This window comes from Jatropha curcas, chromosome 5, assembly GCF_041381405.1.
Source record: "Jatropha curcas cultivar XTBG-Jc1 chromosome 5, XTBG_Jcur_1.0, whole genome shotgun sequence".
Taxonomy (NCBI): domain Eukaryota; kingdom Viridiplantae; phylum Streptophyta; class Magnoliopsida; order Malpighiales; family Euphorbiaceae; genus Jatropha; species Jatropha curcas.
The window spans coordinates 23,020,195-23,070,869 of NC_143155.1; the positions used below are offsets into that span (position 1 = coordinate 23,020,195).

Sequence of the window (50,675 nt, forward strand, 5' to 3'; positions counted from 1 at the left end):
GATTCTAATATTTTGTAAATGCTATTAATGCAGGCATGATTTAGAAGTAAGTGGAGGAAAGGGTCTTATTGTGGATCCCAGAACAAAATATGTGTATCATCGACCATAGGGATTCATATGCAGTTCCACTTGGGTGACAACCCTAGTCCACAGATTGTGGTTTTTCAGTTTTTTGTCCCGCATTCGGCTCTTCGTTAAGCGGGCAGCTACTGCATTTGGTGATAATAGTGTACAAATTGTATCTGATTTTTCCCTTCTTTTTTTTTTTTTTTCTTTTTATTTCAGTTGCATTTGGTGTTAAAATCTGTACAAATAGTATTTCGTTTTTCTTATTATTTTTTATTTGATTTCTTGAGAGATAATGCATTGGTTTCGAAGTTGGAAATAATAATGTTAGTCTGTATTATTTGTTGGTTCTCAATAATAAAAGGCATTTTACCTTACTGGGTTGTGAAGTGATTTAGATCTCTTGTTTGTATATCATTTCTCTTCTGTTCTCCTTCTTGCCTTTTCTTTTCTTTCTTTTTTTTTTTTTTTTTTTTTTTTTTTAAATTCTGTTAATTTCTTTATTATTATCGTTTGGTGAAGGTGAGAGAATCATATTTCAAATTCTGTTTATCTAATGAGATAGTTGATCAGTTAAGGGAGCTGCATGGAATTTACATCTCAAGGATGATGTTACTTGCAAATTGCTACGATCCATTATTAATGTTTAAGGGTCGATCCCTTTCAAAATAAAAAATGTAAAGGGTTAATTATATTTAGTGGTGTTATTTAAACTTTTTAATAAATTTAAGTTCTTTTTTAGAATTGCCAGATTACACTTTATTTGAAATATAATTAAAAAAAATTTTGACATTGGATATGGCAAGAAAGGATGGAGGAAAAAAAATACCAATAACACTATGCTTGGTAAAGAAAAGGAGGAGAAAAAAAAAAACAAAGGAATTTTTTTATTTTGTGTTTGGGTATAAAAAAAATATAAAATTGTTTCTCTTATATTAGTATATTATTAATTGATTTATTATAGTTCTTTGTGTATTTTTCCCATCCAATTTGAAAAGTTTTCTTTTTCTCTTATTATTTTCTTTTCCTTTTAACAAAATTAATAATTAATTTTTCTTTTATACATGGAAGCCATAATATTATGGACTATACAGTAGAAATAATCTTCCTCTTTTAATCATATTTTATTAAATTGGTGATAACTTTTATGACAGAAGAAATAATTCAAACTTTATATCTAAACTTTCTAAATTTTGTAAAAAAAATAAAAAAATCAATTAAACCACGCCTAATAATTAGTTTGTTTAATTATTACCTTGCATGATCGACAAATTAATAATTAGTTTGTTTAATTATTTCCTTTACTTTCCAATTTTATCTTTATGCCAACATAGCCTAAAAAGTAAGGGCGATTAACCTTGCTAAAATGATTTGAAAAAGGACGCGTGTCATAATATCTGTAAGACACCACGTTTGATGCCGCAAATCCACAGTGCTTGCGATTGGAGCTTTTGGAGTTCTGCTACCCTCAAATTCTCTCTCTCTGTACACTGGAGTGTGTACTCATCGAAGAAGACGACGCCTCGGCAGTGGGCGACTTAGCCCGCATCATTTTCTCCGTGTAAGTTCTCTATGTATTTAGATTTTCCGTTTCCCTTTTTTAACTTTTATAACGTAAAATAAAGAGAGTTGTGAATCTGAAGTTTGATCATTCATGGGATTCAAATTTACGTTAATTAAGTTGTTTTGTGTTTGGTCTTTGAGGAAATGTTAGAAATTGATTGAACAATTAGAATATTATTTGTAGATATGCTATTTCTGCTCAACTAAATGACGCGGGTATTTGCGAGTTCTTTTTTTCACTTGAAAGAAGTTAAGAATAAACAAATCTCTGAATCCGAGCTTAGCGTACGTATCCTTCTTCTTCTTATTATTGTTATGCAAAATTTTTTGCAGATTGTTGACAGAAATGATACAAAGTCTGTCATTAAGTACTTTAACAGTATCTAGAAACTGTGGGATTTGTGAATCTATCCCATTATGGGGAAGACGTTTTAAGCTAATGGGGAAAGCCCATAGAGTCCTTGGGGCTGATAAGCAATGCCCTTTGCATCAGTTTGTTCCAAGATTATACCTTGCTGGCAACCCCAACACGTTAAGCAGGAGAAATTTAAGAGTTGAAGCAGGATGGTTGTTCAACCAAGGGGGTGGTAAGCAAGAGTTGGATGCGAGCTGTGAGCGTAGTGAGAATGCTAATGAGGATATCTTGATTTTCTTTTTTCAGCTAGATTTAGCTACTCGAGTTCAGGTTTTTTCAGCTTTATTTTATTTTTTTTTTATTTTATAGAATACAGAGTTCATTTTGATCTTTTGTTTGGTTGTGACTCACACAAACTTTTGATATTCTGTGCTATGAAATTGTAGTATGCTTTGAATACAGAGCAGTATGACATTGCACAACAATTGAGAAAAAAGCTCACTGAGGTTAGGTTTTATTTAATGGACTTCTTAACATGTGTTTTTCGCATTTAACTGTTGTAGTAGTAATTTAAACTTCCATCAGATTCATTTTTATTGTACAGGATCTTTTTGCTTTTCTCTCCCCTGAAAGTTTTATATATTTAAGTAATGGAAACAATTCTAATTACATGACCAAGATATTTGGCGTTTAACATTTTTGAGTAATATTTTACACTATTGTCATACTGTACATGTTTGCATGTACCAACTAATGTCTGCATTCAAGTGAACAATATTGCTCATAAATAGAATTATCAAATGATTTGGCAGCAAGCTGAATGAGTTCTCTTCTTGGAAGGTTGAAGCAGAGGTTATTCAACAACAGGAAGTGAAAAGGGGATCATCGTCAAAAAGTGAAGCTCAAGATAAGGCTATAAGTATGATACGACTACGGTGAGGCCCAGATTCTACTACGTTTATATATACTTGGGCTTAAATCCTCAAAGCATGGGGGAAAGCTGCTAAGCTATCAAATTTACTTTTTTCCTACAACCTATTTGTTTGGTTCCGTTTCTGTCATGACATAATTCAACTAAATTGCTTCTGCTTCTCTCCTTGCAGTGCAGACCTGCAGAATGCAATTGAGAATGAGAATTATGCTATGGCAGCTCAATTACGGGATCAAATTTCCAAAATGGAGGCAGAGTCTTTAGCTGCATCAGCAAAAGCTCTGGCATATGAAAATGCACAGTATGCTTTTCGTTTAGGACAAAAAGTGACCCATAAGATTTTTGGTATATAAGCATTGCTTCTATTGCATCATTTATTCTTTCACATACTTGCTAGTTCCCATAATAAGGTTCAATTTTGTGGAGTAATATTTATAAAGAGTTTATCAATATTGCGAATAGAATGCTAGGATTGAGGACCCAGTATGCATGGATTGAATTTAGCTGTCCTACTATTCTCTGAATACTTGAAGATAAGAAAAAAAATCAAATTGCAACTGTGAGAATTGAGAATTCAGTTATCCAACTGGTGATACACAATTCATGCTTTTGCTCTCTTGTTCGTCTTTCCAGAACCCATGATGGCACAGTGCTTTTGCTTTCTATGCTAACTTTCCTTTACCATAGTTATCTTTAAAAGTTAATAATTCCGGTTAATGACATTACAAAATCCCTTGTGAAACTCCTTTTCTTTCTGTTGATATTGTTTCCTCATGGAAGAATGTCGATGCCTCTGGCTACATTTCCATATGTATTTGGCATGATTGAAAGCACTAAGATGTCTGCCTTTCTTCAAAAAGAAATGTCTGGATCATTGCTTAAATTGAAATAGTATATAGAATAACATATGGAAGTTCTTGGATGCTCCAAGAAATCTAAAGAACAGTAGATCAGAGGATTTTCTAGGCCTCTTTTCGTTCCTTCTTTCTTTGATCACTGAAGGCTATATTATGATCTCAGGCTATCGAGCCGTGGTATGTGGAATGGATCCAGTATGCTGTGAGTCAAGTTCATGGATGGAAACTGCGCAGATTGAAAAGTTGCCTCGGGGTTCTAATCAGCCATTTTATCAGGTTAATTGATCCTACCTTTATTATTCACTTCTAGCACTCTTCGTTAACTGTTCAAATATGCAAGACAATGTCATCTTCAGCCTTTTGACTTTGGAATTTTTAACTGTTCATTGATAATAATTGAACATAGTAGCATACTAAGTGCTTGTATTTAGTTGATTTAATGAACAGGAAAATGGATTCTTTAGTTGTGTCAAAAAAAAAAATCATTTGTTTTTATAATGGTTGAAGAACATGGATGTTCCAAGGATGCAGCTATAGTCCAATTATTATGGAATGTTTTTTTTTTTTTTTTTTTGGCTACTGCAGAGAATACTTTAACAGATGTTAATGTCAAAGGTGTATAGTTAATGATCGCATTCCCCTCATCTGTACATTTCTGCCCACGCTGGCCTTGAGCAGTAGAATGAACATTGCTTATCAAATTCTTTATTTATTTTTCCAGGTCTTGGTGGATGTACATGCAGATCCCAATCTACTGGTGGCTTATGGTAATCAGCATTATCTGCAGTTTATGACTTTATTTCTGTGTATCTCCACAGAATTTTTTTTCCTTTGGAATTTGGAACTGGTTTCCAATCATCTTATGTATTTATAATAAGTCCTTTGGCTTGGATGGAACAACTGATGTGCGTGCTTCTGCAAGTTTTTTTAATAGTCATGCTAATACCTCTGGTGAAAGTTTGAATGATGTTTCTTTGTTGCAGTTGCTGAGGACAATTTGGTGGCCCCTGAACGACCGGATACGGTGAGATAATCGGTGATTGAAAATCTCAAAACATGAACCCAGCTGCTTGGCTTGTTTTTACATAACCCATACTTAACAATGTACAGGGTAGGTTCGACCATCCCTATGTATCATTTTTATTCTATGGGGCGGATACAGCAGGAGATTTTATCCCAATTAAGCAGCTACGCGAAAAGTACAATAGGCCTCGGCATGAAGTGCCAATTGATCCACCAGATGAGGACGCTGGAGGTGATGCTTAAATAAGAGAGAGTTGGTTTCTTGTCCATGTAAGCTTTTAAGTATTTGATCTTGTGGTATTTAGTAACTTGTCTTGGTTTCACATGAATTATTTATTCTGATGATGTTTTGAATTTTCATTTTGCAGGAAATTTGGCAGAATACCTTTATATATAATGTAGATCAACATAGAATTACCTCCTCAATCCTTCTCTGCCCCATTCTTTCTCAGAGTAACACACAGTTCCTTCGAAGAAACTAGTCCTTTTAAAAAAAAAATTTCTTTGAAAATTATCATATTTGTAATTTCCAAAGCACAATTATATAATTTTATGGACCATACGTTAAGTTTAAATAGTATTTATGTATCGTATGGATAAAATTTATCCGCATGGGTCAGACTGGAATGGTTTTTGTTTTTCTTTTTTTCTTTTTTTCTTTTTTTTTTTTTTTTTTTTTTTTTGGTTCTCCCTGGTCCGAGACCGGACCGACCTGATCAGACGAGCTTAAAACTTTTTCAAGCCCGATGTGAAAATAAAAAAAAAAAATGTATAGAAAATGTTCTTTTTTTTCTCCATTCAGCCCAAGCTGAGTTGATACTATTCCTATGAACACGTGTAATGCTCAAAAGCAGGCAAAATCTATTACCAGACAACCGAAGCGAAAACAATGAGAGAAATAACTTCAAATCGTTAGATACATGAGAAGTGGGGAGAGCAAAAACTAAAGTGGAGCAAAAATAACATAAACTAATGTAGCCTGGAGAGCGGTGTGCGGTTAGTATGTAAACTGGTTTGGCGCTTTTTAGTTTCCATTTTAGTGAAAGGTTTCCATTCTTCTTTCATCTGTACCATTTACCTGCAGGTGTCATTTTCTTTAGAAACAATATTAGCTCGTGTTCAGATTAAGAAAAGAACAATGACACTGTACATGCCACTATTTAGGTCTTGCAGAAGCTTAAGATCATTAGTCCAACTCCACGCTCATCTCTTGGTCACTGGTCTCCACAATGACCCACAAGCTTCTACCAAGCTTATTGAGTCTTATGCTCAAATGGGTTCTCTTCGATATTCCAAATTTACCTTTGAAGCCTTCCAAAACCCGGATTCTTTCATGTGGGGTGTGCTTATTAAGTGCCATGTATGGTCCAGTTTATTTGGGGAAGCTATTTCGCTGTATAACAAGATGGTTTATAAAGAAATTCAGATTAATGACTTCATATTTTCTTCAGTTTTAAGAGCTTGTGGTGGTTTTGGTGATCTGGGTGTTGGTGAAAAGATACATGGAAGGATAATTAAATGCGGTTTTGATCTTGATTCTGTTGTTGAGACCTCGCTTCTTGGAATGTATGGAGATTTAGGTTGCATAAATGATGCAAGGAAGGTGTTTGATAATATGTCTATAAGAGATGTAGTTTCTTGGAGTTCAATGATTTCTTGTTATTTTGAAAATGGGGAGGTAAATGAAGGATTGGAAATGTTTCGATTGTTGGTATTAAAAGATGTTGAATTGGATTCGGTGACAATGTTGAGCATTGCTGAGGCTTGTGGTGCATTAGGTTTGACCATGGCTAGGTCAGTACATGGTTATATAGTAAGGAGGGGAATTCAAATTTGTGGGCCATTGAATGATTCTCTTGTTGTCATGTATTGTAAGTGCAATGATTTATCTAGTGCAGAGAGGATATTTGTAAATATATTTAACCGGAGTGTTGCTTCATGGACAGCAATGATCTCCTGCTATAATCAATTTGGTTGGTTTAAAGAAGCACTAGGAGTTTTTGTTGAGATGCTAAAATCTAAAGCAGAGCCTAATGCAGTTACAATAATGGCTGTTTTAAGTTCTTGTGTTGGGTTTAGCATGTTTAGAGAAGGGAGGTCAGTTCATTCTTATGTAGTTAAGCATATGGAACTCAATGATGATTTTCTAGGGCCAGCATTAATAGAATTATATGCTAAATGGGGTAAATTAAGGCATTGTGAGACAGTTCTTCACGCCATTGGAAAGAGAAATATTGTATCATGGAACATGCTTATATCGGTTTATGCATCACAAGGCTTGTTGAAGGAGGCATTAGTAATATTTGTGCAAATGCAGACACAAGGACTACTACCAGACTCTTTTAGCTTGTCAAGTTCTCTCTCAGCCTGTGCAGATATAGGTTTATTACAGCTTGGGCAGCAAATGCATAGTTATGCCATCAAAAGGCATATTGTGGATGAGTTTGTTCAGAATTCACTAATTGACATGTACTCAAAATGTGGTCTTGTTGATTTAGCTTACTTGATATTTGGTAATATCCAACCTAAAAGTGTTGTAGCATGGAATTCTATGATTTGTGGGTTTTCTCAGAATGGTAATTCACTGGAGGCAATTAGTCTCTTCGATCAAATGTACCTGAACTGTCTTGACATGAATGAAGTAACCTTCTTGACTGCAATTCAAGCTTGCTCCCAAATTGGACATCTTGAAAAGGGAAAATGGGTTCACCACAAACTCATTACCTATGGAATAAAGGAGGATCTTTATATTAATACTGCTCTGGTTGACATGTATGCGAAGTGTGGAGACCTTCTAACAGCAAAAGAAGTATTCAATAGCATGCCAGAAAGAAGTGTGGTGTCCTGGAGTGTCATGATTGCTGGATATGGAATGCATGGTGATGTTGATGCCGCTATCTCACTCTTCTCTCAAATGGTTCAGCTGGGAATAAAACCAAATGACATTACCTTCATGAATATTTTATCAGCTTGCAGTCATTCAGGATATGTGGAAGGAGGAAAGTTTTATTTTAACTCAATGAAGCATTTCGGAGTGGAACCTAACCCAGAACACTTCGCTTGTATGGTTGACCTTCTAAGTCGTGTTGGTGATCTCAATGAAGCCTATAGAATAATAAATTCAATGCCATTTCCTGCAGAAGCTGGCATCTGGGGTGCTTTACTTAATGGATGTCGAATACACAGGAGAACGGATATGATCCGAAGGATTGAAGAAGATCTAGTAGATATGAAAACAGATGATACTGGATACTACACCCTATTGTCTAATATTTATGCAGAAGAAGGTAAGTGGGATGAATCCAGGAAGGTGAGATCAGTAATGAAATGGATAGGTCTGAAGAAGGTCCCAGGATACAGTATTATAGAGCTGGATAAGAAAGTTTATAGATTTGGAGCAGGAGATATATCTCATTGGCCAATAAAAGAAATTTACAACTTTTTGGAAAATTTTCAAAGTTTGGCTCTGGAAAATTTACAATAAGAAGGTCCCATCTGTCTAATAATCATAGTTATTAAAGGCGCGCCTTAATTAAGGCTCAAGGGCTTCCGCCTCAACAATGCTGAGGCGGGCAACTTCACTCAGGCTATCACCTCAGGGTAGAGGCGTGCGCCTTTTTTGCGCCTAAGGCTTTCTCTGCTGAGGCGGGCAACTTCACTCAGGCTATCACCTCAGGGTAGAGGCGTGCGCCTTTTTTGCACCTAAGGCTTGAGAAAGGCGCGCCTTTCTATTTTTTGTTTTCCAGAACAAATCACCTGGGGTTTTTTTTTTTTTTTTTTCAATATAAAGCTATCTAGCAACATCAGCTTACACAAAATAAATAAATAAATATAAAAGAAATAAAATGCAACACAAAAACTGGTGATATGCTTTGTGATTCGTGATACAACCTCCGCTCCTTCGTCTAGCACTCACCTCTTGCAATCTAGTCTTTAGCCCCATTCCATCTAGATCTAATTCTTTCAATATTTCCTCTTATATTTGCTTTCTATTTCTTTTCTTTTTTTCATTTTTTTTACTATACTCTTTTCTGTCTTAACTTTAATGTCTTAAAGCATAACTTGTCATGTTGCCATTTTTTTCTGATTTATGTGTGTTTCTTTCCATGTTTTCTACTTTTTTTTTATTGATATTATAAAATATATTTTTCAGATTTATGTATTTTATCCTTTTATTTTTATTTTGTTTTGTTTTGTTTTTTTTTTTTTTTTTGCGCCTCACTTCACTCAGGCTAGCGCCTAGGCTCTAGCAGCCCTTTGCATCTTAGTGCGCCTTACGCCTTTAATTACTATGCTAATAATGAAACCAAAGCAGAATATATTGCAAATTTATAAGCTAGTCTTATTTTATTTCTCTCTTCTAATCTTCGATATATGATGGTAGATAATTCCTCTTGACTCTGAAAGGCATGTTAGGTAGATGTTGGTACTTCATAGATTATGAGATCGAGTTAGTTTAGCATTTGTAATTTCAAAAAACAAATAGTCACCGGCCATTGAATCAGGAAGGTAACTGAACGAATAATCTAAAGATGAGAAAATTGGACTGCACTTAGGAGTTCAGTTTTTTCAAGCTAGATCCCCTTACAGTATATAACCAGGGACCTAATGAACATGTCTAAAATGTAAATCCAAGAGGAAAGAACTCATATTTCTAATCCAAAATAGTTTATGAATTTATAAGGGAAAGTTCTGCTCTCATCAGCAGCTTTGCTGAATTGAAAATGCATACAAAAAAAGAACAGAGAATAATTACATAAATTTATATACTTTTCATGAAAAATTGTAGCACGCAAATATTGCAGAGAGCCTTTTATGCCTTAAAATTGCAAATTTTGATAACATTGCACATTATCTCACTAGTAACAATAATTTTTAAGATTTTTTGCTTTTATATGTAAAATTGATTTATTTGAGTGAATTGATTATACTATTCTTAGTATGTCTAAGTTACAATAAATTATTAAATAATTGATCAATTATTGTTGGTCATATACAAAAGATAAAAATGTAAAAAAATAATTTATCATTTGTAAAATTTACAAATGTGACAAGTATTTGGAATCGGAGAGTGTATACATTAAGTGTAACTCAGCAAGGGTTCTCCAAAGCATCTAGTAGCATCTCGCTCACAAATTGTGATGATACTCCGCTAGTTGTAAATTTTATTCCTCCATTACAATTTACAAATCACTTACCAGCCGCATGAAATCCTGTTCATTCAACTGAACCAGCCCCTTGAAAATATGCATTTTCTTCTCACTCATGAAGTTGTGATGGAGTGATCACCAGATGGGAAACTTTCCACTTACTTCTCAATGGTCAGGTAGCGCATTATAATTCTTCTCTTCACGGCCATGTTCACAGATACAAAGAACTTTAGAGCCACATCAAAAAAAATCCTCCTAGCATAAAATTCTGTAGATGAACTGATTTTTATCCTATAATTGTCTCTTCAAATTGGTATTTCCTTGTATTGCCTGTGAATGCACCTTCTGTTATATGCATAAGTTATGGCCTATGCAAGAGACGCAACTCTGGGCAATGAGAAATCATAGCCAATATCCATCTCCATGAGGCTACACCCAGGGGATTTTGTTAATCCTCTTTGCTTCATCAACTCCCTTACCTCCTTAACTCGATTCCATCTTCCATCAGAAGCATACGAATTGCATATAAGCACATAATAACAAGCTTCATCAGGATGTAACTCTTGCATTCTCCTTATTGCTATCTCTCCAAGATCAAATCTTGAATGCAGCCCACATCCATGGAGAAATGCACCAAACAAACTAACATTGGGTTGAACTGGCATTTTGTCTATAAACTCCCAGGCTTCTTCAAGCCTGCCAGATCGAGCCAATAGATCAACCATGCATGCATAATGCTTCATCGAAGGCACAAAGTTATGTTCTTTGCACATTGAAATGAAAAGATTCCATCCCTCCCCAACCATCCCTGTATGACTGCAGGCAGATAAAATGGTTGTGAAGATTATTTCATTCGGTTTCAAGTCTTTCTTCAACATATCATTGAAAAGTGCAAGGGAACCGTTGGCATCCCCTTGAATTCCATAACCACCAATCATTGCACTCCAGGTGACATTGTTTTTCTCTCCCATACTATCAAAAACTGTTCGTGCAGAATTAGCATCCCCGCATTTGGCATAAAAGGTCAAAAGTGCAGTGCCAACATAGACATTAGATGATAAAAGACCCTCCTTTATAGAGTAAGCATGGAGAGAAGAACCAGCTCGGAGAGCACCAAGGAGAGCACATGCTGAGAAAACACTGACCAGTGTGACTGCATCAGGCAAGACCAATTCCATTCTCATTTGATGAAATAATTCAAGGGCTTCATATGCAGACCCATTCTGATAATATCCAGAAATAATAGAATTCCAGGCAACAACATCCTTGTGAGAGATTCTCTCAAATATGAAAGACGCATCTCTATTCATATGGCATTTTGCATACATGTCCACCAAAGCATTTGCAACAGTAGATTGCCTAAACCCAAGTTTAATCCCAAGACCATGAACTGACCTTCCCAAATTCAAATTCCCCAACTGTGCACATGCCGACAATACAGTTACAATGGTAACATCATTAGGCAAGGCATCAAATTTCTCATCCATAAACAACTTCAAAGCCTCGTGAAAAAGGCCACTTTGTGTATACCCAACAATCATAGCCGTCCAAGAGACAAGATCAACACTAGATAGCTCATCAAATACAGACCTAGCATCTTTTATGACTCCACATTTGACATACATATCTAGAAGAGCTGTCACCAAGTAAGAATTAAGTTCAACACCGCTCTTAATCGCAAACCCATGAACCCACTTCCCTTGATGCAAAGCCCCTAGTTTTGTGCATGCAGTAACTAAGCTGCCTAAGGTAAATTGGTTACCCCCAACAAATCCTTCTCTCATTCTATTGAACAAAGTCAATCCTTCTGCAGGGCAATCATTCTGTACATATCCCGCAATCATTGAAGTCCAAGAAACCACATTTCTATCAAGATTTTCATCGAACACGTGACGAGAACTCTCAATCTCTCCGCATTTAGCATACATATCTACAAGACCAGTCAACACAAAACTATCAGGATCGCCCACCTTGACAACTTGACAGTGTATTTTCCTCCCCTCATCAATACAGCGCAATTCACTACACGCCTTCAACACTATCGAAAACATAACATTATCATACTCTTTTACGCAAATCTTCATACGGCTATAAAGCCCAAAAATTTCCCAATACAAATCACTCAAAAAATACCATCTTAGCATCACTTTCCAAGAGTAAAGATCTGGGTTAGGTATTCTATCAAACACCACACGCGCAGCATCTATGTCCCCAAAAGAACCATACAAGCTAACCAATTTGGTATTGCATAAAAGATCACCATCGAGGCCATCAACAATGAGTAATCCGTGAACTTTCTTGAGAGAATAGATGTTTTTGCAGAAGCCCAGAAGATTAAAACATGGATGTGAAAAGATATAATGAATAGAGGCAATATTATGGTCAAATTGAGGAGGATCTAGAGGTAGCTGATGGGTTAAGTAGGAGAAATTTCTCAATTGAAAGTAAAAACGTCTTTTGTAGAGTTGATTATGCAATAGGAAGCTTAGTCTTAATCTTGACAATTCTTTGTATCTCATTTCAGTTTGTTTTCCCTTCCCCGCCCTTTTTCCCCTTTCCCTTTGTGTAAAGCAACAGTATAAAAAATGAAAGGTACTACCCAGTAACGACTACAATTAAGCTATTCAAAATATAAATATTTTTTAACATAGAATTCATTATTCTGCTATGGATCAAACTGGGCCAAGATTAGCCCAATAAAATTTTATTTTAATTTGCTCGGGCTTAGCCCAAAGATATATACATGGAGCCCAATTGACTGATTATATCCAATTAGTCCAATAGAGTTTTTTAGGATTTGCGTTACATTAAAATAACATATACCATCAATTGTTGTATAATATATACCATTTATCTTTTTTATTTAATTAAAATAAAAATCATACTGCTTGTGAAATTCTTAATTTAGAAAAAATTGAAAAAAAAAAAAATTATCTATAATCTGAAACAAAAATCAACCTTTAATTAATAAAATATGGAACAAATTTACTTTCTTGAAATTATAGATTGTCTCGTGAAGGTGTTGCTATAACGTTTTTTATTTTTTTAGAATAGAAACAAATTTCATTAAGAAGACAAATTAGCAAGCATAGGATATGTTATAGTCATATCCTACAAGCTTAATAATTGAAATGGGCTGAGTTTAATCTCTCTAAATTCGTAAGTTGAACGAGTAATAAATAATTCAAAGATTACAGTTATTAATAAAAAAATTATTTAATTAATCAGTGGTTAAATCAGTCGGGAGTGAATTAAATATTCAGGTGATTTTTGTTTGTAATAGAATTCAGATTAAGGAGTTAAAAGAGAGAATATTAGAAATTGAGGGGGGTAAGTATGAAATGTTAATTATAGTAGAGAAAGAAAAGGAGGTGATATGTGATAAGTGGTAGTGGAGAATAATTAGTGGTAGACAACCGTAACTCCAAAATGATCGTTAGTCACTATCTCACCATTGAAAAACACATAAAAGTCGCCATTAAAAGGTAATCTTATTGTTCTAATTTCGAGTTAAGACACTAAGCAAACAAATAATTGGATACAAAAGCTTTGGGTTATTGGTGATTTTTTCTTTTATTTTAAATTAAAAAGGATTAGATTAACTAGTGATTTGTGACATCATCAGCATAATCACTTGATGAGTATGTTTGTTTTAATTAGTTTTTCAGGTAATTATTTTATTTTTCTATTTTTAGTTATATAATCAAATTGAAATCAATGAAATTTTGATTAGTAGTAAATAGATAACTAAAAAGAAAAAAAAAAAAAAAGATAAGAAGGAATTAAGGAGAAAAATAGAAAAAGAAAGGGGGTTAGAAATGCAATAAGAGAGTAAAAGAGTGTCCCATCAAATAATAATAATAAAAAAAAAAAGAATAGAAAAGGCTAAGAAAAGGACAGAGAGAGAAGTGGCACTCGAAGGCAGGTATTAGCTTTTTGCATGATGATGATGAAATAAGGAGTTCTGGAGAAATGTGATTGGTCTAAACAGTATCTGAGAAGCAAGTGTTGACTATGACCGCAAAGATATCATCTCTCTCTCTCTCACTCGCAGACACCGACATCTTATTTGCCGCTTTCTGCTGCCTCATTCCATACAAAACTTAGATTTCCCCTTCTCCTACCACGCGCCTTCTGTGCGCGTCTATTTAATATTTTTTAAACCATACGATTTTTATCGTTCATGTGCATACAGGAATTATGAATGCATAGATTTAATTCGAAGCTTACTCAGTTTGCCTTATATTACTTTTAAATTCGTGGGTGATCTAGATTGACCCGACCATTTTATATTTTAATAATAATTATATCACTCTTTAAAATAAAATGTAAAAGTGTAAAATCATCATTAAACTCTTACAAAATTATTTCATTTAGACGAGAGACATTTAAATGTGAAAATATAAAATCATAATAAATCTTGTAAATTTGAGAGTATCATAAGACAAATCGTATAAACTTCAGAGTTAAATTCATATTTTAGGCCATCAAATAATACTATATAAGTTTTGATTTCAGAAGACAATGTCAAATATCAAATATTTTTTCATCCGAAGCATAACGAAAGTGTTTCTGAGTACTAAAAGTTTCACCCTTGGTTGTCAAACTATATTATTAAGCTTAACAAAAATATCTCTGAATACTCAAGATTACATATCCGAAATGTTATCATTTAGCAAAAGTCGTTCTCTAAGGTCGTATCTATTGGTTGAAGGGTAATTAAAAGAAAAAACATAGAATAATATAGTTTTTTTTTTTTTCACGCATTAATAATCGGATCATTATAATTAAAAGGAACAAGAAAAGAAAAACAACAGATTCAAAGAGCAATCAGGAGCAGCTAAAATAAGAGTATCAAGGATCATCAAAATTCAGTCCTAGAACAAGGACATGTCAATGTGAATACACAACCAAAGGAATGCTATGGTACTATATATCTAAGAAGAAATCATGCAACATTATTTATAAATAATACAAAGTTGTTAACCACCCAAAACACAGATAATCAAGGGGACCCAGATTATGGACTACCAAATGTACAAAGAATCCCCAATGCCTTACAACAACCTCAATTCCCACCCCTGCTTCTCCGGCCGCAGCTATAGAAATGAATCTCTCGCTTCCCTCTATAACATTCTCAATGGATAAACCAAACCCTCTTCTTATTATTAGGTTAAAGGGAGAACTGGAGAATTACCTGGAGGGCATCTTTGCCGGCGGGGACGTCTTGTTGTCTTTCCCCACCCTGTTAGGCTTCTATCGTCCAGTCCCACTTCAACATTATTAAGCTGCTGTATTAGAGGAGCACAAGATGGGCTTGCTATCACAGCCGGAGAGGAGCTAACCAGTGTGCGCCTCCTCCCCCTTGCACACCCACTTCTAGTGGAATTCCTTCTTGTTAATCCCGAATGCCAAAAATGGCCTTTTGCTCTCATCAGCTCTCCAAATGCCTGAAGATCTTCTGTTACCTCATGCCTTGACAGAGACGCTAGGCCTGGAAGAATGTCCCTTTGGAAGTCCCTCCGCTGCCTTCCTCTTCTTGCCTGGCCTTTTCGGGTTCGAGTTGGTAATAAAGTTGTTACCTTTTCTTCTAGTTTCAGGTTTTCTGGAACCAAAGGCTTGGGCATGTAATCCTCTTCCTTGGTCTCTATCAATTTTAAAGTCATAGACTCAAAGTAATCTTCTGAAGATGACCCCTCATCATCTTGACCATTCTTGGCTCCCAATACAGCATATTTGCTCTCTAGATTCTCTTCGAAGGAGGAAACTACCTCCACAAACCAATGAAGAGGATCTGTCATAGAAGCTTCTGATGGATTGCAATTTACATCATCCTTATGATTCTTGTGAACGGATGAAGAGATTGCAACTATTGCCTCTGCTGCTATTATGACGAATTCATCTGGTGGGCTTTCAGCTTTGAGCTGTGACGAGAGCAAAGGAAGTGCTTCATGAGCCTTTTCTTGAAACTCTTCCTCAGGAAATATATCCTCCTCAGTTTCAGGAACTGCAGGGGCTTCCAAATCTATTCCTGAGATAATCTTTCCATCCGACGCTGGAACAATCTTCACATCCAAGCCAGGCACAGAAGGCATCATAGAAGCTTCATCTTCAGTTACACAAGAGTTCAAATCAATCTCATGTCTGACATTGGCAACATGAGAGTCTGATTTTTTTTCTATAAGCACAACTTCTGGTGCAATCTCTTGACTACAGTCAGGAGCTGCTGGATCACAAGGTAAGTTAATATCAAGAATCCTACTTTTCCTGTTATTTTCTACTTCTTCAGATGGCTGCGCAAGGGACACAGACGGGGAGGTAAGGGAAGAAGACTCGATCTTTGAAATATGTGGCTTTTCAAAAATGGGAAAGCCAAGAATTTTTCTGCAACTTGAGAAATCACTTGTTTCAATCCTACTGGCCTCAATGACATTGGAACACGAAGCTGATTTCATATCCTGAACGCTTGTTGGAATAGGAAGTTTTCCAGCTTCACTTGTATCCGACACCTGATTCGAAGATTGCAAGTCAATAAATCCACCTGAATTCAAATCTACTCCTGTACTAATAGCCGCATTTTTATGGTTAGGCTTCGTTCTTAGCCAAGGCAAAGTGACAAGATGATCCTCTTGGTTTCTTTCTAAATCAATGACCTCAACAATTTGCTGTGAAGCCATCTTGGTCGTCGAGCTGTTTGGAAACGCTATATTCAAATTGACATCTTTTGCTGACTTTGAGTCCAAGCAGTTTGAGCTCTTGTAGTACTTCACTGAACCATGATTGGTGAAGTTCTCATGGATTATATTACTGGCATCGCTGCAGTTCAAGTAATCACAGTTGCCTGAATGAAAGCGAATAAGTGGTTCCTTAGACGCTGATGAGGACCCATGATAAAATCCATTTTGCTCAGGCATATCACTTCCAACTCTCATGTTAGATGTAGAACTGCTGTTATAATTCCACCGCTCTCCAAAAACACCATGGCTTTGAGTTGATGACTGAGAACTCCTACTCAAGGTTGCAGATGAATTCAAATATGGGTGCATTTGAACGGACATTGACCTCTGGCTTAAGCTACCACTGAGCTTTTCCCAAGATGAAATGGAGCGAGACCAGGAGTTGCTCAAATCAGAAGAAGGATCAATTACATATTGACTGGCTATATTGGAAGCAACAAGTGAACCTGCATGGTTATTAGTGGAGACCTCATGATTGCTTCCAGAGAGTTCTGAACCACGAACTGTTATTTCTCTCAACTGATCTACCTTGCTTGGATCAGCAAGAAAAAGAGTTGCAGGTTCATTAGTTTTGTTTAACAGAACCTGTACTGGCTGGGAAGATGAAGGCAACCTTTCTGGCTGGAAACCTTGAGAAACAGACTTCAGGTTGTTTTTACTGTTCCCTGTGAGCAGGCATCATATGAGAACATCAGAACCAAATGGAACTATTCTAGAGGGCTCTATCAAACTGCTTAACCATAAGTACAAAAAAGTCTGTGAACTGACAGATTTCCAAATTGAATCACAATGGTCAAATTGTAAGATGGTCCATGAACTAGTGGAAAGGAAAAATGATCATCCAAGAAAAACAGAGGAATACACGACATGTTTTGCAAGCCAACATTTAGTTTTAAACATTTTCACTTCCCTTTATTTTCAAGAACTGAAATCTAAGTTCTATATTTTTTTCCAACTCTGTTACTTGGTATGATTTATAGGATTTAGATGAGAAAAAAAAATTATGAAACACTTCCTTAAAAAACATACCTATGAATTAGATCAGATCACTTAACTAAATGATCAAAGTTTGAAGAATTAAGAGTTTGAGTGAAACCAAGAAACTGAAATGGCAACTTCATGAAGAAGTCATACCTGAGTCAAGCATATGGGGAAACCACAGTTTTCCATTTGCATTATTCTGTAAATGCAGATCATTAACAGTCCCATTATTGCTTGCATTACGAGAGCTCAGTAAGATTTCTTTGGGAAAACCATGAAACTGTGATTTGGGTTTAGCAGCAAGCTCATGCCCTTGAATCTCATACTGGGAGTTAGTACAGCCTAGAAGACCATTTGCAGATGCACTATTATCTTCAACCTCAATTGGCTCATTCAGGTCAGCCAAGTTATTTTTGGTTTTTGTATGTGATTCAGATTGCAATGTTTCTTCTTGGCAATTATTCTTCCCACCAGTACCAATAAGCAGATTTATTCCATTCTCAGGTACAACTTTATGATACCTATTTGGCAATAAACTAGAAATACCACATATACTCTCATCCCTAAGTTGTTCCCCTTCTTCAGTATCTATGTACTCGTCAGCTGGAAGTTGAAGATCAATCATCTTTCTCCTCACCTTTGTGGGTCTTGAATCCAGCATTTCCACATCTTTCGAAGTACCTCCATTTTGGGATAGCAAGGGACTAGCTTGCAAACTGCTTCCTTTCATAGAACTCAACGGAGAATGCATGTCTTCAATGCCTGAAGTTGATGGTCCTGCACAAACAGAATTTGCCAAGGGGAAGCTAGGTATGTGCCACTTCCGAGCATCTTCAGATGTAATTTGAGATGCTAAGGGGCTTGATGACAATGATGTCTCAATAGGCATCCGATTTTTATACAATTCTTTCCTTTTAACTTCATCCATTAAGTCCCTCTGTATTTTGTATAAGCGATGAAGTTCACACAGCTAGACAGAAAAATAAGAGAAAATACATATACATTCAGTTGTTTAGCAAATAATAAAGTAATGCAGACATTTGCTTAAGTTGACTTCAAATGATCCATACAAGGTGGATGATTTCTAAATTAAAATCACATGATCATCCCAATGCTCAAAGGAGAAGAATACAAAATTTCACAGATTGGAAAAAGGAACTTGAAATCAAGAGTACCTGATCCTTAAATATGGCCTCATGCTCCAGCATTGTCTGCTTTACTATATCCTTGTCGTATCCTGAATATACATCTGCAATGGACCTTGGCAAGAATCCATTGTAGTATTGCCCATTTGGGAATGTTCCATCTCCGTAATATAGAGGCCAGCTACAACTATTAGAATCCTCATTAAGATCCCTCATTGAAAAGGACCCAGGGAAGCAGCTTTCACACTGTACTTTTGTTCCCATTCCTGGAAACCAATAAAGAAACATGACAATCATGTTATACTAGCGTTAGACCAAAGTGCCACAAATTCAGAAACTTTTGGGCTCTCATAATTCCACAGAAAGATAGAGAGGGAAAACATTAATTACAAGCTCACTTCATTGATGCATACAGGTGTTCTGCTTCCTAATTGAAGTAACATTACAGCAAACGTGTAACAGTCAACGTATCTCAACAAACAAAGCACAGATTAAAAGCTATGATGACTGGATCAATTTAATTCCAAGCCAAGTTTGTTTCCTAAAGCAGCAACTGTTCCAGTTATCATCGAAACATAATGTGGAGATTAGAGGGAAAAAAAGGATTGAAAGAGAGCATTATACAACCCTTGAAAGAAAATTTTCCTCAGAAAACCCACTCATATAGCCCATATTTGGGAGTGTCTGAGAAACTTCTGGCAGTGACAGGTTCAGACAAACATAAAGTGGCATTGGCATAAGAAATCAATAATATAAGATATCAATAATAAAAGTCATCAAAAGAAACAGAAAACAAAATTTAGTAAAATTCTTACACCATTTCTATTTTCATAATAGTCTAGTAAGTTCAGAAGACATCTATTTTCTTGTGCTCGAGATCCAAGAAAATGAAAGTACAAAACATGATAATATAGAAAAGTTAGTCTAAGTTGCTACAAATAACAATTTAGACATTTCATAGACAAACACAAATACTTTACTCCGTGGTTAGAATTCTCCTATTTCAAAGCTCTACGTCACAAAAAAAAAAAAAAAAAAAAAGTTGAAGTTCACCATGCATCAGACTATGTGATCTTTCTGATAACAATAACTTGCAGCTTAATAAATCATGAGCATGATCTAGATGAAAAGCTACCAATGTGATATGGCACTATTAACAAAATGATCAACTTTTATATAGTTTCACTTTATAATAAGCCGGATCATAAGAACCACGATATTGAAACCCTAACATTCCTAGGTTTAAACATAGGTTCAAAATTTCGTAATGCATGCCCATATATCCATGACCTCACAAACCTGACATAAAATGGATGCCAATGACCTGAATGAATGCGGCATAGATTATCCTAACACCTATTTTTCGTTACTTATTAATCTAACAACCACACATCTTCTTTACTTTGATGCATCTAGTAACAGAAGATTATCCACCTGAAAACAGGATAAATAAATACCTGATAATGATTGTAATGAGAAAATAAGCAGGACTGGAAGCTACAGAGATGTCAACACAAGATTTTCCAGCTGATTAGGGTAGAAACCGTATAAAAGAAATTGAAAGTTGAGAAGCATATGGATATGAAAGTGCAAAAGTGAAAAGTATACTTGAAAGATGACCACAATATCTGATCGCACTAGATTTTAGTAGACAGACAAAAATCCAAAGCTGACCACTACTGCTTAATTTAATTGTGAGCTAAAAGACCAAACTTCTAAGAAATTTCAAAGACTTCTTTCAGCTCAACATTTGACTCAATGGAAATAGAGTAATTGAGTGGTCTAGAAATGGTTTGTCATGCCATACACAAAAGTCATACTAAAAAGATAAGCATTCTAGAATCCTTAAAAAGTCTTAACTAAAGTGTATCAGTTTGATTCTGATACCAACTTCAGATCTGAGCTAAAAATTACTGAGGGAACCATTTTCAGTAGTCAATTCACCATCCATTAAACATGTCCTGGCTCTCAAAATAGGTATAAACACGAGGTAAGCGAAGAACCCAGACAGCCAATAAATAGTATTACTCCCAGAACAGAGGACAATGTGCAAATTATACTGTAAAGACTTCTAAAATTATTACAGTGACTAAAAATCAACACAATGCAACTTCTAGAATTGTAATTCACATTTGATTCATTCATTTAAGTCACTAGCAACGAGGAAATATTGCAGGAGACATGGCTTGCTAATAAGTAAATCAAATCACATTCTCGTTGAATAAAGTAGGATGTGAAGACCCTTCTTGCTTCCCAATATTCTGCTGATAACTAATAAAAAGTGACCCTTCCAAACCTTCACTCGCCTAGAAGTTAGAAGCACTAAACATTACATCCAAGGAACCATTGACCACATTGATAAATCTCATAAAGAATTTGACTCTTAAGCAGTCTCTATATAAACACTCGTGAGAGAACGCTTACCCAACTCGTGGTCTGCCTAGTGCGAATCCAGATTAACAGGACTTGTGGGCTTCAAATACCGAATAGTTTAAACACCAAAACGTAAACCAGGACATAATCAATCTACTGCCATACTCTTAGATATCCACATCAGTCCTGAAAAAAGGATTGAATTTTGATGAGGCATAAAGACTGAATTTTGGGGCTAAACCCAACATGCTGGAAATTTAAGAAACTCAACTATCAATAAGAAAAATTAGGGTATATTCCCTTCTAGTTATTAAAGAAAAAGATGAATTAATCATAAATAAAAGTTAACAAAACAGATCCCTTCCAACCACAATCTGAACTAACATATCCGCAAATAATAGCAACGGAATCTACATATTAGATTCTGAGCTCAAGATGAATCGAAATTACCCATCAAATCAATCCTTCAACAATAAAGGATAGAAAAGAAAATTCAGTGAATTGTACAATCAACAATAATCATTAGAAAAAATGTATGACAAATTTAGAAAGGCAATAAACCTAACAATTTATCAAACTCAAACAGAACTCATACATTAAATAAATCAGCCAGTAAAGTAAAACCCAAATAATCAAATCATTTAAAAAAAAACTACAAATCAAATTACCCATAAAGTAAAAAAAAAAAAAGTAAATAAATAAATAAATTACCTCAGACCCACATCCTCTTATCTCTTCCCCTAAAGAATCCCTCCAATGGATTCAATTATTCAACAGTGGTCTTCACACCATAGACAAAAGTTCATAAATTTCTAAAGACTGAAGCTATCAAGAACACATACAGAGAGATAAAGCTAAAAGAAACAACAAATATACAGCGAAGAACAAAGTGGGTGTTATTGGAACTCCATTAAAGGAGCTTAGATCGTCTCCAGAATTGAACAAAAGAAAGGAGATTTCGATCTGCTGGGCCACTCTCTCTCTCTCTCTCTCTCTCTCTCAACAACAAAAAGAAAGAAAAATAATATAAAAATATGATTTTTATTTTACAAGAGAGAGAAAGATAGTATTTTTATTTATGCTAGAGAGAGAAGATGAGAGAGATCCCAGATAAGAAAATCTTTACACAAACAAACGACCTTCTAAGAACAGTGACATGAAATTTGTCAACATCCGGTCTCTTTTTATTCTCTGCTTTTTCTCTTCTTCACTCACTCTCTCTCTCTCTCTCTCTCTCTTTCTTATTACATTTTTTTCCTTTTTTCTTTTATTTTTTCCCTCTCCACCCCACTCCTGTATTTACTTGTTTGTTGTTTCATTTTCTTTCTGGGTTTTTAAGGAAATTAAGCTTAATTATGGGTATTTCTAGATTCTCTCCACCTTCCTTGCTTTTGGTACATACAGATTTTTTTTTTCATATATATATATATATATATATATATATATATATATATATATATATATATATATTCAAATTAAAATAAATATGGTATTATTGATTATAAATTTGAAGAATTCTCTTGAACCACGTATAGCTTTAGGCTTCAGCCTACCAACAAGCACAACAAACTTGACAGAAACCATTAAAAAAAGATTTAGGAGTGGTTGTATTCTAATCCGAAATTAGAGTGACTAATTAATATATAAATCTAAATAACACATAAAATATTTCCATTTGAAGCATTTTGTTCAATTAGCTAGTAGTAATGCAGCAGACAAAAAGTGGGTCCCATTTACACTGTGGGAAGGATGAGGTTTCTTGAGGTTTTGGGTCAGATAATAAATGCCCATTTGTGTAGGGCATATTTACAAGATTGGGGTTCACTTGTTGTTCTTTGATCCTTCTCTTAATTGGCTGATCCTCTGCTTCAAAACCCCTAATCTGTGATTGCTTGTTCTGTTTGTTTACTGTATTTATTTTTTTTAAGAAAAAAAGTACATCTTTAAAGCTGACCACGTGGCTTCTTTTTGCAGCTAACATAAAGATATCAATTAGAATGTTTAGTGGAATTTTTTTTTTAAATAAAAATTAAAGTAAACCCATTTTTATTTAATTTTTAAATAGGGAGATATTGAAATCAAATTCCTCTCTGAAAATAGAGAAAAGGGGAAAGAAACAGAAAAGGGTAAAGAAAGAGCGAGAGAGAACCAATCTTTGTCTTTCTAAAGAGAACATGATAACATCCTGCCTACAAAGTTGCAAGTCAAGAATCTAAAGCTTTAGCCCTAATTAATGGGTAACTAAATAGCTTGATGGGAAGGATTAGAACATATAAAGATGGGTTAATCATAAAAGTAGGTTTTTTTTTATTTTTAATTAAATGTTTTGTACCTAATTTTAATATTTATTTGTTTACTTATTTGGTGCAATCATAGTCATGCCACCTAAATCAACTCAATCATGTATAGTATAAATTTCTTTTCTAGGATACTATTACAAGAACAATATGTTGATAAATAGATCAAACTATTGATATTAGAAGTCCCAATTTCTTCTAATCACTTAATTTCTCAATTGACACATGTTTTTACATGTGCCAATTGACTTTTACATAGAAGTGTATTTACCTAGGAGGTTCAACATGTAAATGATTTTATACATAAAAAAAAAAAAAATTTGTTTTTACTATATATTATATTTAATATGTAACAAATATATTTGAAATTATTGTTTTTACTCATATGTGAAAGAAATTATATTTTAAGAGTAAAATACGTCTAAGTTTTTCTTCCTTCTTAATTCATCAAAAAAATAAAATTCATCCATCTTTGAACCACCTGATTGCCACGTGTTTTAAGTCATTGTATAAGCAAAAAGACTTGAGTTTTATATGCTATTATTCCACAATAATAAAAAAATAAACACTCAGCAACTATTCATAAAATGCTTTCTTTTTTTTAATTTATGATTGTTAAGTTGGCATTTGTTAAATAATAGCATGTCAGTATTAATTAATAATAGCATGTGATATTTTATTAAAGAATATGAATCTAACTATAATTATAAACCTTTAATCTGTTATTACTACATAGTCATGATATATAGAAAGGCAGACATTACATGACTATGAACCCAATGGCATAGGTCCAGCCCTACAACCAAACTCAGATATGTCCAAACCAATGGAAAGATGAACCCATGGTTGAGGGATATACAGAAATGGCAACAATTTAGATTTTTCTAGAAAAGAAATTATTGTCTTCTTGATTTTTAGTCAAACCTACTCTGTTGCTTACCTGAATCAAAATTCTAAGTGTCAATTTTACTATTAAGCTGTCATATTCAAAAAAAAAAAAAAAAAAAAGATTTAGTAGTGCTACCTTTTTTTTTTTTTGCTTTTTATAGAAAAAAAAAAATTCAAATATAAAATTTCAATAATATGTATATACTATCTTTTCGGGGAAAAATAGTATATACTAAATCAATTACAGACGAGAGTATTTCTGAGTATCAACTAAAAGAAAAATGATAAAACAGTAATATTTTTTAATTAATTTAGTGTATGGAACTATTTATACACCAGATATAGACAAGAAATTTCTTTTTTTTTTTTTAATGGTTTATCCATGGATTTAGAAGATTTGAATTGATGTGCTCTATTTGGGTGTTTGAAGCAGTTTTCTAAAAATGTATTTTTGATCTTTATTTATTTTTAATAAATTATTTTATATTTTTAAAAAAGAATTTTTTAAAAGGCACATGTACAATTATTGTATAGTTTCAATTACATTCCAAACATGATGATATTTATCAATAATACTAAAATTGCTCTGTCATAGATGTTTTGTAGAGTCTTTTTGCCAAGTGAAAATAGAGAGACACAAAGCTCTTAATCTTTTTATAGCTGAGAGCTTTATATCCGTTGTGAATTGGTTAGAGAAAATAATTGTGTGGATCAATTACATTTTGGTCCCTCTATAACTCCATACTTTCATGTTTTCTTCCCTATTGAAAGAGGAAATTAAATTTATTGTTATGTTAATCCAAATTCGGACATGGAGTCGCTTTTATATTATTTAATTAAAAGTTTAATTTTAATTTACTTGTAGATTTTTATTNNNGCTCAAGAAAGGAGATACCATTTGCCACTAGATTTGAAGTAAAGGAATACAAGGCTTTTTTCTCTTTTGGAAAATTTGAATGCAGTTTTAAGTGTGTTCGAAAGAAATTGCAATCTTGGGACTTAAAATAGAAGCATAAGCAATATACAATATAATTGCCATTGTTGATAATGAATGAGGAGGGAGAAGAGAGCAATAACGAAAGTTGGAAAAAATAAAAGAAAGGTAAAGATATAATACAGAGACAAAAGTTGTAAACGGTGCGAAAGAACATTTAATCAATCATTTTGAAAACAGATTCGGTATCTTGAGCCTACATATAAGGACACTAATGTGCCACCATTTCTATTCTTATCTCTAAGGACAAGGCTTTCACATAAAAACATTCCTTTTCTAGTTTTCCGTCCTTTTCTTTCAATAAGAAAGAACTCAACAATCAGAAACATCATATTTACATCTGAAACCAACATTTTTTTGTTCATTCATGTACTATAAAATACTATCAACTGAAGCTGAACACATTCAAAGTTCAGCATATTCTGTCAATTCAAAAACAAATGTTTCTTTTGCTTTCAAAAAAAAAAACAAATGTTTCTTTTACTGTGTATAATTATTTAAAAAACACATACTGAATTTTCAAAAAGAACTTGTGGCTACCAAGTTGTTTCCTATACCTTTTGCTTACATTAACACATTTCCCAAGGCAATGATTTCCCAATCTCAATGTCATTAGTGGCTAATTTAATTTCCCAAGGCCTATGAGGAAATAATTTGTAGATAGATTTTAAACAATGATTCATGAGATCCATGTGCATTAAAACTGCCAATAATTAACACTACAAAACACTTACTTACTCCACACAAAAACACATCAAAGGAGAATGTCTTATCCCAATCTTCCAATGCTGATAATCCCATAATATCCATAGCAAATCGAATATATTAACCATTGGATCCATTTTCCAAGCATCAATGTATTAAGTTCGATGTATTAGAATTAGATTACAGAACATCATTACGATCCTTATCATAGTAAATTTGGTATGAGAGTAAGTTACTTGATAAGCGAGAAGGAGGAGGCGGCTCGAACAGGACGATACTGATTGGAGATATATGGGGGCGATATTTTGAATATTTTGCAGGTTGGGGCTTCTAATGGAAACAAAATCATTATTTAATAGCTTTGCCTCCATTAGTGGTTGATGTGAGCTCGAAGAGGGAAAGAATTGAACCTGCAAAGAAGACTGCAGTTTTCCCGCTCTTGCCACCGCAAGGCTGACGAGAGTCATTTCTCTTACTACGATCAATCTCGGCCCACCGGTGGCCCAATTAAGTTCATTTAGGCCCAAATTGCGTAAGGAATGGGTCAAACCTAATTGGAAAAATATGGACTGGGCTCTAACTTAGACGAATGCCACTAAAATCGGGCTCTATTTCTTTGAGTAAATAGAAAAAGTGTATACCAACTATACTGTATAAATCCAATTTTTGCCTTGGCTGGTTTTGGGTCAAAAAGACGCGTATCTTACGTACGTACAAAAACCCGTAGACTAAAGTTAATTGGACAGACCTACAGAGTGCCCTATTCTTTTTTTGACTTTCTATTGCCACAAGTTAGTTTGACCTGCACCTTATCTACTTATTTTTTTTAAGAATAAATTATTATTTAGTTTCCATAACGTGATAAAATTTATAAATTAAAATCTCTATTTTTAGAAATTTATTCAATAATTTTTTTAATTTTCTTTCATTTAGTTAAATACTTTTTATTAATATTTTGATAATTTTTTTTATAATGAACTAAAAAATTCAAACAAAATATTTCTTGTTTCAATTTTACTGTTGAGAGAAAGAAAGCAAATTTTATAGTCAAATTTTTATAGAATAATAGAATTTAAACATATAAATAGCTTGTCATGTAATCAGCTTTTATTCATGATTAAGATTTATGATATTTAAGATAAAAGAAAAAAATATAAGATTTAATTTAATTGTGGTATTAAAATAAATTTTAAAATCAAATATATGTGATTTGGTAGGTAAATTATAATTTTTTTTGTGTGATCTAACTGGTAATTTATAATTCTTTTTTGGATTTATTGGGCTATGTAATACCCCGAATTTTTATTTTCGAAACTTTTGAATTTTTTTTTAAATCAAAAATCTCGATTTTCAACTATATGGGCTATATATATACCAAACAATCTCAATTCGAGCCCAAGTTTGTGGGTCGGGCTTAAGCCCAAATATATCACCGGAATTTGTCGATTTGAGAACAGTTGAAAAGTTCGAGAAATAATATGAAATGCCAGCAATTTAGTCTATTATGAATATATATAAATTAATTATTCTACAATCAAATATCATTACTATTATTATTATTTTTATTATTATTTTTATTTTATTATTTTTGAATAAATGGAGGAAATATTTTCTAACCTAACTAAATAATTACAATAAATTGAATTGAACCCGGGAATCAAATCGATTTTTGGAAACCACACGAATAGCTTGAAAACCAAGTGAAAAACCTGCAAATCGAGCAAGAATCGAGCCAAATCGTTGAACTAGACCAACCGGTTCGAATCGAACCGGAATGGTCTAGAAACCGACATTCTTTCTTTCTTTTCTTTTCTTCTTCTTCTCTGCAGAGCGCGCGACCTCCTCCTTCCTCCTTCCCCGTCCCAGCCATTGGAGCCGACCAAGCTCGCCTCGCCGTCGCGTCACCACTGCAGATGCTCAAGCCTCCTCCTCCTCTCCGGCGAGCACAGCGATGGCAGAAGTCGCAGCTCTGCTCCACTGCCAGATCACGTCTCCTGCTCGATTTTCGACGACCTCACCGTTTTTCGGCGATCCCCGTTAGCAAGGTGAGTTTGGAATCCAAAGAATATAATTTGTGCAGCAAACATAGCTTTAACTCATTTCAGTAGGTGATAGATGGCCATTGGAATAAGTTTATACTTGATTGCGAAAATTTGACAGTTGATAAAATTTACGATTTTAGCGATTAACTGCCATATTTTGCAGATATTGATCTCAAAATTGAACTTTATAGGAAGTATTCTTCATTTTCGATAAATTATTGTTTGATCTCAGGCCTGCTAGCCGTTCGGCCACCATGGCCAGCGGCGACGGTGGAGGTTTTCGGTGACCGAAAAGTGCAAAATAGGCAGAATCCTGCACTCAACCCATAGAATACGACTATACTATTAGATTTGCAATCTGACATTGTTTGACTCAAATTTATAATTAGGCCTAGAAAGTATAAGACTGTAGAAAATTAGTTAATCAAGGATATTAGCTAAATAATTACACGAATTATACCTAAGAATGAATTAGTTATACAAAAGAAATGTTTAAGATGGGAATCTATCTCCTTGTGGATCTTTTAGTTATTAAGCTTCAATATATATTAGTTAATAGTAATCTTTAAGTAATCGAAGTTGAAGTAATGCATAATTTTATTAGAAAATGGCTTAAGTCAATTTGATTTGGGTCTGAATTTGATTGTGATTATTTGTCTTGTTTGAATTTTATAGCTTTATATGGATTTTAATGTTTTCTAAACATGGAAATTGACATGAATTGGGATAAGAGGAGTTTTAATTTTATGTTGAAATAGGCCTAGTTAAAATTATTGTGATTCTTGTTAGGGAACCTTGATAGGTAAATATATTTAATTTTGAACTTATAAATGCGAAACATTCAGAATGATTGTTATGAATCCAAACGCAAAAGATAAATGGAAATATTCGAAATAGTAGGTTTAATTCTTGCTAGGAATAGTTAATCGGTATATTTTAAGTGGTAAGTTAAATCTCTAGTAGATTTATTCTTTAGATTTTAATTTAATAGAAGCATTCGTTCTTATTGGTTAATATAAGTTTAACAAAAGTATAAATATGTGGTTATTATCTTTAAGCAAGAATGAAGAAATTAGATCTTGATAAAGAGTACTATAATAGTTAGACACTACGAAACTATCAAATGAAAGTAATTGAAATTAACTTAATGATATAAGTTTTATTCGACTATATATGTATTAAAGCTTTCACTTGTTTGGTAATTAGCTATAGAAGCTAGTTATAATTATATGAAGTAAATAATGATCGTCATTATCATTGGAACATTATTGTTGTAAATTAATGGTAGAGTGTTGACATTGTTGTTTTAGAAGGAGGATGGGGTTCTAAATTGATTGATTGCCCGACGGATGGGCTGTGTGTATTGATTGATAAATATATGTGATGTTATTGTGATATTTAAACAGGTAGATAATCCTACTTTTAGGGGAGATGCTGTCGAAATTTCGATAGAACCTAGACTAGTTTTAATTCATAACATAATGAATAAGTTTATTTAGACTAGTTCTACAACTTAATGCATAATAAATAGAGTGCTCTAATTATTTATTTATTATCTTTATTCTTCATATAATTATTTAAGTATTTAATTATTTTCATTGTTATTGTTTATTATTATCATTTATTTTATTGTTGTTGTTTACTGTTAATGGTATTTATTTAATTATTTAATTGCATTGAGAATGGGTGTCTAGTTGTGCATTGCATTACGATGTTCAACTGATAAATATGTCTGCACTTGATTGAATTGTTTGATTATTTGTGCTGTGAATATGTTGTGCTTTGTTTGTGTGGAATTGGGATGAAGTGGACCACCATGGGTTTGTGAGGACGGTCTGTGATACGGATCCGGTTATGACATGATACTTGACCGTCGGCCGGAAAAATGGGAGATCGGCGCCCCCTTGTGCACCTGATGATTTAGATTATATGGAAATTCACAGGATGGCTTCTTGTTGTTGCGCACCTGACAATCTAGATTTGATTGTAGTTCGCAGGGTGGCCTCCTGTTGTGAGCACTTGACGATCTAGATTGGATGGAGACCACCGAGTTGCCTCCTGTTGATATGGAAAAGAAAAGAGAGAATGGAAAAACAATGAGAGGACTGGTCAGTGAGGTTTAGACCAGTTGGCCGTATGGGGGATCGGCTCCCTGGTGCACATGTACGAGAGGGCGAGCCATGTGTGAGGACGGCTCGTTGGGGTTTCAGGTGGTGCCACTGACTAATTTCCACATGATGTGATTAATTGAAGGTGATATTGTTTGTGGATGCTGATGATATGCCATTTGTGTGACTGGCTGCGTGAACATATAACTAGTCGAATGACTAGATTGATATATTTAAACATTTGTGTGAATGCGTGTGTTGTGCAATAAGTGTTACTTCTTAGAAGGCTCACATATCTTGTTTAAATTTTTCAGGAAGTAAGCTTCTTTTAAATTGGTTAAGTGTGTTCCTTTGCCGCAGGGCTAGAAGAAATCTTTTTTTTCCAGTTTCATAAATTATCTTACTATGTAATTATATGTATAAAAAGCTATGTATACCAAGTAGTCAGTGACTCCGCAGTTGTAGAAATTCTGTACAATTAGTCGTGTATTAATATAGACGATATAATTATGTGAGCCCATATAAAAAAAAAAAAAAAAAATGTGATGTATTGTTAATTGGGCCCGAACTATGGAATGTTGTAGCCGATAAATTTGGCCGAGATTTAATAGAAGCTTGAGGTTTATTTTCCTATAAGTAAGGCCTGAATGTTTAAAATTATACTGAAATAGTAAATTTTTAGTGTTTCAGGCTTACTACGGGCCTCGGGGGCCTTAAGCTTACCTGGGCCCTAGTGCCGGTCCGGCCCATGGTATCGGGTCGTGACAGGCTACAAACATGGATTACCCTCACTAAATTGGTGAAAATTCTAATAGTTGAAAAGACTCAATCTCGAGACCTTTCACTTCTCGAACTGGTAAGAAGACCAATTAGACTACTGCCTCTATATATATTTTTATCTGGGTTAATTCTTGAAGTTAATTAGATATGATAACTTCTGAATATATAAACTAATTTCCTTTATTATTAGCTTACGCTGAATATTGTAATCATATTTCCATTATAGTACAAAACTAATTCCTTTTCCTCAATTATAACACTAAAATCATAATAACATATGATATAATGTCATAAATTAATTAATTGCAGAGCATATTTTTCTAATTTCACCATCAGAGCCTGTCTTCACTTCAATGTTACTCATTTTAACCATAGACTTTGCAAACTCAACATTAAAGTTTAATGCAGGCAAGCCTCTAACACCCAAGAAACTTTGAACAAATGTTCTTGTAGAAGTATCAGTCCACAATTTTTGATCAGATTCAAGAATTCCTCTGCCATTTGCAAGGTTGGAGAAGAAAGAAGTGTCAAACTTGTTTTGGCTAGTTGTATCTAATGCAACTCTCGTTGTCCCATCACCATTTTGTGGACAGAGTGCTTGTAGTTGGGGAAGGAATGAGGCGTTGATGGTTGGATCAGAAGAACCATTTCCACTTGTATTGTACAATCTGTAACTGAAGAACTGGCAAGCTGTAGTGCCTATGGTGTGACCTCCTGTATCAATAAAAAAGAAAAGTATGCATGGAAGTTAATAATATATGAACTGGAAGTTCTTTTAGCTATAGAATGTGTTTATATAGGTAAATATACAGAACTAAATAGATATAAACTAAGTCTGCAAATTGAGTATTTATTGAGTAATTCGATTTCACGAAAGGATGAATTAAAATTTGACATTTCAGAATAGAAATTCTTACCAACAAGTGTGACAAGATCTTGTGCATTGAGACCCTTCGCAGCAAACTTTTGCTTCTGTGAATCAATGGATTCAGTAAAAGCAGGCAAACCTCTCGTATCAGTTTCTAATGACACTCTACCATCTCTACGTCCAGTAGGCACTTGCCAATTTCTTCCACCACTCTGCATGTAAGTCAAAAAAACAAGATGTTCATATATAATAAGCGTATATATATATATATATATATATATATATGAACACATTCATACATCGGGAGGAGTGGGCAAGTATTGTAATTACCAGAACAACAGCGTCACGAGCTGCGAGTCCAAGAATATCAGCACAAGAAACAATTCCAGGACATGCAGATTCAAGTTGAGTCTTGGCATCATCAATAACTTCATATCCTCTCAATCCAAGATTAGGTATGCCTGTTTTTTCAGTGTTAGGGCCATTAATAAGAATAGAAGCATCACAACCTTGAACAAAGCAATCATGGAAGTGCATCCTTAATAAACCAGGCGCAACAGCAGCATTAGCTTTAACATGCTTTGCTACAGTTGCACTTACTATGGATTCTGCTTGCGGACATGTCCGTGAATAGAATCCAACTCTCGTGCCTTGGCCTTGCACAGAACTTGCAAAGAAAAGGCAAATGATTAGAATAAGAGTAGTATTAGTATATCTCTCCATTATTAAGAATTTGAAGATAGTAAGTGAAGATGTTTGATGTTTTGTGCAAGTGAAGAGTATCTATAGATATATATATATATATATAGAAATCTAAAGTCAAAAGAAAAGGGAGGAAGTAAGCAAAGGCAGCTTGGGTCTTCCGCTATAAGGTAAAAAACATACTAAGAGTCCATACATATTGATATAGGCATGCATATAATGGAGGAATGAGTTGGAATGCAATACTGTTTAACTTTTTGTATTTTTATTGCATGATACTGTATCACGTGAACAATATAAGTGTTTGTCAGTATCTTATATATATATATATATATATATATATATATATATATGCAGGTATTATTTATTATATATGGTCCATATTACTGAATTATTCTTCTTTAGTAGATTCAATTCCCATTGCTTTTTGTTTTGTTCATCTCGTGAGAATTAAGAATTAAAATTATGGTTAGCATTTGTTGAATTTGGTTTAGTTTGAATAAATTAAAATTTGTAATATAATCAAACAGATTATTTATACAGAATTGAATTGAATCGATTTTATTGGATTATTTTCATTTAATTTTTAGCTTTTGTTTATTAGGTTTGAATTATTTTTATTTTTTTTATTAAAATCAAAATTGAAATTGATTTTATTTGATCAATTTATTAAATTATCCTCAACCCAAATTAAAATTATACAAATTAGTCGTGAATTATTTTGCAAATATTTATTAAGTAGTATTAATTAATAAATTGAATTTGAACTTAATAATTTAATTAAATAGTTGACTTAAGATAACTCACAAGTCTAATTACATATCAAAATTAATTTTATATAATATTATCATTGAAACTATAATTTATAAATCTATTCATATTTTTTTTAACATTAATTCACAACTAAATTAATAATTTTTATCTGAAATTTTAATATTAAGCAAATCCAATTGAGTTGATTTGGTTATATATTTGATAAAATAAAATTATCCATTTAAGAAAAATAAAACTTGATTAATCTTAAATTAAGTTTTAACTCGTGAATTTTGCAATGGAAAGCGTGCACATTTGTGCACCCTCAATATCTATGATGATGAAATATGATTTTTTTTTTTTTTTTTTTTTTTTTTGAGAAAAGCTAATTGACACTACACCAATAGTGCTAGCACGCGCTTCTAGGTAATTTTCTGAGACGCATATATATACAAGAGAACAGTGAGGTCCTAGGGTTGACCTTATTGACTAGGAGTCAACTATCCATTAGGAAAAATCTCACTGTAAAATTAATTTTGTTTCGAAATTTATAATTGAACTAATTTTATAAAAATAATCTGAATTTAAAGAAGTAATTTTATTTATCGAGTATGATAATATAATATCAGTTTAATTGGAATTGCAACATAAATCATATATAAAGAAGTAACAAAACATATGTGATTCATGTAAGAAGAGATAAATTAATAATATTCATGTTTTCACAGTTAATTTTCTGAAAATTATGAGATTATATGTAAAAACAAATACAATCAATATATCTGTATATGTAATCCTAGAACGAACAATCAATTTCTTTCAAGAACATTTTTTAATCTTGATCTTCCCTTTCCATGAATTGCTTGGCCTTCTTATATGCTTTCTTCAAGCATGCACTAAACCTTTCTAAATCAATTTTAACATTTTGTTCCTTCAAATATATGTCCATAATTTCAGCAGGCCATCCACCGTTCCCCTTAACCTGAACACCATGCGGATCCTTCAACAATAAACTATCATTCCCGTATTTTTCTACTAAAGTACTCTCTTCCACTCCAATTTTATATTCTATGTACTCCAAATTTAATCCCCTTCCTAGTCTCCCGAAAAAGGCATCGGAAGCCCACTCAACTCCAATTGGAACCACTTGCATAAACACCGCACCCGGCCGAAGAAATATCGAGTGCGTAAGCGCTGCACCATGAACGCCAATCATTGCGTGGCTTGAATTAATTAGTGCATAAGATTCACGTAATGAAGTATTAGTCTGAGGTTCAAAAATTATTACTTCAAAACCAATATCTTCTATTGTTTTAATTACTTCATCTCGATTCACAATCACACGCCCGAGGCTACCATTACGGCTAGCAAGTAAGAGTCGAGGGCGAAATTTTGAACTCGGAAAGACAAAATCAGAACTCAAATTTTGACTGTATGCCTTTTCTAATAGAGCCCTAAAATGTGTGAATGTGTTTGAGTTAGGCATCAAGGTTTGGTTTATAGTCATGAATCCATGTGATATTAGACCAAAAGTGGCAGAAGGAAAACAATGAGTGCTTGTATCATTTAGGGTTACGATAGGCTGTGTTGTGAACGCATTTAACAAATCTATGTACTTGCTAATCCACCAATCAGGAACTTCAGAGATGACAAGAACAAAATCTTGATTGGGGAAGATGGAATTCACGGTGATGAAGAGGGGAACGAAACCATCATTAAAATCATGGAAGAAGTTTCCGGTGTACCCGCCCACACTGAATACAAGGGCTGGGGCATGGTGTCGGACTTGGCATAGTGGGCATTTTGGGCCTGAGGTAATAGTGAGTTCTTTGATTTGGGCCATAATGAAAGGTTCAAACTTTCTAGGGTAAGGCTTAATTTTCTCCACCAAAAAAGGGCGGGCAGAAGTGGTAGGGCCAACAACGTAAAAAGTAGATGTTGTGGGGTCCCTTACCGTTGAGCCGTTGACAGAGCAGAGATCATAGCGCATGTGAGTTCGGTCACAGCTGATTTGACCGCCAGGCAGAAACTGTGAATCTTCTCCTAGAATTAGGTCCCAATCGGTCAACATCTTCAGACGCCCACGTGGAATATCTGTAAATTAAAAAAATAAATATGTAAAAATACGAATAAGGACAAAAGAATTGGTAGGTGGACTAAAATATGAAATCACAAGTAGCATATGGGTATTTAACTTTTTCTTTAAAGCTCTTATTTAGATGACACGTGGACGCGGGCAACGATAATTGCGGGTGCAAATTTGTTACATTAATTTTTTGTTATGAATAAAAACAAAATTTTTAGGGATGTGTTATTGGTCAGTCTACTTTTAAATTTGAATGGATTGATAAAATCAAAAGCTGCATTTTTTTTTTTCTAAACCTAACTGTGTGACTGTGTTGAAATGAATGGAACAAAATTTTATTCAATTTTTAAATTAATTTAACTTATTTTTTATAATTAAATTAAAATTATCTAAAGTTATAAATAGAACAAAATTAATCAATTCAAAAAATTGAATTAAATCAATTATGATTTTTCAATCTTAACCTAATGTTGGTTCATCTTAAAATTTTCACTGTAATTATATGAAAAATGAAGGTTCTATTATCAGTAATATTTATTTTTCTAATTCGAATCTTCTTCTTGGGTAAGAATAATAGAATCAGATTCCAATAATGAAGAATCGTTGGAAATAGAAAAGAAAAAGAAGATGGGAAAAGCATACCTGGAGTAGTTTGGAGATTGGAATCAAGAATGGAAGACATGGTGATATGGAGTAAGAGCAGAAGTGAGCAGCAAACCAGGCACCAAACAGAAAACCCTAATCTTGAAAGGTGTCTTCTTTTATGTAGTTCCATTGTTCATTAGCAATCTTAATTGAACAAACTATGTCTGAACAGAGAGAATAAGAGAGATGAAAAGAGAGAGATAGAGACAGAGATTTGCATGGTGCAGCAATGAATTTGTAAGTTGTATGAAATCTTGACTATTTAAGGTCCGATACCCACTGCTAAGCATATGTCAGCATGTGCACTTTACTTAATACTCAAAATTGTGCATTAATTAAATATTTAGCAGACCAAATCTATCTCTTTATGGAAATATATAAACACACACTAAAAATGTTCACTCACGTATTTAAACGTGTTTATGAGTTAGTCAAATTATTGTATTCTCTTTTCTCTCTTTTATATATATATATATATATATAAATATATATTAATGAATTGATTTTGTATATAAAAAATATTTATATAGAAAAAGAAACTCAGAAAAAAACAGTTTTTAAAAAATTAAAAATCAAAAAATAAAAAAAAAATAAAAAATAAAAAATGGTAACAAACAAGCCCTAAATTACTATTTAAAATTAAAACATTAGGAATATTTCGTTGTTTATAATTAATTATAGCAAGTTCATGGAATATACCTGCCTTAATTAGTTACAACCTTTCAACCTAATTACCGAACCTTTTTAAATGTATATAACAAAGGAATAAGAGTTGGAAAGGTTAATTTTCCTATGTTTTGAGTACATATTTAAAAAATGCAGTTGCTCGTATTATCTAAATCAATGATTATATATAAAAGTGAGAATAGGAAACATTGAGATCGTCAAAAATATTCCTGCTAAAGTTAAAAATTAACAAAAAATATTTTGAAAAATTTTAATTTATTGTTTGAAAAAATAAAGTTAATGTGATTTTGAATCGTTATATTAATTTTCTATTTAAAACTAATTTTTATATTAGATAAAATAAAAAATTATGTTACATACTAAACAAGTATATAATAAATATGGTAACAATAAAAATTTTATTTTAGTGATTGAAAAAATAAAGAAAATATATATTAAATATGGTAAGAACATAATATTTTTAAAGGTTTTAATTTTTATTTGGTTATATTTATTTTCTATTTAGATTTAAATGCTTTTTCCTTCAAAAGAAAAGAAAAGATTGAAATTATATAGAAAAAAAATAAGAAATTATGTTATATACTAAATATTTACAGGAAATTAAAATAACGATCGAGCATAATTCTTGATAAATAACAAAAAAAATATATATATATATATTAAGTATCTATAACGAGAAAAAACACGTGCAACGCACATCATTAAATACTATTGTACATATATATGATCAATTTGAAACATATATTTTGTTTTTTTAAAAAAAAATATTATACTTGCTCTAGAATAAATGAGCCTCAATTGGATTAATGCTTAGTTTATTACACATATTTATACAAAACAAAGCTATTACTTTAATAATTATATCCCTCATCAACCCTCTTTGTCCATGAACTTCTTAGCCTTCTCATATGCTCTACTCAAATATTCCCTAAATCTAATCAAATCAAGTCTAACATTTTGTTCTTTTAAATATATACTCATAACATCACCCGACCAATTTTTCCCTTGGGAGGCAATTGGGTCTTTTATCAATAAATTATTTTTATCATATTTATCTATCAAACTACTTTCTTCTACTCCAATTCTATATTCTATATACTCCAATCCCATAGCCCTCCCCAAATTTCCAAAACAATATTCTGCTACCCACTCGTTGCCTAGAGGCACCACTTGCAAAAACACAGATCCCGGCCGGAGAAACAACGAGTGCGTAAGAGCGGCACCGTGTACTCCAATCATTGCATGACTTGACTTAATTAGTGCATAAGCTTTCCGCAATGGAGTACTAGAATTAGGTTCAAATATAATAACATCAAAACCAATATTTTCAGCTAGATTTTTTACTTCATTCTGATTTAAAAGCACTCTTCCAATATTACCACTACGACTCGCCAATATCAATCGAGGCTTTCGCCGTGGAAGATTGAACGTTGACCCGCGGTGGTGGTTTTTTTCACTGTGGTCGGTACTATAGGCTTTATCCAATAGGGCATGGAAATGGGTGAACGTTTTTGAATTGGGGAGTAACTTGGGGTTAATAGTCACAAATCCATGTGATATGAGGCCTATAGTGGCAGAAGTAAAACAATGAGTGGAAGTATCATTATCTAGGTTTATAATAGGGTGCTTACTAAAAGCTTGTAACAAATCTGCATACTTACTGACCCACCAATCACGAGACTTTGATATCACAAGGATAAAATCTTGATCATCGGAGAAGACAGAATTGACGGTGATGAAGAGTGGGATAAGCCCATCATTGAAATCGTGAAAGACGTTACCAGTGTACCCTCCCGCACTGAATACCAAGGCTGGCATGTTGTGTTGGACTTCGCAGGATGGGCTTTGTGGGCCTGATGTGAGAGTTACCTCTCTTATTCTTCTCATAATAAAACTCTCCCATTTTCTTGGGTAAGGCCTAATTTTCTCCACTATGTTGGGTGTTGATGAGGTGGGGCCCGCAAGATATAGCGTGGCGATGGTGGGGTCCAAGACAGTTGGACCGTTGATTTTGCAGAGATCATAGGATCTGTGGGACCGGTCGCAGTTGATTTGCGTGGCTTGAGAGGATGGTGGTGGTGTTGGCGGTGGATGCGGCGGCGGCAATGAATTCTGCTTGAACACGTTCTTTTGTTTCAAACGTTTTGTTCCTGAAAAACGCTTATTGTAGACTAGTCAAATGTAAAGCCGTAAAAGAGTGAAAAACATCAAATTTAAAGACTATATATATCAAAAGAAATTTATTGGAAAAATTGGTACAACGTAGTTTTACTTTTTAAAAAATGTATAAAAGAATTATTTTGATTAATAATTATTAAAAATACATTTGACATATTTGGCTATATATTATTAATTTACTTTTTTTGTTTTTCACTTTAAGTTTTAATAGTGTGCGAACTCTTTGCGGATTTCATTTATAAATTTCAATTTTTTGTATTTGCTATGAAAAAAAATGAATAATTCAATTCTATGGATTTGAATATAATTAAACCAAATTCTATTAAAAAAGGTGAATTTTCTAAATAAATTTCACTAATTTAAACTATCCAAAACTTTATTACAATTTTTTTTATTTGCTATGAAAAAAAAAATGAAGAATTCAATTCTATAGATTTGAATATAATTAAACCAAATTCTATTAAAAAATGTGAAGGTCCTAAATAAATTTCATAAATTTAAACAATCCAAAACTTTATTACAAAACACTTCATCCTTTTAATCTTCTAAAATTATTATGCCAAGAGTATTTTAGAAATAAAAGCAAATGAATTTTAAAATTTTGAATTTATTCTAAACATGAAAAATTTATTTACAAATGAAATTACATACTCTGAATTCGTTTACACCAAATGGAGCATAAGATGTTAAATGGAGAATAAACATAGGCAAAAGGTTAGAGAAAAAGCAGCATTTCTAAAGCAGATACTGTCTAGGCAGGCGGCATATGTTTTTTACCTCAACCAATCCCATGCATTAATGCTCAACTTGACTATCTATAGTGGTGAGAAATTAGTGATTTTAATTTCCAAACATTGCAAAGAAAATTGAAGACAACTCATTGCATAATCATGTTTGGCAGTAAGGATATAATATACCTGGATTATCTGAGGAAGGAGTCACATTTCTTGTTCTTGAAAGAAAAGATAGATTGATCTGTAACACGGAGAACACCACGAAAAAGAGGAAGCAAAGGATTGCCGTTTTAAAATTATTCTTCTTCATGATTTAAAAACTTGAAATGGAAGAGAGAGAGAGAGAGAGAGAGAGAGATGAGTTTCGTTGGAGGAGAAGGTCAATTGTGTAGGTAGGTTAATAACAGGCTGCATGGAGAAGAATATGAGATGTGAAGGAATATGGTCTGCAACTTATGGTATCGAAATATGAAAGCATATATAATTATGGCTTCTGAAATTAATTAGCAGGATATCACCTAAATCAGAGTTCTATTTTTTCAATTAAAGTGTATGACTTGAGAACCTTTTATAACTCTTTTTAAAAAAAAAAATAAAACAAAAAAAAAAAAAAAAAAAAACGTTTTATAACTCTTTTTTATGCATATTGGTACGCTTGACAATTAATAGTTCCAAAATTGCTACTTTTAATTCCAAAACTACTGATTTCCATTTTAAAAATGAGTCAAATTAGTAGTATATTGTTCTTTTGACTGTTTTTAAAAGTGATTTCAAATTTTTAATTCAGTTTAATATTGAAATTAAATAATTTTTTATCCTATATATTAGTTTTATAGTGCAGGTAAATAGTAAAAATAATAGAAAAGAAGTGGTGGTATGTATTCAAAAAAGGAAAGGGCTTAGTAAAAAGTTTTAAAATTTACCTAAAAGATTACACTAAAGAGATTATATATATTTTTTGTTTTAACTAGACATGTGTCTTTTTTAAATTTAATGGAAGTTTTTATAGGTCAAATTAACACTGCGAGTACACAATAGAGAACAATCCTTCCCTTGATTCACTAAATTAATGAAAACAACTATGGTTGAGAGGACTTGCCAGACATACATCTTTAGTCACTGTGTTGAAGTTAAATGTTACTCGTGTCGTCAAATCAATCTATTTAGAGGTAAGGCTCTCTCAGCATGTATTCTGTATCTAAAATGATCGAACTTTTAATTTTACGTAAAAGAGTATCAAACTACTCATGTCAACACCTGTTTATAAAAAATTTTATTTTTAATTTGCCTTCCTTAACATTTTTTTATAACTTTTCTTTGCTTCCTTTTAATTTTAAAGCCTGAGTTTGTCTATGATTAAACTTATAATTATCAATATAACTAACTCTTAAGTTACACAATTTTATCCCTATATAGAATAGAATAAGTTACAATCACACTTGTGAATTGTAATACACATGGTAAAGATAAAACTTATTTTCCAATATAAATATTACATATATTTATTAATTTTTATGGATATACAGAATATATTACAATTAGAAAGTCAGCAATCAAACGGTGGCCATAAATACATTAAAAATTATTAAAGAAAAACAAAATGACAAATAAATAATAAGTCAAAATATACAGAATTGTAACATGAAAACAGCCTCTCACGATCTCAATTTTCAATTATTATAATTATAATAATAATAAAGAAAGATTCTGTTCTGAGAACGTGCCAAAAAACAGATTGGCTTCAAGAGTATAAATTAGAAAAGCATATTAAATACGTATCATAAGCATGTACATATACATGCCAATATTTAAAAAAAAAAAAAAAAAAAAAAGATGTGTCAGTGTCATCCTTCTGTCTCTGTTGCTATCTCCACAGATAATGGCTTAATAAATGGACATTAGAATGAACAATATGTTTCTCCTCTAACTATTGCATGACCACGTGGCGTGGACCCTTTTGCTTGGTTTATCAATGGAGCCAAAAAGATAGGATATGATATTGTTTCAGAATAATGTTAATTTTAATTTTCCGGTTCATCACGATATATGATTTATTTAAATTAAATTATTGGATCGATTTTTTAATAAGAATTTTTAATTAGAATAACAATTGAATTCATTTTCTAATTAAAATAAATACAATGATGAGGTTACTCGTACTATTTGGCAACGGTCATTTACTTAAGAGTGAATCTTACCCTTTACAAGTGCCTTTCTTTAGTTGTCGTTGGCGTTTTAAAATGTATTTGGGTCACTGGATCAAACTAAACGACTTCAATGAAAATCAATAGGCCCCCACATGAGCCCACAGTTTTCTGGTTGGAAAAGGTGGGCCGCATTTGATCTGTTTAATTCTATGGGGACGTCTTCACTTGATTGCTGCCAAATGAATTATGAAGCTGGTAGATTGAGTGGGTCCCGTTGTTGTCATCGTTTTTATTGACTTTGACAGTAAGAAATGGTCCCATTTTATATGTTAGCTTACGTGTAACTTTCTAAGCTGGTACAAGGTTTTGCCGTACTTGTCTGATTCCCCCAACTGACGTCAAATCAGTATCTCGTGCAACTCCATTGTTATTAGCGCCAGCCCTCAGCGTGCAATTACATGTAGACCAGTAAGCCCATTTAGCCATATGGGCTTTACTAGGCCTGTCAAGCGAATAGGACTTGGTCCAATCTTTCATCTTCTGTTTTATGATGCATTATTTTTGCATGATGCTTGCAAGACAATGTAGGAATAAGAAAAATAGAAAAATTTGAAAAGAAATTCAAGGTTTATCATTCCTATTTTTTATGCTAATAATATTTCTGAAAAAAAAAAACTTCAATGAAATTAAAAATGCAGTTGAATCAGTAAAGTAATATACGAATATAAATTATGCAAACGTAAAATACTCTATTTCATTTAGAAATCATTCCAAAATAATATTATCATTTAAAAATTCAATTCGTAAAATTTAAATATTTTAGAAGATATTTGAAGCCAAAAGATTCAGGTGATTACAAATAGAACAATTTTTGGCCTCTTTGTTGTTATTATGGGGAAACTTTATTTGCTTCCTTTGTAATAAAATAAATCCTCTAGCCAAATTGTGATTTGAAGAGAAAAAAAAAAAAAGTGTCGTTTACATTCCCAAACTATTTGGGTCAATTGGTGTCGTTTTTGAACTGAAGAAGAATAGTTCAAAGTTGATTGAAACCTTGATTGGTTTTGAAACTTCTATTGTCTTGTTTTGATTTCATTAATAAAGAATGAAGGCCACTACCCATTAATGGATGGCTAAGGATAGAAGTTCTGTGAAGAAAGCAAACGTACGAGATTGGATAATACAATCTTTTGCATTTTCTCCCCATTCCCTCCTCCATCCTCATTAGCCTTGCCTTTTCTTTTCTTTTTTCTTTTTTCAGATTATGAATTAGATTTTGCAATTTGGTTATATGTATTTTTGAAAAATAACTGATTTTAAAAAGTATTTTTAATTTTCCAATACTTTTTTGATTAAATATTTTTAAATAATTAATGTTCTATTATTTATTTATTTATTTATAATATTAAAAATTTAATGTTATAAATGTTAAAACGATTGTGAAAATAATTTTAGAAGCTGAATTGTTTAATAAATATAATTTTATAAATTGAAATGTTTAATTTATCAAAATATAATTAAAAATGCATAAAATTTTGTACGCTAAATTACAAGGATGAAGTTATTCATGTGGCAAAATAATAAAATTTGAAAATATTTCTCGAGCACACAGGCATTAACATATTCTTCCAGGACAAAGTGGATTTCGAAAAAACAAGTTAAATAATACTCTCTTTATTCTCTTTATATAGAGAAACTTTTTAATTTAGATATTTCATTTATATAAAGAACTTTACTCAAAATAAAAACACTTTGGAAAGAATGTCAAATAAAAAAGTTTAAAATGCCCTCATATGAGCTCTGTAATTCGTGTGCAGATTGTGCTCTAAATGAGGAAAGTGACAAACGAAAAAGAAAAAACATTTAATGCATTTAAGTTTTCAAAGTTTGACTGGATAACTATTTTTCAATGTGTATTTTTAACAATGTGCTCGACGTTTGAATGTTAGCACAAACATGAGCGATAATTTATATAATTATTCAAAATATGCACACACAATTGGATGGTTGCATTATAGTTTTGAAAGATCCTTTTATATAGATATTACACATTGTAAATATGTGTACGAATTTTATTAACTCTAAATTACTTAAATATAATTTTATAATTTAACTGAAAACGGATGAAAGTTGTGCTCATATTCTGAATAAGTTGTAAAAAATGAAAAAAAAAACATCAACGATAATTGTAAATTAGTTATACCGTATTTGGATTTCCCTTTAATGAAAATAGATTAGTTATACCATATTTCTGTTGTCCTTAATTTGAAAAGCTTATGAATGCAATTAAATGTTTATATTCATGTTTTGTTCCAAATTTATATAAATGCATATTGTAGAAGTTGAGGAAACAGTGAGAGTATAAAAATTTTTGGCTCCACATGTTCGTCATATTTGCACGCATTTAATAGAATTGCTCAAGACTTTAGAAAATGAGGGAAATTTAAAATTTAAAATGTTGAATTTTAATTTCGAAAAGTTTAAAAATGAATAAATTAACGTCATTAGCTCATAATTTTCTCTATTTTCGACTGAAATCATATAATTAATCAATTTTTGGGAGTCTATCTGCGTGAATTAACTATTTATCAAATATAAAACTCATTTAATGTTGTTTAGAGGTCAGAGAGAGTGTTGTTTTTTTAACGAGGATGTGTAATTTCCTTCAAGTACAGAGCATAAAAATTTTTGTACTCCTAGTAAAAGTATAATTCTGTGTTGGTAGTTGAATAATACTTTTTTTAGTAAACGACCTTGTATTCGACACGGCCGATTAATCTGGATTTGAGTTCTACAGATGTCCATTATAAGGGCGACCATTCTAACTCAATTTTTTCTATTCACAATACTAAGATTCGAACCCTAAACATTACTTAAGGGATTTAGCGTCTCATTTCACTGTATCGATCCGCAGTTACTAGTTCAACAATGATTTTAACAAGGCGGGGGAAATTTTTTCTTTAAATAAAATAAATAAAAAAGTGGAGGATCATGGCCATTGTTGACAGAACATATCACGATCACAAATAACAAACAATCAACACTTCATCGGATGACCATTGTACAGAAGGTGAGGTCACCCACACTAAATATTGAAACGTCTGAAATTACCTTAATGAAAGGACAAACATAGTAACTTGTTGAGGTGGAAGGGCACAGGTTTTAGTTACTTTCTCGAAAAAGCCGGGGGAAAGCAAGATGCTCTTTGAGGGGTCCATCAGAAGGTCAATTTCGTCAGACAAAATTTTCGGATTGGTGGCACTTTTGTATTTTAGTTAAAATTGGAGGGCTAATTATTTAGAGGCCCAAGATTCGTGGATGAGAATCGACACGGGGATTTGAGAATTGAGAGAGAAAGGAAAAGAATTTTCGCCGCAACAAAAATTTTTTATTTTTTATTTTTTATTTTTTAAGGGAGATAAAAGATACATGTACGGACAATCTAAGAAAGGAAGGGTAGCTTCGGTTTCTAGAGACACGTAGACATACAAAGCTTCTGATAAAATATTCAATTCCAATTTTATCCTCCAAAACGTTAAATGGTATTTCACCTCAGTGTCCTTCCTTCATTTGGTATTGGACTGTCTTGGAATGCACAATGTTGTTTTTTAAATGAAGTATTTTTTTTTTTTTTGACATTTCAAGAAAAATTAAGTATTATTTGTTTAATCATCTTTTAAAAAAAAAAACTATTTTTTAAGAGTAATACTGGAGGGTTAAATCAGGTATTTTGATGAATATTGGACATGATATCGATTGCTTTTTATATTTATGTACCAAAAGCCCATACACCAGACGACCATGCTCCAAGGGCGGGCTAGTTTTTGAACAACAGGATTTAAAAGGAACAAGTCCAGAATATGTTAACCCTCAACTTAAAAAAAAAATAAAAAATAAAAAAATAATTGTAGTCTAATGTATTTTCAAAATAACTTTGTAGTCCTTTAAATTTTATTTTTTGATCTTGTACCCCTTGAAATTTTTTTTTTTTTACTTGTGACAACGAAAACTCATTCACTTTTCGATATGCGATGTCTGAAATTATTATAAAAAGTTAAATTCAAGGAAGCTACAAAGTCAAAAAATGAAGTATAAAAGGCATACCGGTAGTTTGAAAAATATGTTTAAAGACTAAGACATATGTATTTGGTTTGTTATGATTATTATTATCTTAAATATGTTTTTTTTTTCTTTTTCCAATATGAAAATACCAAAGATAGACTTTTCACAAGAAAGATGAAGTCATTTTGAAAAATGTAGTACAAGCTTTCAATATCCCATTAGGCTAAAATGAATACTAAAGATATAGATTGAAAGATGGAGCATTAATTTGGTATTCTTCTGCATAATGAAAATAGGCTCAACAATTATGATGGGACTACATTTATGATACTTGAAATCAATATTGATTATATATACATATACATAATTGTAAATACATAAATAGTATCTCCGTTTCGATAAATTTGATAGCTTTTTACTTTTTTTTTATGACCCTTTTAGAAAATTAAAATAATATTGATGGGTGAGAGAAAAAGATATAAATAAATAAAAATTTAAATCTATACCACCGTCTTTTTTTTTTTATTTCTTTTAAGATCTAACGCTAACCAAATATTTAAGTGAGATTTTTTAATGGAATTATTTAAACTTTAAAGAAAGAAATGTTACTTTTGATCCAATCCATTGATTAAGGTAGAAAATGAAATGATTGTAACATTCAAATTAAACCTAAACCATAACATAATGATAATATGGTAAGTCAATGAACCTTTGGTAGACATGGGTCATCATATAACCTTATTGTGGGGTCCTTAGCATTCAGTTTGCTAAATCTTTCCACTTCTTCAAACTTTACAAAGCTTCACACATTTTCCATGACAATGACAATTTAGGAGTATTTAGGGACCACTTCATGTAGCTTTGATATTCATAAAATTAGTTATATGTTTAAAAAAAATATCTCTACCTAAGATTACAATTTGGACCATTAGTATTTCAATAATTAAATATTTGTTTCTATAAAGTCAAATTCTGACATTCATTTCCCTTTTTGCAATGTGAGTGAAGTGAAAAACATTTACCTTGATTTGCATTTACAAACATCGTGAAATTTAGAATAAATAATACTTTTAATTTATTGCCAATTGAAATCTTAACTATTGAGTGGTCGAACTTTTAAAAACCATCAATTAAGCATCAACTTATGATTTGGCTGTCCGAGTCCTAATTTAATATGAGGTGGGCCCATAAATGTCCAGTTAGCTTCATATGTGGACTTATACCATATTATTAACTGACATTAATACACAATCCAACGTGATAAATAGCTAGAAATAACGTGACAAATATGAAGTAAACAAATAAAAAAGGAAAGTAAGATAAAAATTCACTTATATCCAAAGTTAATTTTATGATCCCCAGTAAATATAAAAATTCACTTATATCCAATAACAAGGTTGATTTGTGTAGAATTGACTCAAGTTTTTTAAATAAGAAATTAAACACTTAATTTTATAGAAAAAAATTCATTTTTAGAGTGTCTCTCGAGGTGACATAAACATGATTAGAGTCACGAAAAATCTTAATTACGTTAGAATGTCCGGGAAAGATGGCGTCCTATTTACAAAATTGTCTTGTATAGATGATGTGTCAGGGACATGATATGGGCTAATACCAAAACCTTAATCCAAATTTCATGTGGCATTGGAGTGGTGATGGTCTCTGTTTGGTGGCTTCTTTTGTACATATACTTGGATTTGTAAAAACTATTGGATCTTTGGGTCACCCTGTGGTCCCACTGCTTGTACATATATTTCTCTTTCAAGTCTCAGATTTAGATAGTCCAATCCATGAGAAGGAAATCCTGTTCATAAATGTAGCCATTCCTTTGCTACAAGTAAAACTCTCTTTTGCTTAATTCCTTGTTATAGTTTGGTAGTTGTTGCTAATGCTTGGTATCTGCTGGTTGATAGCTGTTATAATCTTTTTATTTAGTGAAATTTTAATAATAATTATTTTTAAAATATAAAATCACCATTAGAGTATATGCTATTTTATTATTTGATAGTTATTTATTTTTTAAAATAAATATAAATAAAACAATCACGTACAATTATTATTTTACAAAAATTATCAATAATTATTTTTATGGATTAATATAATCATGATATACTAATATAATATAAATATAAATCAACGATTAATGGAAACTTCTATCAATCAGTGACTGATTTAATTCTTAAAAAATACATCTAATTTAGCTAATCTAGTTGTATGAAACAATTAAACTAAATACCTCTTTAAAGTATGAGGTGTATTGAAACCAATTTACATATCTATTAAAATTAAACTTTTATTTTGATAATTTAAAAAAAAAAAAGCAACTAACTCTTGAATTTAGAAAAATATAATTTCCTTTGAATATTGATCTTTAAAATTAAAGCTTATAAATCAATAAATAGGGGACAAATTTATTTATCAAAAACAAGATTAATTTGATTTAGTCATGAGATGGTTTTAATTAGAAGAATTAAATTTAAATAAGCTTGCCAATAATTGCATGATGGGTTAGAAATTTTTTCCTTTATTTATTATTATTATTTACTTGCATTTATAGAAGTTGAAAATATATAATCTAAAAAGCAGATCCTTCTCCACTTTCATCATTGGCTGTTTGACCATTAACATGACTTGTTTCATGAAATATGAAGGGAAAAAAAAAAAAAATCTCATCAAGATTATGTAAAGCTATCTGACATCTTGCTAGCTAGGACAACATACATCAACATGAATTTACTGTTCCTAGTACCTTCACTTGGTCTCTTTCTGGATATGTGACAGTAATCTTTACTGCTTCTTTTTTATGAAACATTCAATCCAATATTTTGAGTCCCAAATAGTAACATTGGAAGTTTGATTTTGTAAGGTGCTTTTGGTGTGGAAGATTGGACAAGACAAATAGCCTCATCTTCTCTTGTGTTAATTTTCTTGCATCTATTGGACATGATCATTATTAATTAAGTGTATGTTAATTTGTCACATTAGCTCTTTAGACAATTTGTCTAGTTTCTCAAGACAAAATTTAATATATTTAAATAGAGTCGTCTGATCAAAACCCATGATTTTAAATAATTTTTTCAATTTTAAAATCGGCCACTCAAAATTGGACTCGAAAGAAAAAAAAAGTGACTACCGGCGAACTACCCATGAAAGAAGAAAAGAATGAGATAATTAAACTGATAATAGGTTAAGAGGAAAGGAAAAAAAAAAATGTGGTCTTTTTTAAGCTATAGTATTATAAAAATTTTAAACCTTTCAAAAAAAAAAAAAAAATGATTGGCAATATAGGAAATACCTTTCAAAGTTATGGTAAAAATAATATTGTTGCCATTTCTCTACCACTTCAACCATATCCAAATATTAAAAAACACAAAATAAGACAATAACTTTGTTTTATTATATTCTACAAACACACATATGTAGACTAGCTAAAGTAGAGGATGATGGGACAATTGTTTGTTTGGCTTCTCTCATTGATTAGCATCTTATTCTGTTTTATCTATCTCATTTTGTTGAGTCATTCCAAACAAATATAGAGAGATAAATAATTATTAATTTCCATAAAATTAGTAATTTTTGTATGAAGAAAATTCAAGTCAAGTCCATAGCTGACTTTCATTAATGCATCCTGTGGATTTTTTGTTTTCAAGTTGGGAATGTCTTTGTAAAGCAGTATTTGGCTTATTCTTTCTTTTTTTTTTTCCAAAGTTATTAGTATTATTATATTCTAATTTATTTATTTTTATTATAGAAAACATATACTATTACACACATAATTAGTGATAGAACACCTTTTTTCATACACAAATTATTACTAGGGAATTTTAAGTTAATTGATTACATTTTTAATTCAAAAAAATTAAAAATTATTTATTTTTACAAAATTTAATTTTGCACATTGTGAAATAAAATAATTATTTGATTGACGAATGAAGCTTAATCAAAGATTTTTTTGGTGAAATTTTATAAATTCAAGTTGACTAATTAATTCTTCTGTTGTTTCCTTCTCGATATTTTAGTCATTTGAATAATTAATTTTGTATCTTCCATTTGTTTTTAGATGAGAGAATTTCAAAAGTAGTAGTTTTTTTTTTAAGTATTGAGAATGGAAATTGGAATCTAAAAGTAATAATGTTTTTTAATTTCGCGAAGTTAACATTTTCAAAATATATTGCAGTTGAAAAAGATACATGGTATACCAAAAGAAAAAAGGAAATGACTTAATGGTCCCCCATTTTGAAAGAATCAACGAGTATAGCCATTAAATTAATACCCTAAAGTGCTGAAAACCCCTCAACTTTACAACATATTGTAAATGTATTAAAAATGGACCTTTGTATTTAGATATCCTAATTTGAAAAATTAAATATAATAAAAATCTACAAGTAAATTAAAATTAAACTTTTAATTAAATAATATAAAAGCGACTCCATGTCCGAATTTGGATTAACATAACAATAAATTTAATTTCCTCTTTCAATAGGGAAGAAAACATGAAAGTATGGAGTTATAGAGGGACCAAAATGTAATTGATCCACACAATTATTTTCTCTAACCAATTCACAACGGATATAAAGCTCTCAGCTATAAAAAGATTAAGAGCTTTGTGTCTCTCTATTTTCACTTGGCAAAAAGACTCTACAAAACATCTATGACAGAGCAATTTTAGTATTATTGATAAATATCATCATGTTTGGAATGTAATTGAAACTATACAATAATTGTACATGTGCCTTTTAAAAAATTCTTTTTTAAAAATATAAAATAATTTATTAAAAATAAATAAAGATCAAAAATACATTTTTAGAAAACTGCTTC

General features: G+C 32.1%; 8 protein-coding genes across 13 annotated transcripts in view; 3 read left to right on the forward strand and 5 right to left on the reverse strand.

Moving 5' to 3' along the window:
- The window catches only part of LOC105630514 (appr-1-p processing enzyme family protein), a 7,380-nt gene extending 6,937 nt beyond the window's left edge, over positions 1–443 (forward strand). For all 3 annotated transcript variants that reach the window (XM_089721744.1, XM_089721746.1, XM_089721745.1), the window contains one exon: positions 34–443. In XM_089721744.1, coding sequence (XP_089577870.1) covers positions 34–109 — 76 coding nt within the window. In that variant the 3' untranslated portion in view covers positions 110–443. The remainder of the gene's footprint in view (positions 1–33) is intronic.
- Positions 444–1,453: 1,010 nt separating this feature from the next.
- Positions 1,454–5,407, forward strand: LOC105630513 (uvrB/uvrC motif-containing protein). Of its 2 annotated transcripts, XM_020678045.3 has the most exons (11): positions 1,454–1,627; positions 1,814–1,845; positions 1,963–2,314; positions 2,431–2,490; positions 2,825–2,919; positions 3,088–3,260; positions 3,936–4,048; positions 4,494–4,539; positions 4,756–4,796; positions 4,883–5,065; positions 5,164–5,407. In XM_020678045.3, the coding sequence occupies exons 3-10, from the start codon at positions 1,976–1,978 to the stop codon at positions 5,036–5,038; spliced, it is 1,023 nt and encodes a 340-aa protein (XP_020533704.1). In that variant the 5' UTR covers positions 1,454–1,627; positions 1,814–1,845; positions 1,963–1,975; the 3' UTR covers positions 5,039–5,065; positions 5,164–5,407. The 2 variants fall into 2 exon arrangements, with proteins under 2 accessions (XP_020533704.1, XP_012067733.1); XM_012212343.4 differs by lacking the exon at positions 1,814–1,845.
- Positions 5,408–5,536: 129 nt separating this feature from the next.
- LOC105630511 (Tetratricopeptide repeat (TPR)-like superfamily protein) lies at positions 5,537–8,906 on the forward strand. Its single transcript, XM_012212342.4, has one exon. It carries the CDS (start codon positions 5,934–5,936, stop codon positions 8,277–8,279), a length of 2,346 nt encoding a protein of 781 aa, XP_012067732.1. The 5' UTR covers positions 5,537–5,933; the 3' UTR covers positions 8,280–8,906.
- An 898-nt stretch (positions 8,907–9,804) lies between these two features.
- LOC105630510 (Pentatricopeptide repeat (PPR) superfamily protein) lies at positions 9,805–12,516 on the reverse strand. Its single transcript, XM_012212341.4, has one exon. It carries the CDS (start codon positions 12,462–12,464, stop codon positions 10,314–10,316), a length of 2,151 nt encoding a protein of 716 aa, XP_012067731.1. The 5' UTR covers positions 12,465–12,516; the 3' UTR covers positions 9,805–10,313.
- A 2,247-nt stretch (positions 12,517–14,763) lies between these two features.
- On the reverse strand, positions 14,764–22,424 carry LOC105630509 (uncharacterized). 3 transcript variants are annotated; one of them, XM_012212339.4, is made up of 5 exons: positions 21,893–22,423; positions 21,233–21,367; positions 18,839–19,074; positions 17,817–18,633; positions 14,764–17,347 (listed from the first exon to the last, which is right to left on the reverse strand). In XM_012212339.4, exons 3-5 carry the CDS (start codon positions 19,070–19,072, stop codon positions 15,114–15,116), a joined length of 3,285 nt encoding a protein of 1,094 aa, XP_012067729.1. In that variant the 5' UTR covers positions 19,073–19,074; positions 21,233–21,367; positions 21,893–22,423; the 3' UTR covers positions 14,764–15,113. The 3 variants fall into 3 exon arrangements, with proteins under 3 accessions (XP_012067729.1, XP_012067730.1, XP_089577770.1); XM_012212340.4 differs by lacking the exon at positions 21,233–21,367 and having other exon boundaries at positions 21,893–22,424; XM_089721644.1 differs by lacking the exons at positions 21,233–21,367; positions 21,893–22,423 and having other exon boundaries at positions 18,839–19,120.
- An 8,733-nt stretch (positions 22,425–31,157) lies between these two features.
- LOC105630508 (cationic peroxidase 2) lies at positions 31,158–32,644 on the reverse strand. The gene is made up of 3 exons (XM_012212338.4): positions 32,194–32,644; positions 31,913–32,075; positions 31,158–31,709 (listed from the first exon to the last, which is right to left on the reverse strand). The coding sequence occupies exons 1-3, from the start codon at positions 32,584–32,586 to the stop codon at positions 31,291–31,293; spliced, it is 975 nt and encodes a 324-aa protein (XP_012067728.2). The 5' UTR covers positions 32,587–32,644; the 3' UTR covers positions 31,158–31,290.
- Positions 32,645–34,018: 1,374 nt separating this feature from the next.
- On the reverse strand, positions 34,019–36,271 carry LOC105630952 (xylan glycosyltransferase MUCI21). Its single transcript, XM_020677975.3, has 2 exons — positions 36,047–36,271; positions 34,019–35,412 (listed from the first exon to the last, which is right to left on the reverse strand). The coding sequence occupies exons 1-2, from the start codon at positions 36,177–36,179 to the stop codon at positions 34,151–34,153; spliced, it is 1,395 nt and encodes a 464-aa protein (XP_020533634.1). The 5' UTR covers positions 36,180–36,271; the 3' UTR covers positions 34,019–34,150.
- A 1,263-nt stretch (positions 36,272–37,534) lies between these two features.
- LOC105630953 (xylan glycosyltransferase MUCI21) lies at positions 37,535–40,071 on the reverse strand. Its single transcript, XM_020677978.3, has 2 exons — positions 39,832–40,071; positions 37,535–38,886 (listed from the first exon to the last, which is right to left on the reverse strand). The coding sequence occupies exons 1-2, from the start codon at positions 39,956–39,958 to the stop codon at positions 37,607–37,609; spliced, it is 1,407 nt and encodes a 468-aa protein (XP_020533637.1). The 5' UTR covers positions 39,959–40,071; the 3' UTR covers positions 37,535–37,606.
- Positions 40,072–50,675: the final 10,604 nt, after the last annotated feature.

Excerpts from the sequence above, each read along its gene's own strand:
- LOC105630513 (XM_020678045.3), top strand. The coding sequence starts at position 1,976 with ATGATACAAAGTCTGTCATTAAGTACTTTAACAGTATCTAGAAACTGT. Across the intron at positions 2,920-3,087 it reads ATAAGTATGATACGACTACG|TGCAGACCTGCAGAATGCAA; the intron begins GTGAGGCCCAGA and ends CTCTCCTTGCAG. Across the intron at positions 4,540-4,755 it reads CAATCTACTGGTGGCTTATG|TTGCTGAGGACAATTTGGTG; the intron begins GTAATCAGCATT and ends TCTTTGTTGCAG.
- LOC105630511 (XM_012212342.4), top strand. The coding sequence starts at position 5,934 with ATGACACTGTACATGCCACTATTTAGGTCTTGCAGAAGCTTAAGATCA.
- LOC105630510 (XM_012212341.4), bottom strand. The coding sequence starts at position 12,464 with ATGAGATACAAAGAATTGTCAAGATTAAGACTAAGCTTCCTATTGCAT.
- LOC105630509 (XM_089721644.1), bottom strand. The coding sequence starts at position 19,105 with ATGATTGTCATGTTTCTTTATTGGTTTCCAGGAATGGGAACAAAAGTA. Across the intron at positions 18,634-18,838 it reads AGGCCATATTTAAGGATCAG|CTGTGTGAACTTCATCGCTT; the intron begins GTACTCTTGATT and ends TTTTCTGTCTAG. Across the intron at positions 17,348-17,816 it reads TCCCCATATGCTTGACTCAG|GGAACAGTAAAAACAACCTG; the intron begins GTATGACTTCTT and ends GCCTGCTCACAG.
- LOC105630508 (XM_012212338.4), bottom strand. The coding sequence starts at position 32,586 with ATGGAGAGATATACTAATACTACTCTTATTCTAATCATTTGCCTTTTC. Across the intron at positions 32,076-32,193 it reads CTCGTGACGCTGTTGTTCTG|AGTGGTGGAAGAAATTGGCA; the intron begins GTAATTACAATA and ends ACTTACATGCAG. Across the intron at positions 31,710-31,912 it reads AGATCTTGTCACACTTGTTG|GAGGTCACACCATAGGCACT; the intron begins GTAAGAATTTCT and ends TTATTGATACAG.
- LOC105630952 (XM_020677975.3), bottom strand. The coding sequence starts at position 36,179 with ATGGAACTACATAAAAGAAGACACCTTTCAAGATTAGGGTTTTCTGTT. Across the intron at positions 35,413-36,046 it reads CAATCTCCAAACTACTCCAG|ATATTCCACGTGGGCGTCTG; the intron begins GTATGCTTTTCC and ends TTTAATTTACAG.
- LOC105630953 (XM_020677978.3), bottom strand. The coding sequence starts at position 39,958 with ATGAAGAAGAATAATTTTAAAACGGCAATCCTTTGCTTCCTCTTTTTC. Across the intron at positions 38,887-39,831 it reads TCCTTCCTCAGATAATCCAG|GAACAAAACGTTTGAAACAA; the intron begins GTATATTATATC and ends AGCGTTTTTCAG.